Source organism: Neofelis nebulosa, chromosome 2 (genome assembly GCF_028018385.1).
Source record: "Neofelis nebulosa isolate mNeoNeb1 chromosome 2, mNeoNeb1.pri, whole genome shotgun sequence".
NCBI lineage: Eukaryota > Metazoa > Chordata > Mammalia > Carnivora > Felidae > Neofelis > Neofelis nebulosa.
The window spans coordinates 142,306,321-142,378,058 of NC_080783.1; the positions used below are offsets into that span (position 1 = coordinate 142,306,321).

The 71,738-nt window shown below is 39.3% G+C and overlaps 2 protein-coding genes, 1 long non-coding RNA gene and 1 other non-coding gene across 6 annotated transcripts; 3 read left to right on the plus strand and 1 right to left on the minus strand.

The window, feature by feature from the left end:
- Positions 1-2,546: 2,546 nt before the first annotated feature.
- Positions 2,547-4,654, plus strand: LOC131504357 (uncharacterized). The gene is made up of 2 exons (XR_009257947.1): positions 2,547-3,169; positions 3,990-4,654. It is a non-coding gene; the product is annotated as an uncharacterized LOC131504357 (long non-coding RNA).
- A 7,702-nt stretch (positions 4,655-12,356) lies between these two features.
- On the plus strand, positions 12,357-34,671 carry GCLM (glutamate-cysteine ligase modifier subunit). 2 transcript variants are annotated; one of them, XM_058716514.1, is made up of 7 exons: positions 12,357-12,917; positions 17,901-17,966; positions 19,273-19,357; positions 22,718-22,777; positions 23,996-24,198; positions 25,816-25,930; positions 32,470-34,671. In XM_058716514.1, exons 1-7 carry the CDS (start codon positions 12,792-12,794, stop codon positions 32,490-32,492), a joined length of 678 nt encoding a protein of 225 aa, XP_058572497.1. In that variant the 5' UTR covers positions 12,357-12,791; the 3' UTR covers positions 32,493-34,671. The 2 variants fall into 2 exon arrangements, with proteins under 2 accessions (XP_058572497.1, XP_058572496.1); XM_058716513.1 differs by lacking the exon at positions 32,470-34,671 and adding an exon at positions 30,656-31,374 and having other exon boundaries at positions 12,360-12,917.
- Positions 34,672-38,544: 3,873 nt separating this feature from the next.
- On the plus strand, positions 38,545-58,410 carry DNTTIP2 (deoxynucleotidyltransferase terminal interacting protein 2). 2 transcript variants are annotated; one of them, XM_058716512.1, is made up of 7 exons: positions 39,349-39,504; positions 40,530-42,172; positions 43,999-44,137; positions 46,839-46,934; positions 48,342-48,506; positions 50,048-50,157; positions 57,954-58,410. In XM_058716512.1, exons 1-7 carry the CDS (start codon positions 39,433-39,435, stop codon positions 58,045-58,047), a joined length of 2,319 nt encoding a protein of 772 aa, XP_058572495.1. In that variant the 5' UTR covers positions 39,349-39,432; the 3' UTR covers positions 58,048-58,410. The 2 variants fall into 2 exon arrangements, 1 of the variants encoding a protein (XP_058572495.1); XR_009257946.1 differs by lacking the exons at positions 48,342-48,506; positions 50,048-50,157; positions 57,954-58,410 and adding exons at positions 42,799-42,847; positions 43,662-43,700 and having other exon boundaries at positions 38,545-39,504.
- Positions 58,411-70,046: 11,636 nt separating this feature from the next.
- TRNAR-UCU (transfer RNA arginine (anticodon UCU)) lies at positions 70,047-70,131 on the minus strand. The gene is given in 2 exon segments: positions 70,047-70,082; positions 70,095-70,131. It is a non-coding gene; the product is annotated as a tRNA-Arg (tRNA).
- Positions 70,132-71,738: the final 1,607 nt, after the last annotated feature.

The following is a 71,738-nucleotide window of genomic DNA, read 5'->3' on the forward strand; positions in this document are numbered from 1 at the left end:
GTCAGGCACCACTGTGTTCTTGCTGGCTCATCATGACCTCCTCAGAGTTCCTGAGGGAAAGATGGTGGGAAAACCCCAACAGTTAACTGCCCTTACTAAAGTGTCTCTTCCTGGAAGAGAAACTTCAACACAAAAAGAGAGTTACATACCAACAGAAGTAATGGCATATAGACTTTCCTCATGAAGTTCTCACTGTGTCAATTTACCAGGAACAAAGAGCCCAGCAGGGCAGAGAAAGGCATACCAAGGGACTGGAGTTCCGGCTCTGATGCCACCCCAAAGCACTGTGACTTTGGGCAGATCCCTTCACTTCTCTGGCCTGTCTGTCCCAGGCCTAGGAAGTAAAGGGCTGGGTCAGGTCCTCGCTAAAATCCTGGGAGGAGAGGCAGGAGAGAAGCTGAGCGATCTGAAAAGCACATTAGTTGGGCCCCACTCAACCTTGACCTCAGCCCTGGATATGGCCCAACTCAAATCCTCCTCCCTAAAACAAACCCCCCTACAGTGGGCATTTACAGTCTGGGTTACAGGGAAAAATTCCCACCAAGGCCTTGCAGTTGGTGCTTTTGACAAACAAACAAATCTAGACTGAACTGGCACCTTTCCTTTAAGAGGAAGGACAGGAAGGACACCTCCTCACACCACATTCCCCACAGTACAAGTTGTGCTTGGACCTTATTTCTACCCAGACCGGGCAATTACCAGACCCATGGTGCTGGGCTATGTCACCAGCCTGAGCCTCCCTCCCTGAGACAATGCTGGAGGTAAATCCACGCCCCCTTTCCAAGGCACTAGGGTTGGGAGACTGCGGACCACATTATAAGGAAGAGGGGAGCACATCTATTCCCACCGATTTCACTGAACTGGGGGAAAAGGAGAGAATTTGCTGCTATTTTTCCTGAATTCTACCAAATGCACACTAGCTTGGATATTGATCACATGTGAGTTCAAGTCCCAATTCTGCCACTTTCTAATTATTTCACTTTGGACCAGTTACCAGCCTCTCTGCATCTGTTTCAAATCTGTAGAGTGGGGATATAATGCTCATACTGGAGGCCTCCCTTGAAGGGTTGTTATGAGGATTAAATGAAACACCTGACAAACATCCAGCACAGGGCCTTTTTAGCGCTAAGTGCTTAGCAAATGCTAGCAACTGTTAACAGCCTGGAAATGTCTGGCACAGAGCAATGGGGTTTATGTTTTTAAAATAATTTCCCCATTAATCATGGTCAGAACCAAATCCTGATCCCACAGCCCAGAATTCAGGTCTTGTCATGCCACCTCACTTACCGCCCCATAGTTTCAGCTACTTTTGATTAAACAACGGAGAACTCAGAGTTGTGAAAATGAAAATCTCCAGGCAAAGACTGTCCCGCTCCTGACCACAGCGGCAGACCCAAACCCAGGAATCCCCACAGCTCGGATCTGCGGTTTCTTTCTGTCCTAGCAGTAGAGCCCTGAGATCAGGCGGCCCAATTCCAAGTTACTGACTTTGAGCCTGGGATGCCTCTCCCCCAGTGAGCTTTTGTTCATAGGGGAACCTTTAGAATACTTACTTTTGAATCTCATGAAAAATCCCTGTGAGGGAGTAAGAACAAGGAAGTTAGAAACACCTTGGGAATGCATGATAATGAGTGGCCCCTGGACAAAGAGCTGTCTCTGCCAGCTCTGGGCCAATAAATCTTTTTTTGCTGTTTGGGTTGGTCTCAGTTTCTTATATTTAAATGAAACCAAAGGATCAAGATGGGGCATGGAGTAGAGCGAAAAAAGACATCCTCAGCCAAACTCTCCTTGACTTGGTTAATAAATAAACCAGGGATTAAGCTGCTCTAGCACATTCTATTCTGTAGCCCAGAAGGGATCCTCCTCATTCCAAGGGACATGGACACTAGATTAGTAGCTTCAGTCCCTACCCAACTTCCCTGTGTCTGTGTCTGCTGAATGTGGTGGTTGACAAGACCACCTCGAACCCCAGAGTCACTTCTGGGATACCGCCAGGACCAGAAAGGATCCAGAGGCAAAGAGAAGCTTCTGGGGCCCTGATAAACAAAATTGGCCCATGAGGGCATGGTGTATGCCTGGCAGTGTGCCAACCACTTTCCATGTATCTCCTTAGTTAATCCTCATAACCCCATACCGGGAAACTGTTATTAGTATGATGGCTCCAAGGGGTTGAGTGGCATGCTCAAGAAATTGGCAGAAATAATCTTAAACCCCACAACTTGATGTGGGAGGGTATCATAATACTGCCTTTACCATTTCACTACAAATTGCAAATGATGTAGTATTTCCAAAAATTAGGAAATTAGTAAGCAGTGGATTTATCTGGGAAGGTTTGGAAAAGGGGAAGGATTTGCACGGTCCCGGGGAAGGGGAAGAGGCAAGGACCCCACGTGCTGGGAAGAAGTCCTACATGTGCAAGAAGCAGGGGCAAGACCCAGATCAGACTTTTCTACAGCAAATGTTCTCACTTCCCTCCTGTAACGTATCTAATCTGGAAATTAAAGGCTACCTGAGCATGTATAAAAGGCTACTTGAGCGCTGTCAAAACACCTATTAATTTTAGCAGCTCTTATAAATGCCTTGCCCGGGCACTCAGGATGGAAGAGCTGCCAGGAGGGCATGTGTCTTCCCAAGTGGGTCTCCTCAGCCAAACTCTGCTGACATTCCTTTCCCTCCATGGACCTCAGGCATTGCAAGGTGGGGCGGCTCATGACAGCTTCCTCCACACAAGCTCTTTGGACTCAAAATCCTTTTTTTTTTTTTTTTTTTTTAAGTTGTTCTTTCTTTGCTCTTTGGAAACTACTGTTCAGATGGTTCTGCAAGTTTAATTTCTTCCCTCTTCGGCACTGAGAATTTTGCTTTTGTTTTTAATAGACTTATGCAAATCAAACGTATAATATTTCTCTTAAATTGAGGTCATCTGGGTGACTAGTTCAAGATTCAGAACAAGATGCATTCCAGGATGTCCTGACACAACCAGAGAGGGACTGTCACTGTCTGGCTGAGCCCCCAGTTCCCCATGGGAGAATGTTGAGCCCACCGTCAGCCCCCAGCTCCCAGATAGCATGAGTCTCTCCTTCCTCCTCAGGCCCTCAGCCATAGGTAAGTCTCTGCCTCCGACTCACAGATCTCTCTGTGACCAAACCACCATGTAGGAAAGTTCCTGGAGGTGAGTGTCATGCTTCATCCACTCTTCCAACAAGTATGCCTTATTGCCTTCTAAGTACAAGGAAATTGCGGGGCTCTGGAATACAGCTAGCTGTGAGCAAGACTGTCCTGGCATTGGAAAGGCATCGGACTTATCATACTTAAGAGTACAGACTCTGCAGCTAGATTGCCTGGATCAGAATCTCAGCTCTCCCACATGCTAACTATGTGATCCTGGGAAAGTCACTTAACCTCTGTGTATCTTAGTTTCCTCTTGTATACAGTGGTGATAACAGTACCCACCTCCCAGCTATGAGAGGATTAAGTGAATTCATGTTAGGTGAATTCACTGTATTTATGATTAGTAGCCAGTAAATCCTATGTATAAGTTAGTACTACAGACTGTCATGATCATGAACCTGATAAAAGTGCTCTCTACAGCCAGCATTAGTACAGGATGTTTTAGGAGGACACGAGAGGGGTGCATAACCCAGACAAGGGGCCAAAAGATGTCACACGTTCAACAGACACTTAAAGAATCAGATAACCAAAGTGAGGGTATGTGAGGACAGGAGAGGGTCCAGAAGGAGGGACAGCAGGTGCAAAAGCATGGAGGCAAAAATCCATGCTTTCTTTGGCAACTTTGCTTCATTTAAAGAAACAAGTGACAGTAAGTCACCAAATAACAGTTATTACAGACTTTGTAATGTGCTTTAACCATTAATGTAAAAACAGCGAAGAATTCAGATTCAGATGACAAAGAGCAAGTCTGAACTAAATTTATCTCTGAAGGTTATACCAACAGGTCAGAATGGCTCACAAGTTTTCTTTATTTCCAATAGGAAACAAACATTTATGGACCTCACAGTTCGGGGTTAGCTGGATCATTTCTTGGAAGATTTCTGATCTGTAACAGAAGACATAGCAGAGTCTTGCTTTTTAGTCCCCACCTCTGTCCCCGGCTCCTCACCTGCATGTGCTAGTTACACAACAAATGGCTTTTTTTTTCTTTATACTCACATGCACTGAATTTTAGTTCGTATCCTAATTGTTTGGATTTTTTTTAACAAATGCTTTTTAGATGGCAAATGTTAAAATGAATTTTGCCAATGCCCCATGCTTCTCTTCCCACTCAGTTCACAGAAAGCAAGTTTGGGCCTGCCTCTGATCTCTTGCAGCAGCAAGCTAATCTCCAAGATGACCTCACTGCAGAACTGTGTTTTATAATCAGCTAGCAAATCTCAGCATGAACCGAGAGCAAAGGTTAGAAAGACAATAAAAATACAAACAAGCCAGGATTGTACAAGTCAGGTTAGTTCAGAGAACCAGCTGGACCTATGATTAAATTTTAATTAAAAAAAGAAACAAAAAACCAACAACTATAGGAGGAGAAGCCTTCCCAGCAGATAAGAATCCTTTTCAGAAGAGCAAGACCTTTTTCTTATTAACAAATGGAGATTTTGTAGTTCCTGAGATAATAAACAAAGGAAAAGGATTTGAAAATTCACCTAAGCTGTGGATTTTTGAACAGGTTTTGCCGGAGGGAAACCTTTGTTCACATGAAATATTTACCAAGATGTGTAAGTAAAACACACTAAGACAGAGCTGCTCTGGCTAAAGGCAGGGTCGAGGCCCCAGTTCCAGCTGTTGCCCACCTGACCCTTGGGCACTTCTAAAACCACTCCTTGTGGTCTAACCCACTGCACCTGTCACTTTACAGAAGAAAAGCCCAAGGCTCATAGGAAAATATTTGACTTGCCCTAGGCCACACAGCTAGCCGCTAGCAGAGCCAGGAGAAGTTCCTAGGTCTACCACTGCAAATTCAGTGACCCTTCCATGACACTACACAGATAGGAGGGGAAATACGCTCACTAACATGGAGAGGGTGGCTGATGGGAAGCGGACGGAGCATGAAGAAGAGGACTGCCCTGTTAAACGCACAGAAGGATGGGGCAGGGCAAAGGCATGCAGTGGCTACTAGCTGTTCGGGGGCTCCAAGATGCCTGCTTATGTGAGAAGACAGCATATCCCACCTTTCTGCTGGATTACCAGCCCACAATGATTTATTCACATGTTCAGATCAACAGACATTAGCTGAGCATCTGCTATTAGGTGCTAGGCAGCATGCTGGGTACAGCAATCCAAAAGCAAGTAAGCCACCCACCACCCCAGCGCACCTGGGCTAGTACAGAAGACACAATAGAAACCCCAGCAACAGCCAGTGTGAGACCGCAGTGGTGGACCTGCAGGGTAGCTACACAGGTGGGGGAGGGGCGAAGAGAGGAGTTCACTGGGAGAAGCGAAGATGGCCCAGAAGAAAAGACACCCATGCTGTTTCCAAGGATGAGTTTGTCAGCAGGCAGACAGGAGAGGAGGAACTTCTCATCCCGGGAGTTCAGAAACAGGTTTTAAATGGAGGCGAGAGGTGCCCATTTGCAGTTGAGAAAGATCACCGCGGTGGCATTGTGGAGATCCACAGCATGAGAAGGCTTCTGCAAAGGGTTGAAAGGAGGGGACCAAAAGCAGAGATGGAAACCGGGTGGTTTTCACAAAGAAAATCAGTGTGGGGAGTGGAAGCCATAAAGGAGGCAAGGAGGGCTCCCTGGGCTCCCACAATTCCAGAAACTGCTAGAAGGTAGTGCACCAAGTGAGATACAGAACAGTTTAGGAGGGAGACGGGGAGCCAGGTTTAGTGGCCAAGAGTTCAGGGTGCCAGTGGGCACTCCAAGTGGAGGTGTCCAGCAAGGACGTGGGTGTAAGAGTCATCCAATGGTGCACACCACACAAGGCTCTAACTTCTCAAGGACGAGCCACTGCCCTGTTTCCCCCTGTCTGAAGGCTTGTAGTAACTAGAATTTGCTGAAATTGTGTGTTGTATGTTTCTCCTTCCCTAAGCTATCTAGTAGAATCCAAACCCTATCAACTTTTAACACACGTTAGCTGGAGAATAACAGCCACACCCCAGAGAAACTGGCTTGTTCTATCTGATGTGGGACATCTTCTTTACAGAAAAAGTAAGTGAAACATTGGTGCGGCTTGAATTATCATAAGGTGAGCCCCTGTGTAACCTCACCTAGGTCAGAAAGTAAAATGTTGGCGGCACTCCAGAAGCCAGCTGTGTGCACCTCTCAACTCACAACCCTGCCCTCACTCTCAGAAGTGACCACTGTCTTGACTTTTGGGACTACTGCTTTTCTTTACTTTCTACTTGTTTGTTTAATGCTTATTTATTTTTGAGAAAGAGAGAGAGCATGTGCAAGCAGGAGAGGGGCAGAGAGAGAGGGAGACACAGAATCCCAAGCAGGCTCCAGGCTCTGAGCTGTCAGCACAGAGCCTGATGCGGGGCTGGAACCCATGAACCTCGAGACCTGAGCGGAAGTCGTATGCTTGAGCAACTGAGCCACCCAAGCGTCCCTCTACTTTTAATACCTATGTATGCATCCTCAAATGGTATGGTATGGTGTTAGCAATACAAGTGAACTCGTACTATGAGATTAAAATAAATGAAATAAAACAATATGATAGTGTGCCACTGGATGGAAGACAGAGATAGAAGGGAACGACTAGAAACAAATCCAAGTATGTAGATGAATTAGAAGATACCTATTTCATATCTTGTATCAAAAAAATGCCAAATGGAATAAAGATTTAGTGTAGAAACTGAAGCAATAAAAGTACTAGCAGAAAATAGAGGGAGATATTGTTATGTTACCTCATGGTAGAAAGGCCTTTCTAAGCATAACACCAAAAGCTAAAGCCACAAGGGAAAAGAATATCAGATTCGTTTCTAAAGAAATAAAAAGCTTCCATAAATCAATTAACACAGTAACCAAAACTGTTTTTGGTTTAACAAAACTAAAAAGAAAATTCCAAATGGGAAATTACATGTGACATAAGACTAACAAAGCAATTATGTCCTTAGTTTTTACAAATTAGTAAGAAAATAAAACATGACAGGGGTGCCTGGGTGGCTCAGTCAGTTAAAGCGTCTGACTTGGTTTTGGCTCAGGTCATGATCTCACAGTTGGTGAGTTCAAACCCAGCTTCTGGCTCTGCACTGACAGCGTTAAGCCTGCTTTGGATACTCCCCCTCCCGTTCTCTCTGCCCCTTCTGTTGCTTGTGCTCTCTGTCACTATTTCTTTCTCTCTCTCTCCAAATAAATAAATAAACTTAAAAAGAATTTAACAACAAAAAAAGTTTAAAAAAATATTAATGATGTACTTAAAAGTAGCTTTAATAACAAAAGAAAATGTCTTCTATGATGTTGTTTTTTTATTAAAAAAATTGTTTACTGGTTATTTTTGAGAGACAGAGCATGAGGTAGGGGGTGGGGGGGGTGGGGCAGAGAGCAAGGGAGACACAGAAATCCGAAGCAGGCTCCAGGCTCTGAGCTGTCAGCATAGAGCTTGATGTGGGGTTCGAACCCACAAACCATGATATCATGACCTGAGGCAAAGTAAGATGCTCAACCAACTGAGCCACCCATGTGCTCCAAGTTTTTTTTTTTTTTTTTAAAAGCAACTGGGATTTTGAATTTTTTTTTTTTTCAACGTTTTTAATTTATTTTTGGGACAGAGAGAGACAGAGCATGAACGGGGGAGGGGCAGAGAGAGAGGGAGGCACAGAAGCGGAAACAGGCTCCAGGCTCCGAGCCATCAGCCCAGAGCCTGACGCGGGGCTCGAACTCACGGACCGCGAGATCGTGACCTGGCTGAAGTCGGACGCTTAACCGACTGCGCCACCCAGGCGCCCTCCAAGTTTTTTTTAAATAAAGATAGTTGTTGACAGTATGAATTCTAGTCATGTAAAAAAAATGTATTTAAAAAAACAAAGTAGATACCTTTGAGTCTGGGCCTCTAGGAATAACTCCCAGAGTGACACTGCTAACCTAAGTGTCCTTCCAAAAGAACTGCTCCTGTGTCACAATAAGAAGTGTGAGCAATCAAGAGGCTGCCACTGAACCTGCTGATTTTGAGAAAGTATTACTATCACTTTGTTCCAGGGATTAGGAAGCGGCGCAAACTGCCTCCTGACACCTGTAAAGCTGGGGATAGGACACGAGACCGTGGCTGTCGCAAGATGCAGGATACCCTCCATCACACTTTGAGATCTAAAACTCGCACATGGCATTGACATAATCTAACTTGTACCTAGAAGGAGGGCTGCAAGGGATGCTGAGATGACAGGGTTTCGCTTCCACGCTCTGCTGCACACGAAGGCACCCCGGAAGGTATTTGGGGATTGAGTGCCAACCGAAGATTTCTACCACAGAGCACATTATCAAATAACGTAGCATGGACTTCCTATAGCAGTGAGGCACTGCGGACTGTTCCACCGGCAAACCACCACCCCAGGAATTGAACAGCAGCCTCCGGTCTTTCACGGAATGTTGTCTAACACGCCTCATTGGAATTGCTACAGAAACAGGAACCGGGAGGGAAGAAACTTGGCCTGTGAAGTTTTTTAAAACATGTCTCAATTACTCCTTACTAAAAGCTTGTTTGTCTCCAGGGGTTACATACTGAATAGATATGTGCTAGTTGCCTTGATCAAACATGCTTTAAGGCCAAAAACATGCCCCAAATTAGCAATGTTCTGGTCTGTGTGTCAAGAGAGACTGGAAAAATAATTCAGTATAAAAATGGGAAAAATGTTTATGCTACAATATTAATTTTAAAGGCATATAAAACTACATAGAGTATGATCACAATATATCATAAAACAATAAAATCTTACCAGTAATCAAAGAATAACAAGATACACTTACCCATCAGACAGGCAAAAATTGAAGAAACAGATAATATCTAGTGTTAGTGACTGTGGGAGGAAATAGGTAGTCTTACACAATTTAAATTTGAGTGTAAATTGGTTCAGCAGTAGCTTTAATAAAAGCAGGAAATGCACACCCTTTAAGACTGTAGTACTACATTTAGTTATTGGAGAAAAATGTTCCCCTGTGTACAAAGAGGCAAGTACTAAGAATGTTTATGGCCACAATGTTTATTCTAGCAAAATTCTGAAAGCAATTATCTGGCCATTAAATACAGAGAATAAATAAGTTATAGTATGGGCAGCACAAAAGGAAAGGTCTCTCCTGACATGTATCGTGGCAGTCTGAACACCCCCAGAAAATTGTGCCAAAGGGTTTAAAAACAAATATACAATAAATGTAAACACACACGCACACATAGAGACACACACGGAACAAACTTCAGGTAACTATTTTGGATTGTAAACAAGGATAAATTTAATGTTCAAACAATCTGATAAAATAACCATTTGGAAAATAAATAAATGAATAAATTATAGTATGTTCATATAAAGGAGTATTACGTTGTTTTTAATATGGACAAGATAGACATCTGTGTACTGTATTGTCTGTTATGGAGAATAATATAATAGTGTATTATTAAATTTAAAATTGAGAGTGGGGTGCCTGCGTGGCTCAGTCAGTTAAGCGTCAGACTCTTGATTTTGGCTCACGTCATGATCTCATGTTTGTGAGATAACAGCCCCGCACGGTCAGTGCAGAGCCTGCCTGGGATTCTCTCCTTTTTCTCTGCCCCTCCCATTTGCATTCTCTAAATAAATAAATAAATAAATAAACAAACTGTAAAAATTAAAAAAATTTAAATCAATTGCATAAAATAATATTAAACCAAGATTTGATAATTTGAACCCATTTTACCTTATTAAGAATAAAATGTACCAGGTGATTCCTTAATAAGGTAAAATTAATTCTAATTCTCACATTTCATTTATTCTTGGATAATGTAAAAACAGACTATGAATAAAAATGTGACCACTTCCTGCAACAATTAATTCACTCATGAGAACATTTTTGCTCTTTGCTTGAATCTAAACACTTATAGCTCATGAGCTCTTGTTGGGCTTCCAACAGTTCACTACGTTTTTTTAAATTGTTCTGTGATCAAATATGTTGAGGAAATTTGGGTGTAGTGTAATTACAAGCCAGTTGAGGAGAATGGTTCTCAAAGGGAAGCATGGATTATAGTATCAGATCCTGGAGAGGTCAAGGAAAATGAAAAAAAAGTGGTGGATGTTAGTGACTTTTGTATTTACAAACATCTGTAGAAAAACTTTAAAGCAGGTAAAACCAAAATTATGCTATTCCCAAAAAATGGAAATGTCAGCAATATTACTCCTCTTCTATAGAAAAGATTCCTTCAAAATAACTGTGTATGATAAAGTTCTTCTGATTTTTCATTTTTTGTTTTTGTCACCAAATAAATTTAGAACATTAAGTTTCCCTTTCTCAATACTATGAAATTATGACGAGGCTATCAGTAAGTATAATATATAGATTTTTTAAAGCTGTACAGGTATAAAAAGCATATAAAGCATTCATGCACACACTCAAGAATTAAAATCACATCAATAAATACACTTTTTGTGTCAAAAGTAAATTGTAACATGGAAGAGTAAGGAGTTTGAAGATAAGGGGTCTGGGTTTTGATTGGGGCCCCAATTCCTTTTAGTAGTGAGATTTTCAGTAAGTTTATCTGACTTGCTGTGAAGAGTAAATGAGTTTACATAACATAAATTTTAAAAACATAACACAATGCTGCTATGAATTCATTTTATGAATTTGCCAATGTTGTGAAAACTGGATTGTAAGGGGAAAACAGTGGAGGTGTTAACGATAGGGGCTCTCACTTACTGAACCTTTACGATGAGGCAAGTACTATACTAAGGACTGTAAGTTCTCTAATTCCTCACACCTGCTCAATGTGGTAGATACTATGTCAGGTGGAACTATGGAACCATTTCTGTAGGTCAAAAATGGGCAATTATCAGCAATTTCATATGGCTTAAACTATCATCTGCCCAGAATGGAGAAAGTCAAAGAGAGAGACTGAGTTAAAATAGCCAGTACCTGGTAAAGTCAGGTTTGCAAGGCATACAGGTTTACATCTGTGACCAGTATGCTGTATAAATTCCTAGCAAGATAGCAGGTGTATAGTTTAGGAGGTATAACCTCTAAGTTTTAATCAAGAATTATTTGCATGATATTAGAGAATATACAGGAAGTCAAGAAACAACGCCACAGCAAATTAACACAAGAATCAAATGTTTACAGGGGCTCAGATAGTTAAGAATTAGACTTGGGCTCAAGTCCTGATCTCAGGGTTCCTGGGTTCCAGCCCTAGGGCGGGCGGGCTCTGTGCTGACAGCTCAGAGCTTGGAGCCTGCTTGGGATTCTTTGTCTCCCTCTCTCTCTCTCTCTGCCCTTCTCCCACTCCTGCTCTGTCTCTCAAAAAATAAATAATTTAAAAAAAATTTTTTAAAGAACCAAATGTTTACATTAATTAAAATACTCCATGCTTGCTCCTGCTTCTGGCATTACCCTTTTCAATGAATTCTTACTTTCATTCAGCCAACAAATATTTACTCAAAATCAGACTCAATCTCTAACCTCCTGCTACCAGCTTCTTTCCACCTCCCCCTGAATTTTTACCAACCGGAATTTATCTCTTTTATAATAGAATTTTGCTTTTTAATATATCTAATTGCTCTTAACGAGGGTAAATGTTTCTTGAGGAAAGCTCAATAAATGTTCAATTTGAGGTTCATACCAAGTCTACTACATATGAAACTTAGTAGTAAAGAATCACAAAATCTTCCCTGATCTCACCGGTCGAAGTGTTCTCTTTAATCTGAACTCATCAGGAAACTGCCCTACGCTACCCTTTCATACGCTTAGGCCTTACCTTTAGAACTAGAGTATTAGCTTCTCAAAGACAAAGATTAAGTTTTACTCTTTGACTTCACACACTGTCCAGCAAATAGTGCAAATCAAGAGACCTTAACGAACATGAAGAAACACCCGCAGTTTGGGGGAAAAGGCCTTAAGAAAGAAAATGAACTAAAAGGGTAGAAAAGCAAAGAAGGGGAACTTTGCCTTAACACCTGCTTTTAGGAACTAAAACCAACTAGTGTTTCAAAGCCATGGTAGATGCTTTCGCTGTCTTTTTAACGAGGTATGGAAGGAAATCACCAGCGCGACCGCCCATTGGCTGGGAGGCGAAACCGCGAGCGCGGCTGGTGACGCTAGGTGGAGGGGGCACGGGCCGGCCCTCCGTCCTCTGACCGGCAGGGGGAGCCCTGCCGAGCGCCGGGTCCCTCCCCGCCCCGCCCCGCCCCGCCCCGCCGCGCGCGCCCCGCGCGCCCCGCGCGCCCAGCGCTCTCTGCGCCGCGCGCCCGCCCCGCGCCACGCCCGCCACAGGCCAAGGGCCAGTCACCCGCGGACAGGCGTCCCGCAGCCTTCTCGCCGCCCCGCCCCGCCCGGCCCCGCCGCGGGACGGGTAACGGTTACCAAGCACTTTCTCAGCCGCGATTTCTGCTTAGTCATTGTCTTCCAGGAAACGGTCCCTTCAGTTGGGAGTCAACTCTGAGGCGGCAGCCGCAGTAGCAGCAGCCGCAGCCGCCAGCGCGTCTCTCCCGGGCCACCGCTCCGCCACCGTCCGGCCTCCCTCGGTCCCGAGCGCAGGCCGAGGTCCCGCCGCGTGGGGCCGGCAGCCTCGCGCTCGGCTCTCCCGCCTCGGGCACCGCGTCCTGCGGGGCGGCCTCCTTCCTCGCCTGCGACCCCGTCGCCTCCTGGCCCCTTCGGTCGGCCGCTGCCATGGGCACCGACAGCCGCGCGGCCGGGGCGCTGCTGGCGCGGGCCCGCACCCTGCACCTGCAGACGGGGAACCTGCTGAACTGGGGCCGCCTGCGGAAGAAATGCCCGTCCACGCACAGCGAGGAGGTGAGAGACGCGGAGCTCCCGGGGCAGGCCGCCGGCCGGGCGGCTCCGAGAGGGAGGCAGCGCCCGAGGGGAGGGCGGGCGGCCAGGCTCGGGGCGCGGCGGAGGGCGCCGGGTGAGGCCGCTGGGGTTACGACGTCGCCTCCAAACCTGCTGCCCCGCGGCCGCGCGTCTTAAAACACTTGGCAGGTGCAACTTCACCCCGGGGGACGCCTCTGTCAAGCTTCCGGGCGACAGCCGAGCTCTCGAACGTACCGGCCCCCTCTTCCTCGCGGGGGTGGGATGGGCGGGATGGATGCAGAGAGAGCCAGTACCTCGCTCCCACGCTCTCCCAGCACCCCGGCCCCTTCCCTCCTCCCCACCCCGCGGCCAGCTGAAGACAGTGTAGAGACTCGCTTTTCCGGGATTCAGGTGAGGGTAGCAGTAAATAATCCACTTAGCTCGGAGGCTGACAGGAGTTTCTCTATTACTGTAAGGCAGATGACTAAACGCTCAGGTTCGGCTTTGGAATAAGGTACAGATTTTTCTCGCCCAGGGTGAATCTCCCTTAGTTTATTTCCCTGAAGACTAACCGCTAGTTTGAAGTGGCAGAGATCAGTCTGGAATTACACACGTGTTACGGGTTCGGTGCTGGTCATCCCTGCGTGGAGAGTCCGTGTGCACAGCCCGTTGCGGAGGCATGTCGGTGGTGTGGGACGATCGAGTATCGAGGGACGACTAAATGAAACACACCTTTTCGTTCAGGAGCTGTGTGACTGTGAGAAAGTTCCCTTCCCTCAGTCTGTCTCCACAACTTTGAAGCTGATCAACCCGCTGTGAGGATGAAAAGAATATAGGAAAATGTTCACCATGCAGGCATTTATGTCATTATTTTCATCTGATTGCGTCAGAAAGCTAAAACAAAGCTTAATTAAAAGAAAAAGTGCCCTATGCCACCTTATGACGCTATCAGCTGTAGTCCTAGGCAGCTTTTGCTCTTTTATTGGAGATGCCGGTAATCTGTGCAGGAGCACAGGGCATCCGCGTATGCTCTGGGCCTGTGGCCAGGCCTGGTGTTGAGAGCGAGCACCCATCAGAGTGAGAACTCTGGGCTGTAACTTCAATAGGAATCAAAGTCCGCACCATATTCTGTGACCAGATTCCATCCACCTCAGTGTGTGTACCTTTTTCTGTTTAAACCGCCCCACTTAGACTGTTTCTCCCCCAAGTAAATATTCCTGTATTTCTGGTCCCTTAATTTCCTCTCAGCGTTGTTGGTTCACTGCACCATTTTCCATGTATATTAACAATATTGGGTGAAACTTTTGCTCTCTTATTTCACTGCAACACCCTCTAAAGTAGTGGCCTTCAGAGTTTTTTGACTGCAAGCCCAGTAAGAAATTTTACCTTGCAGTCGCGTTCATAGTCCATAAGGACAGAAAGTAGGATGCGCGGTTGCCTGGGGCTGGGGGTAGGAATGGGTAGTGACTCCTACTAGGCACATGGAGATGTTCTAAAATTGGATTGTGGTGATGCTGCACAACTCTGTAAAACTCTGCACAAATTCTCTAAAGCTCATTGAGTTGTGCACTTAAAATGAGTGAATTTTATTTATGTAAATTATACTTAAGTAAAACAAAAAATCTCAAAGGTTTTATGAAAATATTAACCTTTAGTATATACTGTGTATTCTGATTTTTTTTCTTACTTTTCAATATAACAAGTCACATCCCACACTCTTTATTTCTTTTTTTTTTTTTTAAGTTTGTTTATTTTTGAAAGAGAAAGGAAGCACAAGTGCGGGAGGGGCAGAGAGAGAGGGAGAGAGAATCCCAAGCAGGCTCTGACTCAGGGCTGGAATCCGCGGACTGTGAGATCCTGACCTGAGCTGAAGTCAGATGCTTAACTGACTGAGCCACCCAGGTGCCCCTACACTATTTTATTTTATTTTATTTTATTTTATTTTATTTTATTAAGTTTATTTATTTTGAGAGAGAGAGTGTGGGGGGGGGGGAGAGGGAGGGAAGGAGGGAGGCAGGGGATCCCAAATAGGCTCCTCACTGTCAGTGCAGAGGAGCTGAAATCAAGAGTAGGAAGCTTAACTGACTGAGCCCCCGAGGTGTCCCTACACTTTTTATTTCTTAATGTAACAAGTCATACTCCACAATTTGAAAAACATTGTTCAAAGGACTAATTCTGGTTTGGGTGTTTTATTTTGGGTTGCTGCATAAGAGGGACAAAATAAGCTAGAAAACATTTGAGGAAAACTTGAAGATATGGCAGCATATTGTAGGGAAAATATGACAGTTTAGTTAGGAGCGGCATGTTTTGTTTCCATGTAAAAAGGAACTTTGTATCACCCAAAGCTCCAAATTAGGATATGCTACTTGAAACAGTTTAACCTCCTAGAATAAAGAAACTGAATAAATCACTCATTATTAAGAAAATTTACACATTGAGTAGAGAGTTCAAGTTTCCTAAAAAGGTCTCTTCTAGTTCTAATGTCTTTCTTTTCTTTCTTTTTAATGTTTATCCAGTTTTGAGAGAGAGAGAGAGAGAGAGAGAGAGAGAGAGAGAGAGAGAGAGAAAGAAACAAGCAGGGGAGGGGCAGAGAGAGAGGGAGATACAGAATCCAAAGCAGACTCCAGGCTCTGAGCTGTCAGTGCAGACGCAGGGCTCAAGAAACCATGAACCGAGAGATCGTGACCGTGAGCCAAAGTTGGCCACTCAACTGACTGAGCCACCCAGGTGCCCCTCTAATGTGTTTTGTCAATTCTATGATCTTTAAAAAATTTTTTTTTCACTAGAATTTTATGAAGTCAAATCTTGTTTTTTAAATGAGCCATTATAGGACTGTTTTGCTTAGTTCTTTGTTGTAAGAGTATTTGGCCAGAGGACTCACATAGTAAGTATATTTACAACTCTTAAACAACATGAGATCTAATGATACATGACATTATGATGATACTTCTCTTCAGTGATCATATGTGTATATGATAAGAATGAAGAGAGCAGAGCATAAAAAAGTATAAGGTTAATGTTGGGTCAATATACATATAAAAGATTAGAAATCACTAGTGATATAGGCAATGAATTTCTCATATTATTGTAACATTGGGTCTGTTCTGACATTTTGCAGAATCCAAGATTATTAAAGAAATGGTTTCAAGAAGGGGTGAATACTCTGAAAATATACTTCCTTCCTGAATTGGAGAATTCATCAGGAGAGCCTTAAGTATGCAAATAAGCCATCCTTCCAGAGGAAGTTTTCTTAAAATTCTCTCATGATATGAGCCAAACCATACTTGATAGAATTCTTAACCTGCTGCCTCAACTTTTACTAATTTTGAAAAGAATATTGACTTGTAATTCTCTCTGGAATGATTATCAACTAATTTTATTTACTATTTAAAATTTGATTATATATTTTCTATGAAGATACAGACCTTGTAGATTGAATTCATATGGGTTATTGTGGATAGCACATATAGTTTTGTAGTAGATTATGAAGCTTAATCTAGATGACTCTGAGCTCTTAAATTGATAGACCAGTTTCTTGTAATTATCTGTACTAAGATAAAAGCAGTAAAGGGCTTGTGTCCATTTTTATCATAAGCAGTCATAGATCAGATAGTTCAGAAGCTGAGTCTGTGTTATTGCTATTTGGAAAGTGCTTTTGCAGTTCAGGGACTTGCTCCCAGTTACTCATTTATTTTCTCATTGATTGCCCACAGAATGCAAAGCACTGTGTCCTTGGATGTTTGTAAGTGATCTCAAATTGCTAGTGTTGCCCATTAGTGGTCCTAAATCAGTTTGCCGAGTCATAGAACAGCATATTTTTTTCTAATTAATAGAAGCCATCAGAATGCCTGGCATGTAGCAAACTATTTGTTTTGTAAATATTTTGTTCTGTGTATGTAGGTAGTCACTCTCTATGTGAATGTATGTACGTCTTACTCTGGACCACTATTAGACAAGTTTGAAATACACTGACATAAAGCATGAAAGATGAATGAGCACTTTAATGGATTTACAACATACATAATGTCAGTATAAACAAATTTTTGTTTGTACAAGAATATACTGAAGGCAGGTTGGAGGTATACCTAAGTGTTAGGAAATGACATGTGGGCTGACATTATGCAAGTTGACTTGTGTTAAGATATGACTACAGTGCAAGGCACCTGGGTGGCTCAGTCAGTTAAGCCACCAACTTCGGCTCAGGTCATTTTCTCGTGGATTCGTGAGTTCGAGCCCTGCGTTGGGCTCTGTGCTGACAGCCTGGATCCTGCTTCAGATTCATTCTCTCTCTCTCTCTCTCTCTCTCTCTCTCTCTCTCTCTCTCTCTCTTCTCTGCCCCTCCCCTGCTCATGCTCTGTCTCTCTCTATCTCTCAGAAATAAATGTTAAAAAAAAATTTTTTTAAATAGTTAAAAAAAAAAGAAAGAAAAAAAGATATGACTATGGTAGTTCTCAAACTTTGTATGTTGCTCACATGGGATACTTGTTAAAATGCAATTTCCACTGCCCTTAGAGTGATTCAGCAGGTCTAAGATGGGGCTCAGGTACTGTAATTTTTAATGAATACCACAGGTGAATAAGGTAGGAGTTCCTCTGGCCACACTTAGAGAATCATTTGTTTGTCTTTGAGGAATATCTCATAGTGATTAATAATAATTTTAGTCAGCCTCCCTGAACTTGAACCCCTGTTTCTTTTTGTTTCTTTGTGAATACTTTTATGTCTCAAAAGTTTACTTAAACTTTCATTAGTACAAAAATACTTTTAAAATAAGTACTGTTTATCATCATTTGAAGATTAAGATAAAAACAGATTTAAATACGTTTTTGTTGAAGAAAACAAAAAACTTGTAAAACTAAAATTTTGGTTTTTATGATTTTTCCTATTGACATCTTTTTTCCACTTATCAAACAAATACATTCTTATTGTAGAAGTACGGAAAAATGTATAGAGTTTGATTAACAGTTTCAAAACGCATTCCTTTTACAGCTTCGAGATTGTATCCAAAAGACCTTGAATGAGTGGAGTTCCCAAATCAGCCCTGATTTGGTCAGGGTGAGTAAAACGTGAATGAAGAAATCATGTGGGTCAAAAGGGAAATGCAGTAAGCAGGGAATTAATTCCCCAGTTGTGATAGGGAAGTCAAATAGGCAATTAGCATAAAACTCCCTGTAGCTGACTTGCTGAGATGGCTGGCTGCCTGACCCAGTATGCTTAAGCATAAAACAGAAAATCCAGGATGTGTCACCAAATCTTCAACTAGACAAGATAATCAGGATTCTCGGTGCTTAATTCCCAGCACGGTATCTTCACAATGTATTTTGTTCCAGTTTATATTTGGTCTAGTAAAGGAATGACTGTTGAGCAATTTTGGTTGCTAGATTGCTTTGGTAGAGCATCATAACTCTCAATATAATTTTTTTAATGTCAGTTTCAAGTGAAACACTGGGTGTCACATTAAATACCAATATATGACTATTATCATAAAATTAATATATAAACCAGAGTGGTTGCAAGCCACTCTTTGGAATCCAATTCAGCCAAAAGCTCATAACAAATTACATAGACTACTTTAAAACTGTGAAAGAGGACATGTGCTGGAAACGCTTGTTTCCCTAGGCATTCTGCAAGTTTAAACTCTCTAGCTGCTAGGCAGATGTTGATTAATGTCTTTGATCAGTCTGTGTTTCTCTGAAATGACCATTTGCCTCTATGCATGACTGATAAACACTTACTGTAAGCCCTTGATGTGTGCTAGGCATTGTAATATGCTCAAGAACTGTGAGGAAGCCCTCACTATTTACTTTGTAAATGTGGGTTAATATATTTCTGATTTATATGTACTAACATTTTATCATTTTCCTCATAATTTATTCATTATAATGCATTAGAATGGCCTTTACTTTTTTTATTGCATTCAGGAAAAAAAAACTTGTTTTAAAGTGTTTGTGATTAATATAAGAAGTTTTTAACATGTCATTATCCTGAATGGATAAATATTTATCATTTTTCATTGGTTTCTTTTTTAACTAAAATTATGTACTGTGCTAGTAGTTCTAACTCTTCACATGTTTCCCCACCGCCACCACTATTTGTTTTGTTTTTGTTTTTTATCATGCATTCCTCTGAGTACCTGCTCAAAATTAGATAATTTTTCCCAGTAAATGGACACACACACACAGCATTTTACCTTTGTTTCAAGGTTTTGCAAACCTTATGAAGCTCATCCAGACATTCAGTAAAGAACCCAGTTATTTTATGGGCTCTCTGCTTCTAAAGGGCACTATGGACAATAGAAAACATATAGCTAATCAGAAACATTAATTTTATATTTATTGTAAACATTGTGTGTTTATTATAGGAGTTTCCAGATGTCTTGGAATGTACTGTATCTCATGCAGTAGAAAAGATAAATCCTGATGAAAGAGAAGAAATGAAAGTTTCTGGTAAAGTCCAGCCTTTACAATTTATTTTGTAATACAGTGGAAGTGATAGATTTTGTCAGGCATGGGAATAAACCTTTCTTTCCCTCTGGTAATGAGAGACTCAGTCACTAAGTGTGAGAAATACAGAGATTCTTTTTAAACATAATCTTGTAAACTCCAAGAGGAAGTTATAGGAGGTCAGTTTTGGCTACTTAAGCAGAGTCAGAATAGAACTTCACCTTGCTCTTCTTCATGGTGGTCTCATTAATTTATATGTTGGACTTCAGAGCAGTAGGAAGATTAAGGTGGAGGGAATGGAAAGAAGAAAGAGAAGGCTTAAGAGCAGTGTTTACCTGAAGCGAGCATAAGCCTTCTCTTCCTGGTGGAACACTGCTGAGCGATGGCTGAAGTCATCTGAAAGCGTAAACAGAAGTCTGGCAACAAGTTGCATGAAGAGAAGTAAAATACATGTTAAACTCATTCAACAAATGTATTGAGTGACTGTTTTCCAGAGACCATGCTAAGCTCAAGGAATGAAAAAATAGAGATGTGCTGTTTTTGCCCTCAGTTTACAGTCAGCATAGCACAGTTATTAAAAGCTTGACCTTGGCTAGATTGAAATTCCTTCATATACAGATTACTGACTGGTGTAATTTTGGGCTAACTAGTTACTTAACCTCTCTGAGCCTCGGTTTTCTCATTTATAAAACAGGGATGCATCTGTTTCACAGGCTTCTTCGTAAATTAGGTGAAATAACAAAAGCACTTAACATAGTGCTTGGCAAAACATTTAAGTGCTAGCTAGATAGTTGTTATTTATTACCATTTGTGGTTGTGTTGTGGCTGTTACTTTATTAGGATGGACATGTAAGATGAGATAGGGCATTGTCTTTTGACTCAATAACTACCATTTGTTGAATTATATTGAGTTAGCAATATAACGATTTGGTTATATTTCCTCACATGATTCTCAAAACAATTCTACAAGGTAGGTCTATTGTCCCCATTGCACAAGTGACGTTAAATAACTTAGAAGTTGTCATATAACCAGTATGTGGTTGAACCAGGAATCCATCCAGGTATGCCTGACTCTAAAACCCATTTATTTTACAACACATTGCTATTTGTGTTGGAAAAGGAGGTAAAAGCAACCTTTTCTCTGTGGTTGATTGCAGTTCTTCATGGTTTAGATCCATCTTGGAGCTTGTACAGGTTGTCCTCACTTCCTAGAGGGCTTCAGATTTTTGATAAGTATCAAATTTTTCCCTATTTGAAGAGCTTCCCTTTCCCTACGTATCTAAAAATACCTCCTTTTTCAGAGAAAGGAGACCATTTCAAATAGCCCAGATTCATGACCACAGGGATAGTGGTGGGGAGGGTTTTCATGGAGCACAACTATGGCAGCTATGGTTGGACCAAAGTGGTGAAGATTGACTCTCACCTGGTAGAGAGTGGTGATGACTTTTAAACAGAGAAGCTGCATGAGGAAAGCAATGCTTTAGGAATATTAGCAGTAGAAAGGAAGGGACAAACAAAAGAAATGTACAAGGTAAATTTGTTGTATTTGTTGAATACCAGGCAATTTACATACAAATACTTCATTAGCCCTGCTTTTTTTCTCCATTCCCTTTTCTGATTTTCTCTCTTCTTGCTCTCCCACTACTCCACCTATTTGTCTATTGAGTAAATTTAGATTTTGAATACTGAATTTACATGAGGTAAATCTATACAAATAAATTTGAATTTAAATCAAGCCAAAGCCTCAGTCTTACAGAAAACTACTCTGCTTTCCTGGTAACCAAAGAAATGCCAATTAATGTCCTGAAACCACATTAGGTGTATATTGTACCTATTAAATTAGCAAAAAACTTACATTTGATAGTGTTCTATATTGTTAGGAGAGAAATTCTGTTTTTTTGGGTTTTTTTCAAATGTTTATTTCTGAGAGAGAGTGCAAGCGCAAGCAGGGGAAGGCAGAGAGAGAGGGAGACAGAGGATCTGAAGCGGGCTCTGTGCTGAAAGCAGAGAGCCTGATGCTGGACTTTAACTCATGAACTGTGAGATCATGACCTGAGCCAAAGTCAAGAGTCAGACACTTAACCAACTGAGCCACCCAGGCACCCCCAAATCTTTTATATAACAGTAGGAGGTAAATAAAATATAAGAAGACTCACAAAAAAGCTCATACCCTTTGACTCACAAATACATTTCTGACAATTTGTCCTTGGGAAATGCTTCAGCATAAAGTTGAACATTGGGGCGCCTGGGTGGCGCAGTCAGTTAAGCGTCCGACTTCAGCCAGGTCACGATCTCGCGGTCCGTGAGTTCGAGCCCCGCGTCAGGCTCTGTCTGGGCTGATGGCTTGGAGCCTGGAGCCTGTTTCCGATTCTGTGTCTCCCTCTCTCTCTGCCCCTCCCCCGTTCATGCTCTGTCTCTCTCTCTCCCAAAAATAAATAAAAAACGTTGAAAAAAAAATTTTTTAAAAAAAAAAAATAAAGTTGAACAAAGTTACCAAGATGTTTCTTTAACATTGTATGTAATAAAAAACTGGCACTAATGTAAGTGTTCAAAAAGTAGGAAATTATTTAGTAAGTTATACCCTATCAAAATTACAGAATAATGTTCAGCCATTAAAAATGAGTATGTAAAATTATTCATTAAAAATAGAGAGTATACAGAAACCTAAATAGTGACTGCTTTCAGTGATGAGACAATTGGCTTTTTTTTTTTTTTTTTTTTTTGGTCTTTGTATTCTTGTAGGTTCTTCTCATTTCTAGAGTCAATATATTGCTATTATGATTTTAAAAAAACTTTAAGGGAACTAAATAGTTGATAAAGATGTAAAAAAAATTATGTAAAGTTAAACTAAATAGATAGGAATAAATGCTATACCCTGCTTCATATGACCAGTAACTGAAAGGTAATGTCTAAAACTTAGAACGATTGTATTAGAAAGGTGAGGTTGTGGTGTTCTTTTCATTTTTCTTCTCATTATAAGTAATTTTAATTTAGTCTTTGCATTGATTTTAGTTTATTGAAGAAAGTAATATGCTCCATTAATATTTAATACATAAAAATATACATTTTGAGTAATTTAAGTTTGTATATTTATCTGACCTGCCTTCTAACAGATGGAAAATTATTATTTGCTTTTTTGTTTTGACAAATGGGTATTTTTTTGGCAACTGACATATAAGTTAAAAATTACAATGGAAATGTACTTTCATGTCTTAAAATGGAAACTATAAAATTATGTGACTAGGAAAGGAAAGATAATTCATACATGATTCTCTGTCATCTTAATATTGTTGGCAATGTTAATACTGTGTAGTAAAAGTTACCCAAATGTAGTAATCAGTTTTGTTTTCTTTTGTTACCCAGCAAAACTGTTCATTGTAGGATCAAACTCTTCATCATCAACTAGAAATGCAGTTGACATGGGTAAGCAAAAATTTAACTTTTTACCTTCATAATGATCTTTAAATTAGTATAGGTGTATTAGTTAGGTCTTGTGTTCAGGTCCAGAAAAAAAGAAAATGGGCTCATTCCAATTTTACTCTTTAAGGTTCTAGCCTAATTTCTTAAGGCTTATGTCAGATCATATAAGCATTTGTAGGTTCATATTTTGATATATAAGAAGAATGTAAAAGATATAATCAAATATTGACTATATGTTTGGAGATAGAAATTCTTAACCCTATTCTTAGCCCTTTTAGTACTATAATGAAATACCACAACCACCACCACAACAAAACAAGCATTTTCATCTTTGGCTCTTGGTTAGATTATTGTGATATTACAATTATTCAATATTTTTTCTTCTAAAATGTTCTTACAGTATAGAGGTTGGACGCTTAAGTAATTAGCTCTATAATATAACTGTGGAATGAAAAAATCATTTAAAGTAAACTCTTTAAATTATTTTTATAGAAATTACCTCTATTGGGGTGCCTGGGTGACTCAGTTGGTTAAGTGTCTGACTTCAGCTCAGGTCATGATCTCACAGTTCGTGAGATTGAGGCCCGCATTGGGCTCTGTGCTGACAGTGCAGAGCCTGGAGCCTGCTTCAGATTCTGTGTCTCCCTCTCTCTGTGGCCCTCCCCCACTCACACTCTGTCTCTCTTTCCTTCAAAAATAAATAAACATCTTAAAAATTTTTTAAAAAAGAAATTAAATTACCTCTATAAATATAGATTAGAACCATAAATTTAGTTTTTCAGAGTCTCAAGACTATTCTTTGCCATGACTACCAATTACAGAATATGAGGTCAGAATTCTTATAGTCATCCATATAAGATACTAGTAGAACTGGAGAAGAAAATTTTATGAAGATAAGGAAGCTACCAAAAAATTGTCTTAGAAACAAGATGAAGGCCTGTTCTCCAGAAGGACTATAATAACTGTGAGTCCCTAGGAAGGAGGCAGGTCAAAGAAACTGACCTGTCTGCCACACAGACCCAATAGATGAACAGGGGCTTATACTTTTTTAAGAGATGGAAATGTTGTAAATGATTATGAAACTGAGTGAAATAATCTGCTATATTAGAAAACTAGTGAACCATATGGACAGAATTTAGTGGGATACTTGAAGGACATTAGAAATACTTGTTTTTATTATGTAACAAATATTTATCCTTTTCGTGTTTTCCTTCACATCAGCCTGTTCAGTCCTTGGAGTTGCACAGCTGGATTCTGTGATCATTGCTTCACCTCCTATTGAAGATGGAGTTAATCTTTCCTTGGAGCATTTGCAGCCTTACTGGGAGGAATTAGAAAACTTAGTTCAGAGCAAAAAGATTGTTGCAATAGGTACCTCTGATCTAGACAAAACACAGTTGGAACAGCTGTATCAGTGGGCACAGGTAAAGCACAGCTAGATCACAAGTACTCTGGGAGGAACCCAGCTGTTATAGTCTTTGCTACATACTGTTTAGCATCATACACAATAGTGGACAGTCACTGTTGATTTGCTATTCCAAATGTGGGAGTTTTGAGGCAAGATTTATCTAAAACATTGGATTTTTTGGTCTCAAATACGTGCCTAATTGAGCTTAATTATTAATTTGATTTCAAATAAGTGACATATTGGGGTGCCTGGGTGACTCAATCGGTTAAGTGTCCAACTCTTGATTTCAGCTCAGGTCATGATCCTACAGTTTGTGAGATCAAGCTCCATGTTGGGCTTCATGCTGACAGCATGGAGCCTGCTTAGGATTCTCTCTTTCCCTCTCTCTCTCTCTCTCTCTGCCCCTCCCCCATGCATGCACTTGCACTCTCACTCTCTCAAAATAAATACACTTAAAAAAAAATGAGTGACAAAAACACTGGAAAATGTGTCCTAAAGCACTGATAGCCAAAATGAATTAAGGCTGTTTCCTTCAGTTTTACTTTTGTGATAAAATTATTACATTTTTCTTTAGATAAGATTACATTGTGGTTCTGATTTCTTAAGTAAGGGAATATCATATATAACAAATATTTTGCTGTTACTTAAAGATAAAAAAGACTTTAGGTTCATAGAATTTGATACAGAGTAGGTGTCATAAATTAATCACAACTCTCTGGCCTAATAATGTACAAAACTATTAGGGAAGTTGCTTACTAACTAGTATTTTACCTTTACTCTCTGTGTTGTTCTTTTTTCCTTATACTTCATCCCCAATCTTCTCCTTTTCAGATTTTTCAGTTTCTTATGGACAGGAAGACCCTAGAGAACATGTTGCCCCTTCTCCCTTTGATTTGGTGATAGCCAGAATGTGGCCAAGATTCTGCTGGAGAGACTTGGGTGATCTGGAATGTATCTATAAATTAACCGGAGCAGCCGTTAGAAATTATCTAGTTCTTTTTCAAAATGTGTCTGATTTATAACCATATTTTAATTTTATTTAATGTTTATTTATTTTTGAGAGAGAGACAGAGCACAAGTTGGGGAGGGGCAGAGAGAGAGAGAGGGAGACACAGAATCTGAGGCAAGCTCCAGGCTCTGAGCTGTCAGCACAGAGCCCGATGCAGGGCTCAGACTCACAAGCTGTGAGATCATGACCTGAGCTGGTCAGAAGCCCAACCAACTAAGCCATCCGGGCGCCCCTATAACCATATTTTATACTCTAATATTAAATGTTTGTATCACTCCTCTTTGATCTTTTACCTTTAAGACATACTCCCTCTTTAGCTGGAACCATCACACTTAGAATCATGTTTATTTCTGAGACAGGTGTACTAGGTTGCAGGTACTAGCGGGAGAGTTTCTAATAGTGTAGCACTACATTGGCTACCACCTGGAGTTCTTTGCTTTCCCTGTTACCACTAACATGAGTTAGAAAAACATATGTTAATAAATACATTCATTTAAAGTATTTTATAAACTGTAAGCATTATACATGCAATATTTCATATTTTCTAAAGTTGTGTCCTTTAATTGCTTTCCACTTTTTGTAGTACTTAATTTAGTGGCAATGTCATGATTTTCTTCACTTTAGGTAAAACCAAATAGTAACCAAGTTAATCTTGCCTCTTGCTGTGTGATGCCACCTGATTTGACTGCATTTGCTAAACAATTTGACATACAGCTATTGACTCATAATGATCCGAAAGGTAAGATTGAGATTTTCATTTCTTGATTGATCATGAGGTTTTATCTTACAAGAAGCTACTTGTTAAAATTTAATTTTTAATTTTGTACAGTGATAAATGTTTCCTAGAACTTCTCTTAATGGTTAGTTCAAAATACATATGCCTTTATTTTAGTTTCAGAAAGCTTTATTTTGTCTTTATATCAATGGGAAAAAAATTAATGGGATCATTTCCTGAATATCCAGTCTGTTGAAGTTTATAAATATTAAGGATCTTTTAGGATATTTTAAATACTGTCATATAAAATCTTGTATAGTACAGCAAAAATTGTACCGAATAGCCACTTAAAGGGGATAAATATCTAGAAAGAGAGGCAGGTAAAATTTAATTTAAAATTTAAGCATCTTAGGATAGGTAATTGATTAGGTATTTTATTAATCATTACTATCAAGACGTATGTTTTGTGTTGATCAGAAACATTTGATTATTGAGAATGGCTTCTCTGCCTTCTGTAGAATAATTTTTATTAACATTTTACAGGATAAGTAGGGAAACCGGGAAGAGAATGTTTTATACTTTATACTTATTTATTTAGCAGTCTGCTCCATTCTTATTTTTTCACTGAAAAAACTGAAACAGTGTTTTTGATATAGTTCTAAGTGAGAAATGTCTTGTGAAAGTTTTAAATCCCTAAGACATTTTTTGAAATTTTAATTTATTTTGAGAGAGAGAGGGAGAGTGAGTGTGAGCAGGACATGGGCAGAGAGAGGAATCGAGAATCCCAAGCAGGCTCCATGCTCAGCACAGAGCCCAATGCAGGGCTCTATTTTACAAACCTGAGATCATGACCTGAACTGAAATTAAGAGTCGGACACTTAACTAACTGAGCCACGCAGGTGCCCCAGAGATTTGGCCTTTTTTACCCCCCAAAGTAGGCTCTACACCAGTGTGGAATCCAGTGTGGGTCTTGAACTCATGACCCTGAGATCAAGACCTGAGCTGAGATCAAGAGTGGGACGCTCATCCAACTGAGCTACCCAGGTACCTATGACACTTTTATAGAGGTTTTAGTTTAATAAATACTGGAAGAAATTACATTTTCTAGGTGATTCTTAGAGAAAAAACATTTAGCTTTTACCTCCATGTCTAAAAAGATGGCTTTATACTGGTGGTTGGATTCAGTTAGTGTGCTCATGTATACCCCCTTAAGATGTTACACTATTTATTAGCAGTCTGCCACATTTTCATTTTTTCACTGTTTTGTATGAAGAGGAGGAGTTTTAATAGTTACTGTTCATTAGATACTAGGTATCATGCTAAATGCCTTTGAGAGATGATCTGTAATCCTCACAACAGCTGAAACTAGACATTTTATTGGTAAGCCTCAGAATTAAGAAAGTAGCCAAGGCCACCCAGCTGGCATGGGACAGAGTTTAAACTTGGACTTGGTCCTGGCTGAATTTGGAGCCTTCCTCCCTATACTATACTATCTTTTTGATTTGAGATGGTAGCGTTGTGGTATTTCAGCCTGAAAACCTTACTTTCTTGTCAGTTTTCATTTAAATGATACCAGAATAGGAGATAATGACTTTTGCCTCTCCCTTTAGTAATTACTTTCGTAAGTAATTAGATTGATTTTTTAAAAAGTCACTTTAGTTGAAAATCTAACAAAGAATTTCTATGCTGATTTGTTCTGAAACATAAACCCAACTTTAAATTCCAACTTTCCATATGTTAGTAGATATTATATCACTTATCTATCTATTTGGTGGGGGTGAGGAGGAGGGGGGCTTTTCCAACAGTAATTATTACCAACAGCTGATGGATGAGCCTGCACCCCATTCTAGCTCCACTTGAAAAAAAACTCTTTCCTTCTTCCAGTAGGAAAGGAAATAGGAAAAGACTAAGGTGTCTGGTATTTTATTTCCATGTTATCTAAATGTTGGCATGTGGATTATGTGCTAATGCATGTTGTTATGGTGAAATAAATTGCATATATATATGAGAAGAGAGATTTAATCCTTTTTTGATATTTTTTTGTTTTACTGACATAACTTGACACTCAGATGTCTTTCTAATTATAATTCTAAACCCTTTGATTAGAATTTATAGGCTGATTCTGCATATACCATTAGTGAATCTTCACTTTGATCTATAATGAAGCAATTCTTTTCTTAAAAGATTGTGTTTACTGATTCTAAAGAGCTCTCATGGTTAATGTAAAAGTGTGTAGTTAAGTTGATGAATAATAGCATAGCTCTCTGATTATGTGTGTCACATTTTATTTTTTAAGCACTCAAGTTGTAAAACATTTAACTCTACTTGTCATCTAAAATAGAGTTTTGTTTTTAAGTCCCCTCTAAAGCCCTTCCTCTGTTCTAAAATTACCCTGTTCTTCAGAAAGTGTTTATTTTCCATTACTCTTTGCCCTAGAAGTTGCGGTAACAGTTCAACTACAGTCAGGGTGAAACTGTGAAGTGGGTGATCCTGACTCAGAACCTTCCCGTTTTCATTTGTTTCACCCTCCCCTCACTCCCATTAAGTCTGATCTGCTTTATGTCTCATTTCCTCCAGAATCCTCTTCTCTGTCAGATGGTCTGATAAGCAAATCCATGTTCATGTTACTTTCCCAAAGAGACATTTGCCTTCCATTTATGAAAGCTACACTTCACTAGGCTGCCAAGTTATCTAACCTCTCTGCCTCAGTTTCCCCCTGGAAAAGGGGAGAATATATCTATTTTATAGGGTTAACATGTAGATTAAATGAGCTAATACATGTACTCAGAAAAGTGCCTAGCACATGATAATAGCAAACATTTACTGAGAGTTTACTATTGACATTGTTCAAATATCACAGCAGTTCTTTTGGGGGAAGTGGGTCCTTTAGCGCTCCCAAATCATACAGTCTAGATGGTCACTTAATCCCTATCTGTGTGGTTGGCTCTGACCCTAGTAGAAACTTTTCACATTGATTGGTTGATTCAACAGACATTTGAGTACCTATTATGTGTCAGGCAGTGTTCAGAATACTAGGGATATAGGACCAAGTCATATAAATTCCAACACTCATGATGTGAGGAGACAGACCATAAGATAAATGTTAAATGTGATAAATGGTGGTACATGCTATGGAGAAAAGTTGACTGAAGGAGAAAAGAGTGCCCAGGTTAGGGATTGTTGTTTTTGTTTTTGTTTTTTTAATTTTTTTTTTTTTTAACGTTTATTTTTGAGACAGAGAGAGACAAAGCATGAACGGGGGAGGGTCAGAGAGAGAGGGAGACACAGAATCTGAAACAGGCTCCAGGCTCTGAGCAGTCAGCCCAGAGCCCGATGCGGGGCTCGAACTCACGGACCGTGAGATCGTGACCTGAGCCGAAGTCGGACGCTTAACCCACTGAGCCACCCAGGCGCCCCGGGATTGTTGTTTTATATGGGGTAGTCAGGGAGACCTCTCTGCTAAGGTGACATTAATCAGAGACCTGCAAGAAGGGAGAGAACCTGTGGGAATCTGGAGGAAGAGGATTCAGGAAAGAGTAATCAACTGATTCAAAAGTGTGGATGTGCTTGAGGATTTCAAGGCCAGTGTGGCTGGAGAAGAGGCAGTGAGAAAGAGAGTAGTACATCAGAGCAGGATGTAAATGTAGAATCAGAAAATACTTTATCAAAGAGATGCCAAAGAGTTTTTAAATGATCACTGGTGCCCGAGAGAATATGATAAGATTGGCATTCTGACATTATCAACTGCTAGTGGAATTGTAAAGTACAGCCCATCTGGAAAGCAACTCAGAGTATACTATAGATCAAGCTTTCAAAATGTACTTGTACTTTGACTTTGTTATTCCATAGCCAGGCATGCATTTTAAAGATGTTCAGCATAGCATTATTTTTATTAGCACAATACTAGGAAAAATTTAATTTTTTTGGTCAGCAATGAGGAAATGTATAAATTATGAGATCTAGATAATGTAGTATCTGGGTGATTATTAAAAGTGATACTTCCGGGGCACCTGGGTGGCTCAGTCAGATAAGCGTTTGACTTCGGCTCAGGTCATGATCTCACAGTTTGTGGGTTTGAGCCCTACGTCGGCTCTGTGCTGACAGCTCAGAGACTGGAGCATGGATTCTGTGTCTTCCTCTTTGTCTGCCCCTCTCCCACTCACCTGTGTCTCTCTCAAAAATAAACATTAAAAAAAAAAAGTGATGCATGCAAAGAATAATTACATGGAAAGATTCATAATATAAGTTGAAAAAATAAATTAGGTTGTAACTAGTTATGATTTTTAAGATATGGAAAATAGATGCAGAAAAAAAGTTGGAAGGAAATACGTGGCAATGGAAATGATCTCTCTCCAGTTGATAGGATTATTGATAACTTTCCTTTTTCATCATTGTATGTAACTTTCCTGTATTTTCACTGGCTCTACATTAGAATCGCCTGGAAATCTTCAAAAACAAAACAACAACAAAAAAAACCAAAACAACTATGCAGGCTCCACTCATCAGAAGTTATGAATTAAATAGGCCGGGGTACAGGTGTAGATACCTTAAAGAACTGCCTGGCTCTTTCTGATATTCTGGTTCAGATTCATAGCATACATTAAGGAAAAGCATATTTTATATTCTTCATATTTTATATTTCTTTGAAGTGTTTCTTTTGTTGTATCTAAATGCTTACCTACATGGTAAAGTGTTGTTATTTTCAAATTTAACACTTTGGGTTTTTATTTGTTGTTTGTTTGTTTTAAGAACTGCTTTCTGAAGCCAGTTTCCAAGAAGCTCTTCAGGAAAGCATCCCTGACATTCAAGCACACGAGTGGGTGCCCCTGTGGCTACTGCGGTATTCAGTCATTGTTAAAAGTAGAGGAATTATCAAATCAAAAGGCTACATCTTACAAGCTAAAAGAAGGGGTTCCTAACTATGACTTAGGATCATAACCTACTTACTGACTTGTAGTTTCCTTGAATATAAGATAAAATTGAGATGTATAAAATCTGGTTACTTCCTGTAAATGCTGTCATGGAGGCAGATATTCTTCAGTTATATTTGACAACATGTTATCCGTCAAGTTTTGAATACTTCTCCTGCCTCCATATCAGTTCACTCACCTGAACCACTGTATTGTTTTCATTAAACTATTATTTTCTAATTGAAATTGCCTATAAAGAAAATACTTGCAATATATTTTTCCTTTATTTTTATGACTAATAGAAATCAAGAAAATTTGTTGTTGCATATATTTTGGGCCTAGGCATCAGGGTAATGTATATACATATTTTTTATTTCCAAAAATTAATTAAAGGCTTCTTATTCTATAGTATAACTAAGCAATTACAATTGTTAAGATTGAAATACTGGAAGATATTTTTTCTGTTATTAATGATTATATCCAGAGTAACTGGAGTAGCTGGGATCCACAGTAGTGTAAATAAAATTCATTTCTTCAATACATGAATGAAAACTTAAACTTTATGTGTCCTTGCTTGTATTTACCTATAATGATTTAACCTTGTATTCTTGTGCCATATTTTCCTTGCAATGATTTCCAAGACAAACCAAAGCAAATCTGAAAAAGGAGACTAGAAGCTTTGAAATTATTATTTGGGGTTTTATAAAAGCAACTGTTATCATCTCCAGATTCTTTTTAATTCTTGGTCCATCCTTAATATTTTGCTACTCATTCAAGAATATTCAAAAGTATTGAGTGTTTACCATGTACTGGGCATTGTGGGCTATGGGAAGTGGGGGGCATAAGCATTCAGAACCAGCTGAGTAAAATAGGTAATATTTGCTCCCCACTAATAACTGGCTAGGAGGTACTAAAAGCCAGAAAAGGAGTGAAAAAAATCTTTAATTCAGGGCCAACATTGTCTTTTTGGACAACTTTTTTGAGATGCAGTCTTAACTATTTAAAAGCAAAATGGTATAATACAAACTTTAGAACTAGAAGAGGCTGTAGATTATTTATTATAATTCCTCATTAGTTTAAGAACCAGAAAATAGCAAATAAATAAGCCATGACCTCTGATATATACTATATGTCTCCATAGTTCTATAAATTTGTCTGTCATCCAAATAGTTTGAAAATTTCTTCAAAAATCTCATATCTCAATCAGTACTTTTAAACCATGTGTCCTAATACATGGTTTATAAAAATTAAGATATAAAACTAATTTTGCCAAAGTTTTTTCAACTTAGACAAAAAAAAATATGGTTTCATATTCAAAGTAAATACAGTAGACTCTTCCTATTCTAAACAAGGTTTTATAGTTTACTGGTTGGATAATTTCATCATTAGAATTATAATGTGAAATCAGCTGAATTACTTGCTAAAACTCATTTAAACTTAGAGCTTCCTAAAGCCTTATATAGCCTTTTTAGTAATTGTATATGTTATTGAATGTATATAGTTAACTTTTTTTTTTAACCTGGAAATGTACATTTTTTTCATACAACCTAAGTTTTTAAACAAATGTTCATTTTAATTTAAGCCTAAACAGTGAATTGGTCAAGGTATTTTAAGAGGGAACTTTAAATCACATTTTTTCTTTTTAAACCCTAGACTTACAGAAATGGATTGTTTGAAGGGTTATTTTGAAGACTAAAAAAAAAAACAAACAAAAACTAATGTTGCTGATTTATGCAAGTGTCAGACGAGCTTTTTTGTGTGTTCTTCTCTCCCCCCTCTCAATGAAGAAGCAAGATTATAGTTTCATGTTGTGAAGGGGATCAGGTAGATATGGAATTTTAAGATTATTTTTTGTTTCACTTCTGTACCTTTAATTTCTGTTTTTGAATAACCTGTAAAAATGATTTTTTTAAGGCTTTACAATATTCCAAGCTGATATTTGCATCTTTTTTTCATAAACTATCAGAATATAGTGAATACTTTCCAAATACTTAAGGACTTAATGTTTAAAAAGCCATAAAATAAAGAGCAGTAATACTACCAAATAATTGCTTAAAGCTGAAAGCTAAGTTATCAATAGTGTATATAACAGATACGTTTTCTCAGGAGAGGTGTGTCCATGACTCAATATAGAAAGAATTTATATAATTTTTTTTTCCCTATAAACATAAAAAGAAGCTACAGCTTGTTATTACATTTCCAAAATACACTGGAGCCTTACTTTAACACAATGTACTGTAACTTAGAATTTGTTCTATGATGAGTCTATCTTGAATTCCCATCCAAGAAACTATAGTCACCAGAAGGACCAAGGTGTCTTATAAAATATGTTCACATTGTGTAAATTCTGAAGACTACATTGTGCTGGTATCCAAGTTAGAGTATCCATTTAGGGATGGCGGGTGCTAGATTGAATCACAAGTTAGCTAATGATTTTTCTGTTCTCAAAGATCACTTAAACAGCTATGTATGGAATAGAAAATAAAGTTACTCTATTTTGCATAAATGCTGAGACTTTTCCCTACCAGAGCCAAGTAGTAACTGAAATAAGATCTTTGTTTTCAATGATAAAGGCTTAAGTCTCATTTAATTACATCTCATTTTTTAACAGATTTCTTTCCAACTTTTCAACCTAGCATTTTCAATATTGGGGAATGTAAGTGATTGACAGTTTATTATATATTTGCCGACAGTTGATCTCTCTGCAAATTGTATGTTTACAGAAATCTGAAGTTGTTTTAAGGAGAATTTAAACCATTTGTTTTCATAAGCAAATATACCAACTTATGATTCTGAACCTCTTTTTTAAAGTTAACTTCCTAGTGTACCAGAACTTTTACCTGTCATTTCCCCCATAAAGTTGATGATGGGATAGGTCAGTTTTATTTTTGAAAACTATGTAACATAATTTTCACTAATATTTTTTATAGTTTTCAGAATTAGAAATACACTTAGGGGAAAATGTTTTCATTACATAATTCTACTTTTATGTGTCTGTAGTAGTGTATCATGAAATACAGGCAAAATAAAAGCATTAATAAACATGTTTATAATAGTCTTTAATATCACCTATGAGTATTAATGAATTACCTAATAAAGTGTGTTGTATATTTTTTAACTGAGTTGAATAGTGTAAGCATCTAGAATATTATATTGATTTTGACCTACTTGAATTCATAAACAGTATGATTTGAAAATTATGAATAGCTTTTAAGTATCCAAGCCATATAGCTATTCATGCATTCATTCATTCAATGATTTATCAAATGCCTACTATATGCCAACCACTGTGTAAGGTATTGGCAGATAAACATAGAAATGAAAAAGAACCTGTGTCTTCAAGGAGCATATAGTATATGGTGGGGTGGGGGGGGGGGAGAGATCTGTACATGAATAAGCAATAAAGGCTGCATCTGTTAATGACTGAAGTGGTGAAAAGGGATTGGCATATGGAAGGAAGTGGGGCTAGGGAATATCTACTGCTAGGAGACTCCCTGAAGAAATTAGTCTTAGAGTAGGATGACAGGATAGGTGGGCATTCTGGCAGAGGCCTTTGTTTGCCTCATTTGTAAATATGCTTTTATTGAATGATGAACAATTTATATGTAAACTTTAGAAACTCAGTGAAAACACTTTCTTAGAGAGCTTGCCCTTACAGATAAAAAGGAATGGCTTCTGTTGAGACAAGAGTAAGGTTGGAAAAGTAATGTTTTATAATCAAGAGGCTAAAACTTGCCCAAATCCCCCACATAGATCAGAATATGGCTGTTACATAGTTTCACTACCAGAAAAGTCAAACAAAACTTTAATATGTATCTCTCAACAATGAATAAATGTATAAAATGTCATACAAGATTTTTGTGTGTCTGTTGGTCCATTATTTTAGAAAGGTTCATGTTTGACAATGTCCATTACTTATTTTAACTCTATTTTCCTTGTTTCTTTCCTCACTGTTGATTCTTTCAACTTTTCTTGCTTAAGTATATGTCCTTAGTAATTCTTTCCTGGAAGGTCTTTGGGCAGTAAACTTTCCAGGTCTCTTTTGTCTGAAAACATCTTAATTTAGTTCTCAATCTTAAATGATCATTTGGCATTATAGAATTCTAAGTTTCCAAATACTTTCCCTGAGCAATTTGAAGACAATATTACACTGATTCCCAGTATATATACTCTTCCTGATGAAAATCTGGATTTCTGTCCCTAAAAGTAATGTCTTTTTCTCTAGTCTCTTTTTTATTTTTAGTTGAAAATTTCAACCTACTTTGATATGATTGGAATTAGAACAAAGCAGGAAATTAAAAGCTGGCTGCAAAACTTTTTGGTAACATAAAACTTAACCACAAAAGAAAACAGATAACTGGATTTAATCAAAGTTTAAATCTTACATCCTTCAAAAGACATTAAGAAAGTGAAAATACAAGATGCAGGGAAAATATTTCTAGTACATATTTCTGAGGAAAAATAGGACATAATAAAATTATTTTAAAATTACACTTCAAAGTACACTGTTAAGAAAGTAGAAAGACAACCCACAGAATGAGAAAGTATTTGTAAATCATGTGTAAGGTACTTGTATCCAGATTGTATAAAGAACTCATAACTTCATAATAACCCAATGAAAAGCAGACAAAATGTTAGAGCAGATTTTTCTCCAAAGATAACATGAATAGAGGCACCTTGGTGGCTCAGTCATTTAAGCATCTGACTCTTGGTTTTGGCTCAGGTCATGATCTCATGTTTCATGGGATTGAGCCCCACATGGAGCTCTGTGCTGATAGTGCAGAGCCTGCTTGGGATTCTCTCTCCCTCTCTCTCTGCCCCTCCCCAGTGCATGCGTGCATGCATTCTCTCTCTCTCTCAAAATAAATAAACGTTAAAAAAAAAAAAAACATTAAAAGATGCTTAACATCAGGGATCTGCAATTTAAAACCACAATGAGATGTCACTAAAACACAAAATACCTAAAATTTTAAAAGACTGATAGTACCAAGTACTGACAAAGATGTGGAGCAAGCATAACTCTGATATTGCTGGTGGGAATGTAAAATGGTATGCCACTATGGAAAATACCTTGGCATTTCTTACAAAATTAAGTGTTCACTTACTATATGACCCAGCAATCATTCTTCTAAGTATTTACTCAAGAAAAATAAAAACATATGTCCAAAAAGGACATAAATGTTTATAGCACTTATAATAGCTGAAAACTGGAAGCCACCCTAATGCTATCAACAGCTGAATGGATAAATGAATTGTATTATCATAGAATGCTCCTCAGCAATAAAAATTACATACAGTAGCATAGATGAATCTCAGACACATGCTGAGTGCAAGAAGCTAGACATTAAAGAGCACCTACTTGAAATTTTAAAGCAGAATTATTCGATAGTGACTTTGATTTATTGCTGTGTCTGGGTACCTCAAAGTGTCACAAAAGGTTGCAATCAAAAGTGTCAGGGGGTGCCTGGATGGCTCAGTCGCTTAAGCGTTCATCTTGGGCCTAGGTCACGATCTCACTGTTCCCAAGTTTGAGCCCCACGTCAGGCTCTGTGCTGACAGCTCAGAGCTTGGAGCCTGTTTCAGATTCTGTTCTCCCTCTCTCTTTCTCTGCCCTTCCCCCACTCCACTCTGTCTCCCTCTCAAAAATAAACATTAAAAAAAAAAGCATCAGCTGGAATTACAGTCTCATCTATATACTTGATTGAGGTTGGTCTACTTCCAAGCTTGCTCATATGGTTGTTGGCCGGAATGAGTTCCTGGTTGGCTATAGGCCAAGAGGCCTCCCTCACTTCCTTGCCACATGGTGTCTCCAAAGGGCAACTCATAACAAGCAACTGGCTTCCCACAAAATGAACAAGTGAGATTGCAAGATGGAAGCCAGCTTTTTTTTGTAATCTAATCATAAAATAGATATGTATCACTTGTTATTCCTTTCATTGTAAGTCCAGTCCACATTCAAAGGTTTGAAACTTGGAGACTGGACCATTGGGGACCATCTTACAAGCCAAACTTTAGTGTTTTATATTATTTAATACAGAATGGTTACAAATAGTATTTAGTTTTAGAAGGCTCATGAACTAAAACCCCCATCTTTTGGTTAATGCTTGAAGTTCCAGGGAGATTCAAACCTTCAGTTTAAAGGTTTAATTAGTAAAATATTATCAAGGGAGAATTTCCCTTTGAGCCTGAGTGATAACTACTGTATTTTCATACTATATCTAACTAAAATTGGATATACTGGATTGGCCCTAAATCCACCTTGGATAAAGAGGGTAGGCAATAAAGGTAGAAATAGAAACATGGCAGACCTGATTAGCCCACATAAAAACAGAACACATCACAGTTTTGCCTATTATCAGCAGACTGTTTATAGTAGACCAGCTCAGTCTTCTCAGATTATGAATATGTACTTCCATTTTAATTTTTGCATTTTGTTTCTTGAGCTTGTTAAGATTGTAATGTTTGGGGGTTTTATTTGTTTTACTTCTTTTTTTTTTTTTTTTTTAATGTTTTATTTATTTTTGAGAGAGAGAGACACACACAGGATCCGAAGCAGGCTCCAGTCTCTGAACTGTCAACACAGAGCCCAATGCAGGGCTCCAACTCATAAGCAGTGAGATCATGACCTGAGCCAAAGTCAGTTGTTTAACCAACTGAGCCACCCAGGTGCCCCTATTTGTTTTACTTTAAAGGGGCTATACTTACAAGTAAACATTACACATTGATTTTCTAATACTTCCCAATTTTCTATACCCACTCCTATGATCTTAATTGCTATTTTCATGAATTTGTTCGTGTTAAAGTTGTATAGTTAATGCATGTAAAGCACTTAGTACCCAGCAAATTCGAGCTCATTGCTATTACTATAATTGACATTTTGTCCTCCATGCTTTTGATCTCCACTACCCACCTCCAATAGGTTCGTTTTCCTTCCTCTACAGCATTCTATCTTGTCTTTAAATCTAGCCTGTTTTCTTTTATGTTCTTCCTTACATAGTCTCATTGCTACTTGGCCATACTAAAATTCCTCCTTTGTTTTACCACATTCCACATAAGAGTCAGTCTAAACCTTTTCCATTCCTCTAAGTAGATGAATCTTCTATTTACAGAGAAAATTGAGGTTATCCATCCAAAAGCCCCTCTTCTTTCCTCCCCTTTAATTTCCTTGCATTCACATTCTCTCTGTGCTTGATATCAACTCTTCCCTCCTGCCTCAAAGGAAGGAGCATTCTTTTGTGACTAACTCCTCCATTTCTATTTTTTATTCCATTCTTCAGTAGGGATTAGGCTCAGCTGCAAGTAACAGAAAATCTCCAGATGACAGTTTAAGTGATGAGTCACTAAGTTCTACACCAGAAACTAGTATTACACTGTATGTTAACTGGGATTTAAATAAAAACTTGAAAAAGAAAAAAAAATAAAAACACAGGTATTTCTCTCAGGTGAAACAGATCTAGAAGTAGGCTGTTTAGGACTGAAATGGCAGCTCCATCAGTTGTCAGGGACTCACTTTTTCTTTCTCACTGCTCTGCCATCCCTAAAGTTTGGCTTTATCCTCATGGCACAAACTTGCTGCATGAAACCGGAGAATATAGCTTTCCAGGGAGACAAATGAATTAAAGAAGGCAGGGAGGACCTCCTCTCTTTTCATATAGTCCCTATATGAAAAATCCCTACTTTTCATGTAGTCCCTAAATAACTACACAACCCTTAATTTGTATGTAATTGGCCAAAATTTAGCCACATTTGGCTGCAACGGAAGCTACCGAAAGGACCTATTTAGCTAGATGGCAATGTGCCCACTTAAGTATGTTTTGTGACAGTAAGAGAAATTGGTTTTCTCTTATAAAACAGTAAAGAATAGATTTGATGAGGCATTCATCCTTTCTCACTTCCAATATCCGTTTACCTACTTCAATCCTTTTCCATTCTCCTCAGATATATTCTAGGTCTCCATCCTTCATCCTAAAAGAAAATGAAACGCCTTTTGATTCTGGTCATTTCCTTCACTGCAACAAAAACAAAACAAAACAAAACGATCGCTCTCCTTTACATTTCTTCTTTTCTGCTTATTTCCGATCACTAGTTACCATCCCACCTTTAGATCACACAGCTTCCTAACTAGTCTCCGAGTTTCTGAGACATTTAACAAATACATCTTTACCTCAAAGAGTCTTTCAATGTTATTACTATTTAACTGTACGAATAAGGGCAGGATGTTGAAAAAAAAAGGTATTATAAACAATGCAAATGATTCCTTCGGTCACACCCATGACTACATTAAGACCTTTAGAACTGCCAAATAAGAGGATGGATGAAGTTGGAAAGAAGATGCAATTTTCCAGTTTTGTGTGAAACTGGCACAGGGCCCTCGGTCACTGCGGGTTCCGCCGCCGCCACGAAGGTCACTCCCTGCAGAAGGCCGGTGGATCAGTCCTCCACAGCAAACACCGCAGCGAACGCTAGAAGCCGTGGCCTTGAGAATCTCTAGGTCCGTGGGCCGGAGACTGGCACGAGAGTCTCGCTAGTTCCGGAATCCTCGCGGGAAAGGCTAGCAAGTCGCTTCTTTGACGCACTTCCGGGGCGCCGGAACCGAGGTGGCCGCGAGCCGGGAAGATGGTGGTAACCAGGTCCGGACGGCCTCAGGCCACGATCCAAGCCACGTTGGCTGAAGACTCCCAGCAGAAGGTAGGGGTCGCAGCGTGCCGTCATTTCTGCCCGCCGCTTCGCAGAACGGCGCTTGGGTGGTAGGGCGGCGCGCAGGCCCGGCGGAGCAGCGTGAGGACGAGCGGCGGGAAGGGCCCGAGCCGGTCGCACGCTGCCCTGTTTCAGGCCCGTTGCCAAGCCCGTAGCTACCTCTTCGGTCCTCGCTGTGATCTTTTAAGGCAGTCCTCAGCAGGGAACAGAGAGGTCAGGTAACTTGCTTCGGGCAGTACACCTCCGTAATGCAGGTGCACGGCTGCGGCCTTTTAACCTGTTAGCACCGTACGAAGGAGGATTAATTTCGGCAACCAAATACGAGTCTGATGAGGGTGAAAAGAAGGTGACCGTTTTCACGTGGGGGAGCTGGTAATGGCCTCAGCACTTTATTTCGGCGTGGGGGAGAGCTTCAGTGACGCCGCCTGGTGGCTGTTAGTGGCGCTAGTGGTCCGCTGGTCTGATTGTGCGGCCAAGGGAATGGAGCGTTAATTCCTTTAGGTACGTGAAGGTAAGGGACGCGACTGATTCCACTGGTGTGTGTGTGTGTTCCTAAACACATCTGTGCTCTGAGTTAGTATTTCCCTTCTTCTCTCTTCTGTGTGTGTGTGTGTCGGAATGCAGGTCCACCAAGCATATTTGGCATTTGATAACTCAGTGCAGAAAATTTTCAATTACTTGTTTTGTCCCTAAAGTTAGATCTAGGTCTTGGGGAGGAGACTGAGGCAGGGTCCTCCAAATGTAGAGTCAGATCCAATGTGTTTTTTATTTTTACTTTCTAAAATCATGGGTGCTCGTTGTTATGAGGAAGGGTCCTGCAAATGCAGGGGCAGATCCAGTATTTAAGTTGATTTTTTTTTTCTTTAATTGTGGGTGGTGGTGGTGGTTGTCTTTGTATTAATCTCACTGGAGTTTTTTAGTGCCCTCTTAAAATTTGCTCCTGAGAGGAGTATTTCACTCGCTTTGCCCTAATTCCAGCCCTACCTAAATGACAGTGTATTTGTTCTGACTTCCAGAATTCTGCTAAAAGAATTCAGGCACATCCAAAAAGCAGGAAAGAATCTCCACCTGTTGACCCAACTACTGCTGAATCACAAACCACGAGGAAACAAAGTCCAGTCCCTAGAACTCCTAAAAGCAGAAAGAGGAAGAGCGGAACTACAGTCTCATTACCAGAGATAAACAAGCCGTATACTGATGGAGAGACCTCTGAGGCAGAGTCAGATTGTTCTTCTGTGTCTGAGCTCCAGGATCCCATCTTAAGAGTAACTAGGAGACGGCAGATCTTGGTTGCATGCACCCCGGTGTCTAGTGTTAGGAAAAGGCTGAAAATAACTCCAATAAATCAGTCTCATGCTGAAGAAGACGATGACTCTGAAGCTGAATCACATGTCTCAGGTATTTCTAGAATTGTGCCGCCCACATTAATAACTACAAGAACTAGAAGAAGTAAGGCTAAATCCCTAAGTGAGCCAAACCAAGAATTATATGCAGAAATTATTTCTGATGCTGAATCATCATACTCAGACATTTCTTCATTTTCTGAAGTTACAACTATGAGAACAACAAGAAGTATGCAGAAGAAATTACAGTCACAAACTGAGGAGAAATATACTAACATTGTACCAGAAACTGAAAAGCAGATTATAAATTTGCCAACGAATTCAGAGGATTCAGATACCAGACAAACAGCTTGTTTACTTGCAAGATCTCTTTCTCAGATAAATAAGCCAAATTTCTATAGTAATGAAACTTATAAAGACTTTGATGATTCCTTCCACAGAAATTCAGGGGGAAAAAAAGCAGTGCAAAAACATCAACATTCTAATCTAAGAGAGGAAAAACAGGCCAGTGTTGTACCTCTCAAAGAAGTAACAAAACAGAATTGTAAGAATTTAGATGAAGAATCCAAAGGAATGGTAGAAGAGGAGAAAGAAAGAAATGAGAAAAATTCTCAGTTGGAGAGCCTTTCTGAACCTCAGGACACTGACATTCAGCAGTTAGTTTCTCAGAGGCAGTCAACCCCCCAAAATAACAAAACTACATCAGAGTCCTCACATCTGAACTGTGAGGCTATAATGAAATCGTTAGCTCAGACATTTGCAGTGGTAGAAGTGGACAGATGGAATGAAGAGAGAAAGAACACCATAAAAACAAGTGACCTGACAGAATTTGGTGGTGGTAGTGATGAAGAAGAAGAGTGCACGGTTAAAGGTATCCGTGAAGACATGAATGACGAAAGGGATATAGATTTTGAGAGCGAAACCAAACTGTTCAATTCTGAGCTCAACACATCTCTGGATAAAGGTGATTCTGTTTTATTAGTGCTCAGCAGTGATGAGAGCCAGCAGTCTGAAAACAGTGAGAACGAAGAGGACACTGTGTGTTTTGTTGAAAATAATGGTCAAAAGGAGTCATTAAATGGAGACTCAGAAAATATGTCTTGTGACAACCCATTGTTTGTAATCGACACAACTCCCGGACTGAGTACTGATAAACATTTTTACCTGGATGAGGGAGACAAGGCAAGTGAGGTTGCCACTGAGGAAGAAGAGGGGGAAGAAGATGAAAAAAGTGAAGAACCATCAGACCTTGACAGAAATAAAGATGATGACTTTAGTGATGAAGACGACTTATTAAATAGCACAAAGTCTAAACTGTAAGTTTTACCTTTATTTTTAAAAGTGGGTTTTTGATACATACTTCAAGTGGCTAATTTACCATAAAAATATAAAAGAAATCAAGGGAATTGAGAAAATTACTGTCTCATGTTCTTCTTCTTTCTTTTAATGTTTGTTTATTTTTGAGAGAGAGCATGAGCGGGGAAGGGGGTGGGGGGGGAAGGATCTGAAGCAGGCTCTGCCCTAACAGCAGGGAGCCAGATGTGGGACTCCAACTCACAGACTGTGAGATTATGACCTGAGCACAAGTCAGCCACTTACCGGACTGAGCCACCCAGGAGCCCCTGCCTCAGATTCTTTATGAAAGAGCTCTTTTATCCCCCATTTCCCTGGTCTCTGTGTGTGCCTTTGTTAGTCGTATTTCTCCCACCAGTGACCTATTAGAAATCTATTAAAGATTTTCCTACATGATAGTTAAGAACAACATGAAAGGAAAGGAACTTTTTTTTTTCTTTTCCTCCATGCGGATCATAGACAAGTTGAAAAATAGAGAAAAGCTGGAGGAAAAATAATCACCTATAATCTGTCACCCATTGAAAAGTACCAATGTTTGGGGCTATTTCTTTAGTTTCTTTTGTTTTCTCTTTTAAATTTGTTTTTCTAGGCACAGGTCCCTGGTGGCAGTGTATCCACTGGAAATACAGACATCCTTGGTAAGGGCCTATACATTAATGGATGCCCAGTCTTCACTCTAAACCAATGAAATAAACCTCTGAGGCTAGCCGCAGGCATATTTATTATTTTTTAAAGTCACTCTCCTCCAGGATAATTCTGATGTACCTTTAGGGTTGAGAATCACTGCCAAACCACTACAGTAGTGATTTCACTTTCCAGTAGAGATTGATCAAAGCTTTCAACTGCTGTTTATATGAATAATTAGGTAAGAAAGTAACTTTAAGTCCAAATGTATTTGCTTATAAACAGGACCTTTCAGTAATGTAAAAGTAGAAATTCTTTTTACATAAATATAGCAGGAGCCCAGACCCAACTGTAGAATATTCCGATTTGGTAGATCCTGGAATATGACTTCTATATTTTTAAAAACCTTCAGTGGGAAATACAGATACTCATTACTGTTTAAAACTCACTGATTTAGAAGCATTACCAAATGCCCTTAGTTACCCAGGAAAACGTTTTAAGTTTGGGTAACTTGGAAGTTCAAAACCTTTCTCATTGTTATTAGCGATGGCAGGTGTATATTTGTTAACTCACTGCCTGTGTATGAAGTTGAGCTAAACTGCCAGATGTATCTCTTCTTTTCTGTAATTCTTTTCTTTATAAAATTCCTTTATGAAGTACATTGGCATATTATGTGGTCTTAATCTTTAAGAAAATCTAGGAAATCAAAAAAATTTTTCATTCATTATTCATCCTAGAATGTTCTTCTAAATGGTTGTATTAGATTTAAAACATGTATTCAGTTTTTCAGAATCCATTGTAAAAGTAAGATTTTTCTTTTTTTTGTAGGGGGAGAGGTCATTGGCAATAAAGGAGAGAAAGAAAAAGGTGATTTTAAAAATATAGTTTCGGGGCACCTAGTGGCTCAGTCGGTTAAGCATCTGACTTCAGCTCAGGTCATGATCCTCACGGTCTGTGAGTTCGAGCCCCGCGTTGGGTTCTGTACTGACAGCACAGAGCCTGCTTGGGATTCTCTCTCTCCCTCTCTCTCTGTGACCCCCTCCCCCACTCACTCACACACTCTCTCAAAAAAAGTTTTAAAAAAACAATAAAAATAAAAATACAGTCTCAGTTGTTTCCATTTTTATTTGATTACTTGATCTTTAAGTGATTGTTTCTCTTTCAGTCTGAAGTTGACAAGCAGCAGCATAGACCCTGGTATGAGTATCAAGCAGTTGGGTGGTTTGTATATTAATTTCAATGCAGACAAACTACAGTCAAACAAGAGAACCCTAACACAGATCAAGGAGAAAAAGAAAGACACGGTAAGTTACACGGAGTGTCCTGTTGGTTTTCACAGAACTATGCAGTCACTTCTAGAAATTATTAGTCCTTGATAAGAGACTAATTTTCCTGCAGGAAAACCACATTAGCCTACTGTGCTCCTTTTCCCCCCCTCAAAGTCCTAGCTATAAAAGATGACATTTGAAAAATAATACAGGATCAGCATTCCTCTTCTTGCACCTACCAGTTATCCCAGGGGTTGTGTTTTCTTCTCTTTTCCTGCTATATTTTTAGTTCTTAACTGTCCTGGATTCTGTTGAGAATCTGAAAACTGGGTGCCCACTCCCCCCATCAGGAAAAATACATACCTGCATGTAGACCTAAAATTATACATATAATTGCAGAAGGAAATCCCAGGTAGGCAACCTCACCCAAACCCTCATCTTTCATCACAACCGTGCATGGCTTCCCCAAATCTGTATTTTCTAGCCTTGCTGTCCCTTCAGGTCTGTTGTGCCTGTTGTGTCTAAATCCTGTTGTGCCTGTGGACTCTTTATTCAGATTTGCTCAGGCATTCGACCTCACTAATAGCCCTCCTTCTCTTTCTGGCTGGAACCAGCTCCTTCTTCAGTATTCTCTGTGCTGGTTAATGATGCCAAAATCTCTTTTCCTTTTGCAGTCAATCACTGAGCCTAAAGGATGCCGCTTCTTACATCCTTGTCCTCTGTTCCCTCCTTTTCACCCCACTGTCATTGGCTAGTGCAGGGCTTTATTTTTTCATCTAGACTACTGCAGTGGTCTCTTTATTCTTTTCTTCGAGCCACCCTCCATACTTGTGCTAGATTTCTCTTTTTAAAAATACAAATCTGGCTCGGTTGGAAGTTGTATATGTGGTATACCACTCTTGATCTCCATGTTGTGAGTACAAGCCCCATATTGGGTGTAGAGTTTACTTAAAAAAACACACAAACACAAATCTAACCATGAAATTCTCCTGTTTAAGTCCTTCAGTGGTTCTTCAAAACAAGGTGCTTCTGTTCCTTCAGCTGTGTTCACATGCTGTGTTTCCTGAACATGTTCTGCTCTTTCCAAAGCCAGTGCAGAGTTCATAGACCACTGCCTTTGGGAGACATTCTCCAACTCTAGTCTTTTCCACCATCTCTGTGCTTCTGCAACACCCAATATAGAGTTGACTCATTATTGATCATATGGTATAATTGTTACTTTCCTGTCTTTTGGCTTTATGTTTCTAAAACAGGATTCCTCAACCTCAGCAATACTGGTCTTTTGTGCTAGTAACTCTTTGTTGTAGGAAGGTGTCTGGTTCACTTTAGTATATGTAGCGGCATCCCTGGCCTCTACCCACTACTGGTCAGTGGCATCCACCCCCCAACCTCTCTCTCTACACACACACACACACACACACACACACACACACTCACTCACTCACACTATAGTACTTGATACACAACAAGCTCCTAACAATCTGCTAAATAAATGTCATGCTCTCATTTCTGAGTGAAAGGAAAGTCTAGACTGCTACTCTACTATCCAGAAACTCCTACGCCTGAACCTGAATTGAGGATTTCTGAATTGATTAATTTCAAATATTATTGACCAAATTAATATTTCTGTGAACTATTTTGAGGGCTCAGGAGCAGTCTTCTTTAGTTCTTACACTATGGGAGAGGACTAATTACCCTGAAGCACTTTTTAGTAACATAAATAGTATTATGACAGTATTTGTTTATCGTATGCAAACAAAAAATGCAGAACCTCTGAAAAAGAACCCCCAAAAGTACAGGCATCTCCCACAGAAGACTTGTATATAACTAATAAATACACAAAAAGATGATCAACAGCAAATGGAAACAGCCATAAGGCACCACTAACGACACACAAAAACACCAAGTGTTGGTAGCAATGTAAAGAAAAAGGCACTGATTAACTGTTGGTAGGATTTAACCTTACTTGAATACAAGGCAATTTAGCAGTACCTGTCAAAACTTAGAATCTTACAGAAATAATCATATGTGTGTAAAGATGATGTTTATAGTGTTTAAGTGGGAAAAGGTTTGATGGACACTTAAATATTGGAAGAAAAATTATAGTGCGTAACAGCTATTAAAAAGTATGAAGTTGATCTATGTGTGAATTGATGTTAAAAGAGTGTCTGAGATATGTTGTTGAATTGTACAAAGCAGATTTATTGAGAGGATGATTTCGTTGATGTAAAAAAGTGGGTGTTGTTTAATCAGATTTATATCACTGTACTTAATATCAACTCCTCAGATCAGAGGAAGCTGTTTTACCAACATCAAAACTTACTAAAGGCTAGGGTTTTTTTGCTTGTTTTTTTCAGAGATTTCAAGAGCTGTTATGGGATTTTTCCTGTTGACTTTATTTTCCAGTTTGGTGCAAGTGGCTGGTTGCAAATCCATGAAAACAAGTTAGACAAATTAATGTAAATCTGATGTGTGCTGATTTAGTTTAGAAAAAGAAATTTAAGATGAAGTTTCCTAAAATAATCCTTCAGTTTGCTTTCTAAAGCATTTTTATTGTAATAGAATTTACAAACTTAAGGACTGAAACAACTTTGCAGTAGTATGGTTGTATATAAAGAGGGCTAATATATTTGGAGTAGTCTTCAGTGTGGGAGATGTTTTGCTTAGAAGGTAAAAGATGTTGGAAAAGATTATATGATATTCTGATATTTTTAAAACCAATTTAATATTTTTGCAGCTTTTGCAGAAAACCATCATTACTCCTGATTTTGAAAAAAACTACTGTGTCCCACCGTATAGTGAATCAAAGTATCAACTTCAGAAAAAACGCAGAGTAAGTATAGTGGCTCTCATTATTTAGAATGTTTAGGTGTGTTTGACTATATATATTCAGCTTATACACCATGGTTGTGTAACTTAAAGATATGTATTTTTGGGGCACCTGGCTGGCTCAGTCAGTAAAGCACGTGACTCTTGATCTCAGGGTTGTGAGTTCTAGCCCCATAATGGGTGTAGAGATTATGTAAGAAAAATAAAATCTTAAAAAAAAATGTATTTGCAAAGAAAGTTGTCACAAAAATTTAAGGGCCCATAAAATACAGTTTCATAAACACGTTTTATATAGATTTTCACTTGGTGAAAATCTTTTTTTCCCCTTCCTTAGACAGCCAGCATATAAGGTTACTGTCCACACCTCTTGGTTTATAGGTACTGTTCACAAAGAGTTAAGAGTTCTGTTGTAAGCTGTCGTAGGGAACTTAATGTAAAAAAAAACCCAGGTCTCTGTAGTCTGCCCACTGAGAGGGTAGGAAACTATTTACTTTTAATTTTTTTCAAGTTTATATTAGAGAAAGAGAGAGAGAGTGCACAAACAGAGGGGAGGTGCAGAGAGAGATGGAGACAGAATCTGAAGCAGGTATCCGAGCTGTCAGCACAGAGCCCAACACAGGGCTTAAACTCACAAGCCGTGAGATCATGACCTGAGGTGAAATCAGATGCTCAACCAACTAAGCCACCCAGGCACCCCTAACAAACTAGTTTCTTTTGTAAAAATACGGGATTGTTTCCATCTGCCATTTCAACTAATAAGGGTAAAGTTATCAAGGGAGCTTGAAGGAAATTTGAGGGTGTTCCCCTGGTAATGTCTCAGCACTAAGATGGAGCATTACGGGCATGTGGTAGACACTCCATAATGTTGTATGAATGAAAAATAAAATTAGGTAAATAACTTGCTGGGAGTTTCTCAAAGAATAGAATCCTTTTTTTTTTTTTTTTTTTTTTAATTTTAGAAATAACATAAATTTCTGGACTGGTCAGACTAAGTGACTTTGAGTCACCTGGGTGACTGAATAAAAATGTTAATGTTAACATACAAGCTCCAGAAGTGAAAATGTTTTTATATACTATCTCTTGTGTAGGCCAGATTACAGAATAAAGATTAAAGGTGTGGGTTATTCTCCGGCAAATCAGCAATTCTTACTAAGACACAAAATAAATTTTAAGGAACCCTCATTTATGAAACTGATAATACTGTGCCTGATTTACCAAAGTAAACACTTGTGATTCAATTTCTTTTATGAAAGGTGAATCTGAGGACTAATATATTCTGTAAAGTAACCTCTTTTGTTTTTAATTCATGAAATTCTCTATATATAATTTTGGAGGGAATGAGGTATAGTTTATACACTGCTTATTAAGGTCAGAATTTTCAATTTAATTGTTCTTGAAATCTGAATTTCAGAAAGAACGACAAAAATCAGCGGGTGATGGCTGGTTTGGTATGAAAGCTCCAGAATTGACAGATGAACTTAAAAATGATCTCAAAGCACTGAAGATGAGAGCTAGCATGGACCCAAAAAGGTTTTACAAGAAAAATGATAGGGATGGCTTCCCCAAGTACTTCCAGGTATGAAACAACAATGGTGGTGGTGATGTTCTGTGGATTTTAGTTTGGAGAGCACTATAGTGTTCTTTCTGTTTACTCTTAACACAGATGAATATTTATGACGCACATCTGCTTAGGCTGTGTAATAATGGCCGGAACCCAGTTGGCCACCAACTTGTAATGGCGTTCTCTATAGAGAGAAGGTGTTGCAAATGGTAAATAAGTTGCCAGGTCATACCTCTAAAAGTTACGGAACCTCTAAGTTGGGTGTATCGTGTATAAATAATATTAGCCTAACAGCAAGAATCCTTACAAGATGGAGGAGGACATAGGGAATCATTTGCACCAAACTCCACTTCTCCAGGTAGAGGGTCATCTCCAGGCAAATGCTGAAAATAAGTTAAAAGTTGGTTTTCAAAGTGTTTGCAGATGAAAATCCAGTTGATTCACCCTCTGGTAGCTGTCAACTTTATTCTGTTCTTGTTGATTACCTTACTTGTCAGTCATCTGAATTACTATAGTAGTCCTTCTTCTCCAGGTCTGCTCTCCCTTATAGTCTATCCTTTACATTGTAGCCAGTCATCTATTCTTTACAAAAAAAAAAAAAAAAAGGCAGTCTGCTCATGATACATCTCTGCTCAGTGATATCACAGGTATCATGCAATGATACCTTCGATGTTTCTTTATGACATAGAGGGTAGAGTCTATACAGTCTGCACTCCAACTGGCTAACTAGCCCTTCTTTTGTCACATAGCCCTCTTAAGCTTCAACACACTCAGCCACTGTCTTTTCAGAATATACACAGACTGGTCTTGGCATTCCGACTTTGCATGATGTACTTAGCTCTGCTATGTTTGCTTGGTGAAATTTTGCCCATACGAATCTAAGCTAAAATGTCATCCTTGTGAAACGCTGACTTCCATTAGGTGGAAGTGGTCACTTATCTTTTCATGGCGTCTGCAGTGTTTTGTTCAGCATAATAATATGCTTTAATCTTTTAGTTACCTGTCTATGGATTTTCCTTAAGACTGTGGGCTCTTTGCTGGCAGGAGCCAGATGTTGTCTTTGTTTCCCAAACACTTAGCACAGTATTTGCCACATAGTAGACACTGTAAGTTTTACTTGGTTGAATGTATGAACAGAGTGGTTACTAAGAAGGTAGCATTTATGATAACGTATGAGATCAAATAAGCGTGTAGTAGAATTTATGTGTCAGTTATATTGAGAAACTAAAACGTAAAAGAATTTAAATTCTCTGTCCCACTTTTCTAGTTACACTGTTCATCAAGAGTTTGCTGTACTGCCTAGCACTAAATTACATAAAAGGATTTTTTACTTTACTATAAATTCTATTGAAATGTCATTAGTAGGACTCAATGCCAATTGAATAAGTGACTTCTTTTTGCTTTAAAAAAATGGCAAAACTAACTTTAATATCAGTTCAATTTAAGTTGGGTTTTCCTTTCCTTTCTATAAATACAGTTTGTTAGAGCTACCCTGAAATATGAAGGCAACTTAGCATTCAAGTATTACATGACTTGTTTCAATCATTTGCTCATAGATTGGAACCATTGTTGACAATCCAGCTGACTTCTACCATTCCCGAATTCCCAAAAAACAAAGGAAGAGAACTATTGTGGAAGAACTGCTGGCTGATTCTGAGTTCAGAAGGTAAAGGAATTTATGTTTCATTTTGAATTACATATGCTTTCTTTCGAACATACATAAACTTTTAAATTTCAGGTAATTTTTAAATGCTTTAGCATGGCAGCACTATTTACATTTTGGATGAGATAACTGTTTATTAGGGGGAACTGTCCTGTGCATTATAGAATGTTTAACAGCATCCCTGGTGTCTGCCCACTATAAGCCAGTAGCACTCCATTCCCAATATGTGACAGAAATGACTACTGACATTTTCAGATGTCCCCTGTGGGGCATAAGCAGTTTCCAGTTTAGAACTACTGCTTTACATGGAAGCTCGTAAATATTTGACTGGCTAGAGGAGACTGAACCTGTGAAGGAGACTGGGAAAGAATGGCCAACAGACATTAAGACAACCAGGATGGCATAGTGTCATAGCAGGCAGGAAAGAGAGTGTTACAAGCAGATATAAACTGGAGGGAATGGTTAACAGGAATAAATGCTGCGGAGAGATCAAATAAGAACTAAAAACTTCCTTTGGATTTACGTGGGGGTCACAGCATTCTTGCCAGGAGTTTTAGGGGAGTGATGGGGAGGAAACTGGATTGGAGAGAGTTGGAGACATGGAGACAATTCTTTGAAATTTGTGAAGTGGAAGTGGAGTTGGAGGATTTTTTTAAGATGGGAGCAATTGGGAGTATGTTTAAATGTCCTTAAAGCAGCTATGTGTGTATTCTAGGAGATTTAAAAGCATACCTCATACAGAAACCCGTGTTGAACTTCCAGATTGGTTTAATAGCAAAAGCGAAAAGGTCTGTCAAAGGGTTTTAAAAACTTTGTCAGCATGGAAAACAAATTTAACCCAAGTGTTACATAACCTAATTAGTCTGGGTAATGGTAAAAATTTTAGAAATAAGCAATGCTCTTTTCTCACTACTCTCTCCTTGGGAGTTTCATCCCCCATAGGGCGTCAGTTATAATTTATATACTGCTGGCTTCCAAATGTATTATGTGTAGTCCGGATCTCTCCTGAGTCCATACCCACATAGCCATCTGCTGCCTCAGGAGCATCCAGTAGATATCTCACAAGCACCTCTAAGGGCTAACTTGGTCTTTCCTGACCCCACCCTTGCAATACAGTCTGATCCTTTCCCAGTGCTCTGTACCTCATGACTGAACAGCATCACCATCCATCCGTTAGCACTTCCTTTAATCCCACATTCAGACTGTCTCTCCTATTCTATCTCAAGCCTGTCGTTTTCTCTCCATCCCCACAGAGGTGTGGTGCAAGCTGATTCTTTGCTTACTAAGTGTGATCCATATGTTCTGGTTAAAAATTGGCCTGTATTTTGTAATCTCGATACTAGCAATCTCAGAAATCACAGCAGTGTTGATAGTGCTTTCACTAAAAAGTAATAGCATGAGGAAGATGGCAGTAAACTAGAAATTTTGTAGAATGAAACTCATAAAATTGCAGGTTAGAGGTAGTCTTACAGTTCATTGTTCCTATACTTCAGTCACTGAGTACCATTTTCATGTTTGCATCATCTGTATGTTGCCTGCTTTTATTTTAAAGGGAAACTTGAGGGGCCCCTGGGTGCACAGTCGGTTAAGCATACAGCTCTTGACTTTGGCTCAGGTCATGATCTCACGGTTCATGAAAGCCCCACATCAGGCTCTGCGCTGACACTGGCACCTGCTTAGGATTTTCTTTCTGCCCCTCCCCTGCTGGCATGCGCTCGCTCGCGCTCGCGCTCTCTCTCTCTCTCTCTCTCTCAGAATAAATAAACTTAAAAATTTTTAAGAAAAAAATAAAAGGGAACTTTATATTGCCTACTATAAATGGGTTAGTTGGCTTATAATTTTTGTAATGTACCTGAAGATAAATACATTGCTTTAAGTGAATATTGTCTATCACCTAAATTTATGTATCACACTATGTGAAACACTCTACTAGCCCATGGAATGTTTTAATTCTTTCTACAACATTCTCCTTAAGAGGTTTCTGGCCTCTGAATACTTTAGGATAGGGAACTTAACATTTTTAATGTGTCATATGTTCCATTAGTAGGAATGTCTTGGAACAGAAGAAGTAAGTGTGATATACAGAAGGAAATGTGATTTTCAGCGTTGTATGTGGTTTTTGGTTTTGTTGAGGTATAGTTGATATACAGTGTTTTATTAGTTTCAGGTGTACAATGTAGTGATTTGACAATTCTGTACATTACAAAATGCTCATCACTATAAGGGTAGTTACCATCTCACCATACATTTTTGTAATTTTGACTATATTCTCTGCTGTGCTTTCCATCTCCATGACTTATTTTACAACTGGAAGTCTGTGCCTCTTTATCCTCTTTACCTACTTCACCCATTCCCCCACCAGCCTCCCTTTGGCAACCATCAGTTTATTATCTGTCTCTCTCTCTGAGGAACCCCCATACTGTTTTCCATAGTGGTTGCACCAAATTACATCCCACCAACCAAGCCCAAGGGTTCCCTTTTCTCTATATCCTCACCAACACTTGTTACTTCTTTTTGATAATAGCCATTCTGACTAGTATTTGAGAGTCTGTTTGTTTGTTAGATTGCACATATAAGTGAAATCCTACAGTGTTCGTCTTTCTCTTTGACTTATTTCATTCAGCATAATATCCTCTAGGTCTATCCATGTTGTCATGAATGGCAAGATTTCATTCGTTTATGTAGCTCAGTAATATTCCATTATGTGTCTGTGTGTCTGTGTCTAACACCATCTTTATTCATCATCTGTTCTTGGAACACTTGGGTTGCTTCCATATCTTGGCTATTGTAAATAATGTTGCAATAAACATGGGGGGGGTACATATATCTTTCCAAGTTTGAGGTTTTGTTTTATTTGGGTAAATACCCACTAGTGGAATTACTGAGTCATATGGTATTTCTATTTTAAATGTTTTGAGGTACCTCCATGGTGTTCTCAACAGGGGTTGCACCAATTTCTATTCCTACCAACAGTGCACGAAGGTTCCCTTTTCTCCAAATCCTTGTCAACATTTGTTGCTTCTTGTATTTTTGATACTAGCCAATCTGACTGGTATGATATGATGTCTCACTGTGGTTTTGATTTGATTTTGCCTGGTAATTAGTGATGTTGAGCATCTTTTCATGTGTATTGCCCTTCTGTATGTCTTCTTTGGGAGAATGTTATGGTCCCTTTGCCCATTTTTTAATCAGATTGGTTTTTTTGGTCTGAATTGTGGAAGTTACGTATTTGAATACTAACTCCTTATCAGATACCATTTCCACATAAATCTTCCATTCAGTAGGTTGTCTCTTTTTGTTTTGTTGGTTTTCCTTGCTTTGCAAAAGTTTTTTATTTGGGTGTAGTCCCACTTGTTTATTTTTGCTTTTGTTTTCCCTTGCCTGAGAAGACCTATCCATAAATATGTTGCTAAGACTTATGTCCTAAGGTATTACTATGTTTTCTTCTAGGAGTTTTATGGTTATAGGTCTCATATTTAGTTCTTTAATCCATTTTGAGTTTATTTTTGTGTATGGAATAACAAAGTGGACTAGATTCATTCTTTTGCATGTAGCTATCCAGGTTTCCCAATTATTAAAAAGACTTTTTCTCCATTGTATATTCTTGCCTCCTTTGTCCTAGATTAACTGACCGTGTAAGTGTGTGTTTATTTTCTGGGTTCCCTATTCTCTTCCATTGATCTCTGTGTCTGTTTTTGTGCCAGTACCTTACTGTTTTGATTACTATAGCTTTGTAGTATATCTTGAAATCTGGGATTATGATACCTCCAGCTTTGTTCTTCTTTCTAAAGATAGCCTTGGCTATTTGATGTCTTTTGTGGTTCCATACAAATTCTAGGTTTATTTGTTCTAGCTCTTCAAGAAATGCTGTTGGTATTTTAACAGGGATTGTACTGATTCTGTATATTATGTTGGGTGCTATGGACATTTTACAAATATTAATTCTTCCAGTACATGAGTGTGATACATCTTTCCATTTGTGTTGTCTTCAGTTTTTTTCATCAGTGTCTTAAAGCTTTCAGCATGTAGGTCGTTTCAATCTCCTTGGTTACATTTATTCCTAGGTATTTTCTTTCTGGTACAATTGTAAATGGTATTGTTTTCTTCTCTTTTTGCTACTTCATTATTTGTGTTCAGAAATGCAACTTCCATATTAATTTTGTATTCTACAGCTTTACTGAATTTATTTATTCTCATTATTTTTTGTTAGTGTCTTTGTTAATGTTTTGTTAGTATCTAGGGTTAAACACTTTGTTAGTGTTTTGTTAGTGTCTAGGGTTTTCTATATGTATGTCAGGTCATCTAAGTAGTGACAGTTTTACTTTTTCCTTACCAATTTGGATACCTTGTATTTCTTTTCTGTAATTGCTGCAGCTAGGACTTCTGGTACTATATTGAATAAAACTAGTGAGAGTGGACATCCTTGTTTTGTTCCTAATCTTAGAAGGAAAGCTCTTAAAGTTTTTCTCCATTGAGTATGATGTTAGTTGTGAGTTTTTCATATATGGCCTTTATTTTGTTGAGGTAGGTTTCCTCTAAACCCACTTTGTTGAGAGTTTTTAAATCATAAATGGATGTTGTATTTGGTCACCTACTGAGATGATCATGTGGTTTTTATCCTTTTTCCTACTAATGCACCACACTGATTTGCAAATACTGTACTGCCCTTGAATCTGAGGATTAAATCCCATTTGATGGTGGTAAATGATTTCTTTTAACATTGTTGGATTTGGTTTGCTAATATTTTGTTGAGGATTTTTACATTTCTGTTCATGAGGCATATAGTGTTTTGGGTTTTTTTTTTGTTTTTGTGGTGTCTTTGTCTGGCTTCAGTATCAGGAAAATGCCTTATAGTTTGAATTTGGAAGTTTTTCCTTCCTTTTCTATTTTTTGGAATAGTTTGAGAAGAATAGATGTTAACTGTTCTTTAAATGTTTGATAGTATTCAGCTGTGAATCCATCTGATCTTGAACTTTGTTGAGAGTCTGGAGTACTGTTTCAGTTTTGTTACTAGTAATAGGTCTGTTCAAATTTCCTATTTCTGATTCAGTTATGGAAGATTTTATGTTTCTAGCAGTTTTATCTTTTTTTTTTTTTTGGTTGTCCACAATTTGTTGGCATATACTTTTTTTATTTTAGTATTCTCTTATAATTCTTTGTATTTCTGTGGTATCTATTAATTCTCCTTCATTTCTGATTTTGAGTTCTCTTTTCTTGACGAGTCTGGCTTTTTTGTTTTTTTAGTCTCTGTTTCATTTATTTCCATTCTGATCTTTATTTCCATCCTACTAACTTTGGTCTTCGTTTGTTCTTTCCTAGTTCCCATAGGTGTAAGGTTACATTGTTTGAAGTATTTTTCTTGAGGTAGGCCTTTATCACAATAAAGTTCCCTCATAACTGCTTTTGCTGTGTCCCAAAGATTTTTGACCATTTTCATTTTTTGTCTTCATGTATTTTTTTCCTCTTTGATTTCTTCATTGACCCATTGGTTGTTAAGTAGCATGTTGTTTAGCTTCCATGTGTTTGTTTTCTTATAATTCATTTTGTTTCACATCATTATCTTTAGAAAAGATGCTTGGTAAGATTTCAGTCGTAAATTTATTGAGACTTGTTTTATGAGCTAGCACATGACCTATCCTGGAGAATGTTCCATGTGGACTTGAAAAGAATGTGTATTCATGGGGCGCCTAGGTGGCTTAGTCAGTTGAGTGTCTGATTTCAGCCTAGGTCATGATCTCATGGTCTGTGAGTTCAAGCCCCGCATCGGTCTCTGAGCTAACAGCTCAGAGCCTGGAGCCTGCTTCTGATTCTGTGTCTCCCTCACTTTCTGCCCCTCCCCCACTCATGCTCTGTGTCTGTCTGTCTCTCTCTCTCTCTCTCTTCCTCAAAAATAAGTGAACATTAAAAAGTAAATAAAGAAAAGCATTTCAATAAATTACGTATTAAAAAAAAAGAAAGGAATGTGTATTCTGTTGTTCCTGGGATGGACCGTTCTGTTAGGTCCATCTGATCCAACGTGTTGTTTAAAGCCATTGTTTTCTCCTTGATTTTCTATCTGGATGATCTATCTGTTGGTGTAAATGGGGTGTTAAAGTTCCCTACAATTATTGTATTACTGTCAGTTTCTCCCTTTATGTCTGTTAGTTTTTGCTTTATCTATTTAGGGGCTTCTATATTGAATGCATAGAAATTACAATAGTTATATCCTGTTGTTTGATCCCTTTATTATATAATGCCATTCTGTGTCTCTTGCAACAGCCTTTTTAGTCTATTTCATCTGATACAAGTATTGCTACCCTGCCCCCCCACCCCCCACCCCACTTCATTTGCATGGAATATCTCTTTCCATTCCTTCACTTTCAGGCTGAAGTGAGTCTCTTGTAGGCAGTATATAGAGGAGTCTTCTTTTTTTATTCAGTCATTCACCCTGTGTCTTTTGATTGGAACATTGAGGCCGTTTACATTTAAAGTAATTGCTGATAGGTTGTAATTATTTCCATTTTAATTGTTTGCTGGTTGTTTTTATAGTTTTTCTCTGATCTTTCTTCTCTTGCTCTCTTCCCTTACTGTTTGATGGCTTTCTTTAGTATTATGCTTGGATTCCTTTCTCTTCATTTTTTGTGTATCTGTTACGGTTTTAGATTTGTGGTCATCATTGGATTCATATTGTAACATCCCATGTGTACAGCAGTCTATATTACTTTAATGTCACTGAAGTTTGAACACATTTGATTTTGTTTCATTTTTAATGTAATCTTACATTTGTTAGAATGTGTGTAAATTGTGGTGCTGACTTCTTGTGGGATTGAGTGAGCTGTAATATTGTAATGGGCTTCAATAGCTTCTGTTTTATTTTTTAAATGTTTATTTTTGAGAGAGCCTGTGCACAGGGGAGGGGCAGAGAGAGAGGGAGACCGAGAATCCCAAGCAGGCTCCACTCTGTCAGCACAGAGCCAGACACGGGGCTCCAACTCCCAACTCATGAACCATGAGATCATGACCTGATCCAAAACCAAGAGTCACACATCCAACTGAGTCACCCAGGTCCCCTCCCCTCTGCTTTTCTTAAAACTGTTAAATAGCTTCTGTTTTAAAGAGAGTATTAGCTAATCCTCAGCTTTAGTAATAACAGATTTATGTAACAGTGAAAGTGGTCTAGAACTTTCTGGCTAATTTTACAGGTTAGAGAATTTTTACTTTTTCCTAATTAACTGTACTGATAAGCCCTTCTTTTGAACTTTTGTGTACTACATTTTATTAATATTTGACATAATGGCAATTAAAATTAAGAAACTTTAAAAATGTTTATTAATTCCTTTTAAAATAATATCCCATTACACATTAACAAAAACAAATATTTTCATGAACAAAACAAAAATAATTTAGTGCAGATCTCTTTAATGTCTGGCTTAAAGATAGATAGAGCCTCATATCTGCTTCTGCATTAGTCTATTTTTACATTTTCACCCTACAAAAAATGTTTAAAGCATTTGATACCATCTGATAACTGGATATAGTGCATGGGTGTCCAGTGGTTGAAAGTTTTCAAAAGCCCTCCCTTACAGTTGCCATTTTTTCCTCAATGGACTGCAGGCTCTATGAGGGTAGGGAATGTGGCTGTCTTGTTCACTGCTCAGTCTCCCAGCTCCAGGTACAGCTTCACATGGTGCAACTTAGTACAAATGTGATTAAACAGTGATAATGCAAAAAATGTTTTAAGGGTTAGAAGTTATACAGCCACCATTACATTAACTTCTAATGTCATACTTTAGAACTTAAAGGTTTGGTTTTCTTTTTAGATATAACCGAAGGAAGTACTCAGAGATCATGGCTGAAAAAGCAGCAAATGCAGCAGGAAAGAAGTTTCGAAAGAAGAAGAAATTTCGCAATTGAGATTCACCGAGCAAGCCACGTATTTTACATCTCTTTGTTTACTCAAGATGTTTTTGAGAACTAACATCATCACACAAATTAATATAGAATGGCCCTGTCTGAAAGAAGTTGACTTGAGGGAGAATCAATCACATACCCCTTGGGATAAAAACAAGCGTGTCTGCAAAAGACCCACCCATCCTTAGACCCTTTGAGGGAGAAAAAGGAAAACATCAACCATTTTAAGATGATTAACATTTTTGTAAAGTTTTCGACACTTAGTTATTTAAAGAAAATTGAATTAAAAAACATTTAGAAAGTATAAAGTTTGTTAACATACACAAAAACTCTAAAATTCTATAATAAAGCTAAACAATACCGTGATTCACACGTAGGGGTGTGTGGGGGTGGGGTGGGGTGGGGAGATGGTAGACAGGAAATGCCCATTTCCAAGTTTAGGTCCAGAAAATTGGTGAAGCTACAGTTGTTTCAAGTATAAAAGGCATAGTTGGAACCAAAGTATTTTTGGAGCAGTATGACTGAAAAGCTAAATGAAATTATAAAAAAGTCTTAAAAAGGTAACAAAGACTTCCCAGAAAGTTTGGGTTAAAGGTAGAAGACACAGGAGAACTGTTTTCTTTCCCTAGCAACTAAAACGGGAAGAAAGATTAATTTTATCTAGATTGAGTGTTGTGTTTCAGGTGAACTAGGATTAAATCAGTATAATTTTAATTTGGCCAGGAATAATTTTAAAGTGGTTGCGTTTATCTCCTTCTCCAATGGCAGAAGTATGCATCCTGGCTAACCTACTTGTGGTACCCAAGGCGTGTTGGCCATTTCTTATAATGCTTCTTCGTGGGTTCTTCCCTTTAATGTCATCATTTATGGAACCTCTTATTTTTCCAGCAAACTGCTTCCTTGGGATTTCAGTACATATAAAATCTCGTATTTTGTGTTTATTGCTTGGGATCATAACCAACCTAGTATTAGAACTGACAGTGGCATTCATAGGTGGAGTTAGGCAAGTATCTGCATCTGTTCTCTTTTACAGAAAAATTTTTATTCCAAGAATGTTAAGTTTTGCTTCCCACTGGGTAAAATAAGGACCCCACTATGAGAGCATTGAATAATCAAAACAAGAAGTAAGTTAGTTTAACCTTCGCAGATTCTTCCAGGAGTCGCTGTTCTCAGAACATTACTTCAACTCATGCTACTATGCTGTAAGAAGATTCAAAATTGTTATAATCATTCAGTATGATGTCTCTGTGCACAGAAGGTTGAGGACTTACCCAGCTTTTCTCAGGGTCATGGTGTATATCAACTTCTTATCTACTGTATGATTTTCGTTATGGTTTCTGACTCATGAATGCCATGATGGGTTGAATATTTGGTATTTGAAAACTGCAGCTATGACAAATATTTGTGATGTCCAGTGCATATTACAAGGAAAACAAGATTAGTGACCTCTGATCTTTGCCACACAAAAAAAGCATTCGAGCTCTCTAGGTTAGGAGGCAGTGGTGAGGAAAGAGAATTGAGCCTACGTGCCGAGTCCAGCTCAGTCAGTCCGTAAGCCACCACAGAGGTGTTCTGAGGGTTTACTTTTAGTTACATTTTAACATGCTCTCTTTTGTTCTGTCCCCATGGATTCATTTTTAACATTACTTCATTATATGTATTTTTTGTGGAGCCACTTAAATAACTTGGAACAAAAAGAAGAGTTTAACAATTAACAAAACTTATTCAGTGGAATAAACAATTCAGCTAAAAATCATTTAAAGGTATCTCTATTAACATTTATATGTTATAGTTTCATCTCAAATATGATCTTACATTTATTTTAAACCTTCAAAACTAAAGAAAGATATCTAAGTATAATTATAGTAAAGGTCAGAAGGAAATCTACAAATAACCTTCTACAAATATCTGCATATTTGAATAATGGATGTATTTGTCCTTTGTTTTTAAGCAAAGCAGTTCTATGGAGAAGTAGGTTTTTTGGTGATTTTGGCTTGTGTCCCTGAATTTGGTTCACCTGAACTAAGGCTTAATGACTGAGAAAGTAGCTTGACTCCTCAGCTGAAAAGCATTATAAAACATACAAAGTGCCAGTATGGTAGAGTGTGCTGATAAAAGGGACATCAACACATTGTAAGACCTTGAAAGATTTCTAAAACGCCCTACCTTGTTGCACAGGCTTAAGTGAGGAAATGAGGGAACAGAAAAGGAGGATGGTAGAAATCAGATGAAGCCAGGGTGAAGTCAGTACACAGTTCTGTAAAACCAAGTGTAACGGTAAAGGTGGGGCCTGAGCTTCCTAATGTCTAACACAAAAATCAGTCCTACGTGCAGTATTGATATAAAAACTGCTTTAGAGAAACATTTATTCCTTATTACTAAGACCTGAGAAACTGTCTCATGGGTCCCCATAACAAGGATGTCTGATGAGAGGCCATACTTGGCTGTCAAGGATCCATGGCAGTTTTAAAAAGAAAAGGGGGGGGGGGGTGGTTGAGAGCTATATAGAAAAGTTTAATAAAAACTTGAGTAACTGAGATAAATTTATGGGATTCCCACTTTTAGAAACAGTAAGTTACAAGAAAACAAATGAAAAAAAAAATGTTAATACCATTTCTGAGGTATGTATAGGTACTTTTTCCATTCAGTTTCTCCATTACAGACAACTACCGTTCAGAGTAACAACCTAGGACATTTTATTGGAAGTTTTCAGTAAGGACTGAAACAAAAAATGCATTCTAAATAGCTGTTCCCCAAGCATCTGACCAATTAAAATGTAAGATGCAGGTCTTCTCATTATTACATAAGCTAAAATGAGGAAGAAAGGTTTCTAGTTTTAAAAGTGAAGAAGGAATGCTTCCGATTAATAGCTTCCAAGAAGCAGAGTTTATAGCATGACCTGTTATTAACTATCCTAGCAGATCAGTGTTGTATCAAAGAAATGAAACCTCAAAACGAGCTAGGAGATGTGAAGTTAGATAACAGTGGAGAGTTCCTGACGTGGAAAAAACGTGATTAGTAAATACATCAACAGTGAGGAAGGCAAAATTATTTTAGGTACAGGTGATGGGTGGTGCATAGTGTATGTTCCAGTTATCGCTGTGTAACAAATTACCCCCCAAAGCTCAGTGACTCCAAACAAACAACCACTGTGTTTTTATAAATCATGATTTGGTGGGTCAAGGCGTGGCTGGGTGATTTGGGCTCCACATGGTATTAAGATGAGGTCACTCTGGTATTCAGCTAGTAGCTGAGTAGATCTGGATGGTTCAAGATACTTCCCTAACATGTTAGCACCTTATAATGTTCTCTTTTGGGCTCAACGCATAGTATTTAGGAAATTCTCCCTACCTGCCTCCTTCCTACTCACCCCTCCAGAGGAAAAAGGATTGAAGTGAACCCAAGATACTGGGCTCTATCTTTATAAGTGAAGAGAATTGCTGTATTAACAAGTCTGAAAATGTGCAGTCACTCTTGCCCTGTTAGGGTACAGGTCTACCTCCTCTCTTCCAGGGAAGATGGGAAACTGGAGTTGGGGCTATTCTGAGCCTCACTTTCTCTACTAAAAGTAGGGGATGATGGGAATATAAATTATTCCCTCACAATTTAGCTGAGAAGTCCTTCAGTGTCCCCAGCTGTGCGATGAGTGGTACTTTCCCTCCCATGGGCTTTTCTTATGGTTACAACCAGGATTACAAAGGAGGGACTGGTAGGGCTCAGGCACCAAATCTGACCTCAGACCCCATGCAACATACTGAAATTCTGACATCTTGTTCATTAAGGGGAGAAAAAGTGAAATATGGATATGAAAACTATGGTTAGATTTGGTTCCAGTTACCATGAGAATTTTAGTTACCATATGCAGTGAAGAATATTACAAATGATGAGAAGGTGTTTTCCTCAACCTTTTTAAATGATAGGAAAGAAATATGTGCTTGTCACCCATGTGAAAAGAAATGTATGAAGTTTTGTTCAGTCTCATTCTCTCCTACACCTACTCCTCCACCCTCCATAGAGTAACATGCTAAAGTAAACACAAAAAAGACACACATTGTGGTTAGACTTTGTAGATATTAATGTTAGCGTATTATCAGCAAGACTTATTTTTTCCCTTAAATGTATGTATGTATGTGTGTGTGTACTCAGATTTATACACATAGACGTTGCCAAAATAGCAATGAACATTGAGAAGAACAAATCCTAGCTTAATTCCGGAATGTGAAGCTCATCAAAACCTTGGCTAATTTGTCTAACGTCTGCCCTTCCAGCCAAATCTGCCACTACTTCCGACTTGAGCTTCGCAAAAGTTCATCTCAGCTGCCTTGATATAGAGGGGAGTTAAATTTTTAGGTAACTGTATATGTGTGTACATACAAAACATATATAATTTAGGTAACCTCAGGTAAACCTACGAAGTAGATGTTACTATTACCGTCATTATGTAAGTTAAGAAACAGGCACAGACAGCTTAAGAAGTAACTTGCCTAAGGTCACAGAACTAGTAAGTGTAACTCTTGTCACACTTGTATTTTAGCCTTGCACTATAACTATCTGCATACCTGTTTCCACATCACCAACAAAATCTGCTGAGCTTTGTTCCTTTCTTTACTAGTTACGGAACACATAATTTGTAGCTGAGAATGTGGCTACCTGGAAAAAGAAAAAAGCTATGATTCTCACCTTTCTATGGGATGTGAGTGAAAACAGTATGTGCAACTTCTGGGAAGTGTCCCTGAGATGAGTGAGCTTGGAGTGGGACTCTGTCCCTTTATTTTCTCCCCACTAACTAGTATGTTGACCTGATGGCAGGAGAGGAGCAATCGTCTCGGAACATCAGGAGGAGGCTGCATTTTAAGGTGAAAGAATAAAAAGGAGCCTGGGTGTCTCTTGATCCAGTAGTTGCCACTGCCTGATCTTTCACCTGAGAAAGACACCTCTATCTTGCTAAATGCACTGTTTGAGTTTCCTGCCACTCACAGCCAAAGCCAATCCTAATTAATGGGACTATCGATCCATGGCTCCCTGCCCCACACTAGGGTGAACTCTTAAGAAAATGCACTCTATCTCACCTTTGTATGTCTTTCCTACGTGGTTCTTTATGCTAGTACTCAAGAATATAAATCAAATTGAGGATGAATGAGATTATAAAATATTTCTTAATATTTTATATTAAGATGGAGAACCCCAGATCAGGAGGAAGCTGAATGAAACCACTCCCGGCCTCTGGTCTTTCAAGTCTTTATGGATCACAGGCAGCAGTAGGATGAGAGTGTCTCCACCCTTTCAGGCAACTCCTTCTTTGTCAATACCTTCCTGGAGTCCTGGGTGTGTGGGGCAGAGCTGGAAAAGAGCACAAAGAAAATAGGTCTTCAAAAATGAACACCTTTGGTTTTCCCTTGACCTTCATGCTTGTATCCCCCTCTCTTCCTACCTGCCTTAGAAGAGCAGATATTTTCCCATCATCTCTAGGCTACTCTTTTTATCTTATTCCTGATGATCTTTGCATCTTAATTTAAGATGCAAGTTTAAGAATTAAGATCTTTGCATCTTAATTTTCTCATCTGTAAAACGGGGATAATCATTACTTGCTAGGATCTGGGGAGTAATTAAAAGGTGAGGGCTAAACTGGTTGGCATAAGCAGTTGTCTGGAAAACTGCTAGACGTTTGCCTTTTCCTCTTGACACCCTTCTCTAGAGGCACCTTGCTCCATCAATTCTTGGAGAGAATACTTCCTCCTAGTTTTCTTCCTACTTCTCTGGCTACCCTTTCTTGGACTCTTTGAAAACCTCATTCTTTGCCTATCCATCAAATGCCTGTGTTCTGGGTTTCTCCCCACACCACCCCTAGTTCCAGCCTCCATCGTTTTTTTTTTTTAAGTTTATTTATTTTTGACAGAGCGCGCGCGTGCGCGCATGAGTGGGGGAGGGGCGAGAGAGGGAGACACAGAATCCAAAGCAGGTTCCAGGCTCTGAGCTGTCAGCACAGAGCCTGACACAGGGCTTGAACTCACAGACCACGAGATCATGACCTGAGCCGAAGTCGGATGCTCAACCGACTGACTCACCCAGGCGCCCCAGCCTCCATCATTTTCATACCTAAACAACTCAAAGTCCCTTGAACTGGTCTTCCAGCTTCCAGTCCTGCACTGTTCCAGCCAGGTATCCACACTATAGCCAGAGTGGGGACAGAAAGCACACATTGAATAGTCACACTGCTTCCTACCTAAAAAGCTGTTCAGTGGTTTCCCACTCACTACCTTTTCTGTCAAGTCCACAGTCCTTAACATGTTTGTATAAGACCTTCAGGACACAGTGCCTGCTGGAATCACTGTAAAGAGATACTTTGTTTACATGTTTCTCCACTCTTAACAGGAGGAGCTCCTAAACAGTGTACTTCTGCCTGAGATCCAGCATATAGTAAAATGGAAGTAGTCAATAAAATGTTGGATGAAGTTCAGAAAATCTTTAATGGATAAGTAGTATCACAAGGCTGCCTATATGAAAGTGATCTAGGGAACAGACAAAATGGTTTTTTTCCCCTTCATCATTAACATTAGGTTTTGTTTTTGTTGTTTTTTCTTTTGCTTTACACTTTCAAAACTTAACTTTTTTATTACAAGGATAAGATAGACCTCATATGAAAAAATTCAAACATTACAATGAGATATAAAAAAAGAAGGCCCACCCCCCCCATATCACTGTTCTTCCTGCTCCAGCATTGTTAACTGCACATGATTCCAGAAATTTTCTACGCACATACAACCACAGTAATACACATTATTACTATTATTATTAGCATTATTTAGCCCAAGAGAATCATATTAAACATGCTCATTTTCATATTGGCTTTCTTCATATAATCTTGGATATTTTTCCATAGTATACATAAATCTTCCTCGTTTTGTAAAGGTCTGCATTGTATTCAATTATATGGCTCTACCATACTTGCTTCAAACAGTTAAATTGTTTTTAAAATTTTTCAATTGAAGTATAGTTGGCATAGATTAGTTTCAGGTGTACAATATGGTGATTTGACAATTCCATACATTAAGCAATACTCACCATAATAGGTGTAGTTACCATCTGTCACCATACAAAGTTAATACAATATTGACTATATTCCTTGTGCTGTACTTTTCATCCCTGTGACTTATTTTATAGCTGACGTTGGTACCTCTTAGCATCCTTTACCTATTTATCACCCATCCTCCCACCCCCAACAACCACCAGTTCATTCTGTGTATTTAGGAGACTGCTTCTGTTTGTTTTCAAACACTTCACTATTGATAGACATCTAGGTCATTTCCAGTTTGGGGCCATTCTAAATAATGCTGCATTTATGGTATATAAACAAATGTCAATCTTTCTAAATATGCAAAAACTGCAAAATACTCGAATACCAAAATAAATACACATCACAACCAAGTAGGATTCACTTCAGGAATGCAAGAAGGGTTGAATATTAGAAAATCTCTCAATATACTGCACAATATTATAGATCAAAGGAGAAAAATCTCCACAGATTACTGACAACTAGGTATAGTTTCTTAATGTGATATAATGTGTTTGTGCTCTTAAATAGGTGTGTGTGTGCACGCCAACCCCAAAAGCTAGCATCATGCTTAGTGGAGAAGCATTCCTATAATGATCAGAAACAGGACGACTCAGTCTACTGTCACCATTATCACAAAAATGAACATTTTCTAGAGAAACTAGCAGATGCTATTACAAGAGGAATAATAATGAGGCATAAAAAACAGAAAGATAATACTATAATTATTTGTGGGTGATAGATTTCCAAAAACCACAATGTAGTTAACTGAAAAAACTTTTCCTTTTAAAAAAGTGAGATATAATTCACATACCATAACGTTCACCCCTTTAAAATGTGTAGCTCGCTGGGATTTTGTATATTCAGAGTTGAGCAATTGTCATCACTCATTCCAAAACATTTTTATCACTCCCAAAAAATCCCATTAAATACCCATTAGCAGTCACTTCATATCCCCTTGTCCCCAGCACTTAGCAATAACTAATTTACTTCCTGTCTCAATAGATTTGCCTATTTCGAATATTTTATTTAAATGGAATCATATAATATGTGGTCTTATATGACTAGTTTCTTTTACTTGGCAGAATGTTTTCAAGATTTATCGATGTTGCAACATGAATCACTATTTCATTCCTTTTTATTGCTGGATAATAATATTCCACTGTATGGATACACCATATTTTGTTTATCCACTCATCACTTGATGGACATTTGGGTTGTTTCTACTTTTTGTCTATTAAGCATAATGCTGCTATGAACAATCGTACAAATTTTTGTGTTAACACAGGTTTCACTTCTCTAGGAGTGAGATTGCTAGGTTCTATAGTAACTGTACAAATTTTTGACTCACTGCCAAACTTTTTTCCAAAAAGATACCACCATTTTACATCCCCACTTCTCCACATCCTTGCCAATGTGTGTTATTGTCTGTCTTTTTTATTCCAGCCATCCTAGTGGATGTGAAGTGGTATCCCATGGTTTGGAACTGAAAAGCCATTTTAAATAGTAAAACAGTTCAATTAAGATGGCTACATATAAATTTATTATTTAAAATATCGAAAGCCTTCTTATATACAAACAATAATCACTTAGAAAACATAATGGAATAAAAGACTCCAACAAAAAGGATACAGTAGGAATAAAGTTAACAAATAATTCAAGATATATAATAGAAAACTTTTACATACTCCTGAAAAGCAACTGAACAAATGGAAAGGCATAGGTGTTCTTTTTTCCCTCCTTTCTGCTCTTAAATAGTAAGATTCAACATAATCAGTTCAATTCTCCCTATATTAATCTATATATAACATGACTCCAATACAAATATCTCCTAAGATTAGAACCAGACTAGCTGTAACTAAAGCTCATGTGAAAAGGCAACGCAGAATTACGGTTTTACCCAAAGACCCAGGCTTCCTGGGTTCCCATCCTGGCATACTGCTTATTATTAGCTGTGTATTCCTGGTTAAGTTACTTAACCTCTCTGTTTCAGATGCCCCTTCCATGAAAGGGGATAATATCTACCTGGTAGAGTTGTCAGGAGGATTAAATGCCTTAAAATGCATAAAGCACTTAGAATAGTACCTGGTATATAATAAATGCTAAATAAGTGCTAGTTATTAACATTATGTGGGAAAAACAATTCAATTCGCTGAGGAAAAAATTTTCAAAAAATGTTATGAGAAAGGATTGGCCCCATTAGACATAAAAACAGCACAGTTCTGGTGAATCAGAATGAAGACAGATCAATGGAACAGAATAGAGAATCCAAGCACCCCAATGCAAGTGGAAATTTAGAAAATGATAAAATAGGCATTTCCAATAAATGAGTATAGAAAAGAAGAGTTAGGGTGTTCATTACCAGTGATTCTGGGACCAAATTCCCACCTTACCCTTGATACAAAAGTATATTCTGGATGAAATTAAAATTTAAGTATAAAAATAAAACCAGATACCACCTCACGCCAGTCAGAGTGGCCAAAATGAAGAAATCAGGAGACTACAGATGCTGGAGAGGATGTGGAGAAACAGGAACCCTCTTGCACTGTTGGTGGGAATGCAAATTGGTGCAGCCGCTCTGGAAAGCAGTGTGGAAGTTCCTCAGAAAATTAAAAATAGACCTACCCTATGACCCAGCAGTAGCACTGCTAGGAATTACCCAAGGGATACAGGAGTACTGATGCATAGGGGCACTTGTACCCCAATGTTTATAGCAGCACTCTCAACAATAGCCAAATTATGGAAAGAGCCTAAATGTCCATCAACTGATGAATGGATAAAGAAATTGTGGTTTATATACACGATGGAGTACTACGTGGCAGTGAGAAAGAATGAAATATGGCCCTTTGTAGCAACGTGGATGGAACTGGAGAGTGTGATGCTAAGTGAAATAAGCCATACAGAGAAAGACAGATACCATATGGTTTCACTCTTATGTGGATCCTGAGAAACATAACAGAAACCCATGGGGGAGGGGAAGGAAAAAAGAAAAAAAAAGAGGTTAGAGTGGGAGAGAGCCAAAGCATAAGAGACTGTTAAAAACTGAGAACAAACTAAGGGTTGATGGGGGGTGGGAGGGAGGGCAGGGTGGGTGATGGGTATTGAGGAGGGCACCTTTTGGGATGAGCACTGGGTGTTGTATGGAAACCAATTTGACAGTAAATTTCATATATTAAAAAATAAAAAAATAAAAAATAAAATAAAAAATAAAATAAAACCAGATAAAGCACTAAAATAAAACATAATGAAATTATTTAAGAATCTGAGTGCAGTATAACCCCAAACCTAGAAGCCATAAAGGAAAAGACTGATAAATCCAAATATATGAATTTCTGTAAGGCAATAAAATAAAATACTATATAGGAAATCAAAAGACAAATCAATTGAGAAAGAATAACTGTAACACATATAAACAAAGGACTGGTTTCCAGAATATGTAAAGAACTACAAACCAATACGAAAATGACCAACTATGCAACAGAAAAATGAACAAAACCTAAGAACAGATAAATAACAAAAAAGAAATACAAATCATTCCCCATATGAAAAAACGCTCAGCTTTCCCTCGTAATAAAAGACATGAATTGACACTACAACTAGAAACCATTTTTCACCTGTTTGATAACACATGGGTCTGTGAGAGTAAAGTCGGTTACAATCTCTAGGAGAGCAATTTGGCAATATCTATCAAAGAATGAACAAACAAACCCTTGACCCAACAATCCAACTTCCTAGGAATCTATCCTATAGATATACTTGCACTTGTCTACAACAATGTAAGAACAAGCATGTTCACTGAAGCATTGTAACAGGAAAATATTTACACCTGAATTTCCAACTATTGAAGACTGTTAAATCATTACAATACATATGTACAATGGAACAAGGCAGGTCTACCTATATTAATAAGTGAAAGAGCAAGTGTAGCATACTACCAATTGTATATCAACAACATCAACAGAGACAACAGATATAAAAATTGACATGTGCATAAAATAAATTTGAAAATATTTCCAAGAAACCATTTTCACTAATGGTTATAAAGAGAATTGAAAGGCTTGTAAGCTTATATAAAGCTTATAAAGAGAATTGAAAGGCTAAGGTATAGGAACAACAACGCTTACTTCTCTGTATGTTTTTTGACAATTTTGGATTTTTAATTTTTTGCATCAAATTTGTTACAGTGAATTTTGAAAAGCCCATTCATTGATGTACTTTCATTTAGTGAGGTGGAACCCTAGTCACATGCAAACCTATGAGTTGTCAGAAGAGATGCAAGATAGCAATCCCTGCCTGGAGGAGCTGACAGGCAGAACGGACCTGGGACCTCTTAGCACTGGAATCCTGGGATTGAGGAGCGGGCGTTCTTACCAGAAATGCAGATTCCTGGGCCCCATCCCCAATCGACTCCATTCGAGGCCCTCAACGACGCCCAGGAATCTGCATTTCTGACAGGATCCTACTGGGGATTCCGGTACGTGACAATTTTGAAGCCTCCGGGACTGGAAGGGCAGTCAGCCTGCACAGCGCAGGTCACGGTGTAGGCCCATTTTCTCATCCTTCCCGCGCCCTCCCTAGCGCTCACCGCCGCGCTCCGAGCTAGGGGTTGTCAGCGTGGGGGACACTCCTCCAGAACAGCCGAGACCCGGGCCAACTTTGCGCCGAAATGGCGAGGCCTCGCTTGGGCCACCGGCCGGAGCCGTTCCTCCCAGGTCCTGGATCAGGTTCCGCTGTCACCTGGGCCCAGATCCTGAGCCACAGAGCTGAGGAAGCGGGGCGGGGGGCGAGCGCACTGGCGCGAGCGGCTAGAGGTGGAACGGCCGCAGAAGCCCAATGCAGAAGGAGAAAGGGCAGAGATGGAGAGGCAAGTTCAACCGTTTAGGGAAAAAAATAACGGGGAGAGAAACGATGGGGTCAGAAAATAATTTCGGGGGGGAATCGGGAAAAACTGCGACTCCGCCGGGACTCGAACCCGGAACCTTTGAATGCCTTCAGCCTCTAGAAGTCCAATGCGCTATCCATTGCGCCACGGAGCCACCTGTTGGAGTCTTCGCGCATCTGCTGTGTTAAGCCAGAGGCGACGGCCCCGCGCCCTTCCCACCGCCCCCTGAGCCGTCCCCCCAGCCATCCGTCTGTCTTGCCGAGACCACGGTATTGCTAGCCTGGGTAGCGGCCACCAAACGTGAGCCGAAGGCGCCCGTCCTTCCCCAGCGGCCGCCTCACACGAGGTCGCCGAGCCCCGCGACTCCGCCGGGCCCCAGCCGGTCGGTCCGAGGGCTGCCAGAGCCGGGTCCTGGGCCTACGCGGGGCGCCGCCGTATCTGGCCGCTCAGGACAAATCACACCCTCGCTCTTCCTCCCCGGTCCCTTCCTGCCCCGAACCCCCCCGCCTACCGGGTCTCTCCGGCGGCCGCTCCCGCCCCGCCCTGGCCCCGGCGACACGGAACTAGGCCGGCCGTTGCGCCGTTAAGCCGGGCCGGTAACGCCGGGCACTTACGTCGCACCTTTTAGCCGCCGATCTCGAGCGGCGGCCCCTCCCGGGTCCCTGGCTCTTCCCTGGTGGGCCGCGGCGACGTCTGTGTGCGTGCTTGTGCGTGTTTTATTTGCGTAGGGTTCGGTAAAACGGGGTTTGGGTTGCATTTCGCTCCCCACAGACCCAGAGCCGAATTTCTGAGGTATCCGGGCTCTGGTGGACTGAGGGGGGCGACGCGCCCCGCGCCTGGCATCCTCTGAGAGCTTGTCCGAGGGCCGGGAGCTGTGTCCGCGGGCGCCGGGCGGCAGCCTCCAGTCCGCACCCCAAGACCACGCGGTTGCGTGGGCGGCAGCCGTGAGGGTGGCTGCGCGCGTGGGAGCGCCGGGAGCATGCGTGTGCGGGTGCGTGCGGCTGGAGGGCGCGCGTCCGAGCGCTGCCGCGGGGTTCCCGGGGCGGCGGGAGGCGGCCAAGCCAGTGGCTCCTCGGAATGGCGTGGTCGCCACGAATCAGGTGGGTGATGGGGGGGGGGGGTGCTCAGTGCCCCAGTAGTCCCCAACAGCGCGACCCCGAAGCCACTTGAAATAGACAGTCTAAGTAAATACTGCGTGGTTGCTATGCAACCGCTGCAGACAAAACCCCAGGGCCTCCCTCTTCAATCAGTTTGCGGCTTTCCGAGCCCCGCCCGCGTAGAAATTTCGGCTCTGCAGCTGTGCGCGCTCTTCAGGTCTGTCCTCGGCCCACCATTGCACCAAACCACCAGCAGCCACAGCTCACGCCATGCCTCACGCCATTCGTCCCTGCCTAGCATCATCAGGCATCAAAGCAGAGTAGTCTCTCAGTGTTCTAAAGAGGGAAAGGGAGCTCCCAGGAAGAATGTAGTCTGGTAGGGATCTTTCCATTCTTATTTAACTCCTCAACGGTGCTATGAGGCAGCTACTATTGTCCCCTTCAGAAAGAAGGGACACTGCAACTAAGAGAGGTTAAATTAATTGTGTAGGGACACCCAGCTAGTAAGTATCAAGAACTGTGAAGAATCTGAGATTTTACCCTCCTTGCAGGCTAACACATTAGCTTGCCACAGCTTCATGGGTGCTGACAGAGCACACGAGAGTACTGGGTCATAAATGAAAGACTTACAGCAAAAGCAGTAGCCGCAGTGTCAACATGTTTG

Bases quoted from the DNA above. Each gene is read 5' to 3' on its own strand.
- GCLM (XM_058716513.1), top strand. From the start codon at position 12,792: ATGGGCACCGACAGCCGCGCGGCCGGGGCGCTGCTGGCGCGGGCCCGC. The intron at 12,918-17,900 runs GTGAGAGACGCG...TTCCTTTTACAG, and splicing joins CGTCCACGCACAGCGAGGAG to CTTCGAGATTGTATCCAAAA. The intron at 24,199-25,815 runs GTAAAGCACAGC...TCTTCACTTTAG, and splicing joins AGCTGTATCAGTGGGCACAG to GTAAAACCAAATAGTAACCA.
- DNTTIP2 (XM_058716512.1), top strand. From the start codon at position 39,433: ATGGTGGTAACCAGGTCCGGACGGCCTCAGGCCACGATCCAAGCCACG. The intron at 46,935-48,341 runs GTAAGTATAGTG...TCTGAATTTCAG, and splicing joins AACTTCAGAAAAAACGCAGA to AAAGAACGACAAAAATCAGC. The intron at 50,158-57,953 runs GTAAAGGAATTT...TTTTCTTTTTAG, and splicing joins GCTGATTCTGAGTTCAGAAG to ATATAACCGAAGGAAGTACT.